This window comes from Larus michahellis, chromosome 5 (genome assembly GCF_964199755.1).
Source record: "Larus michahellis chromosome 5, bLarMic1.1, whole genome shotgun sequence".
Lineage (NCBI taxonomy): Eukaryota > Metazoa > Chordata > Aves > Charadriiformes > Laridae > Larus > Larus michahellis.
The window spans coordinates 52,816,118-52,877,065 of record NC_133900.1 but is presented as its reverse complement, the minus strand read 5'-3'; the positions used below and the strand labels follow the sequence as shown (position 1 = coordinate 52,877,065).

Genomic DNA, 60,948 nt, shown 5'->3' with positions numbered 1-60,948 from the left:
ACAATTTCATCTGCAAATGCCAGGGGCTGCTGAGGAACATTGGCGGGGTTGGAGAGAGTCAGTGATCAAACTACAGAGTTTTACAACAGGAGTGTAGCAAGCTTCTGAAGGGGAAAACGAGCACAAAGGTGGTTCCACCTTTGGAAAGATCCCATAGGTAGGTCCTCCCTGCTGCAAAATGACGACATATCCTCTCACATTGAGGCAAACCTTTCAGACATGGTGATCTCAATTTACAGGACAAGGAACACTTGAGTGGTAACTGAGCTCATTGTCAGGCATATAGATTGTTTGGTCTATATTAATACAAAGGGTGATAATAAACCCCTTTATCATTATTTAATTTAGACTATAACCTTCTTTAGAGAATTTATTAGGCAGTATGTAAGAGAAAGACATTCTTATGTAAAAAGGTCTTATTCAGAAAATGTTAATTTTATTATTTTTTTCCTGCTGTGTCATATTAATTAGTGTTTCAGACTCTCTTCTTCTTTGTAATTCTTTCAGCAGTTTTATGCAGTCTCTATGGGTTTTGTACAAGTGTATATACATATGTCCAATGATTTAGGTTGGAAATGACAAGATTTCTTAATAAAAGAGGAGCAAAATTCTGGAATAATCACACAGAATAAATGTGAAATATAAGATAACAAGTTCATTTAAGTTGAAAATTGAGCAGTTTATGGAAAGAAATAGCCAATGTGGTTGCTTAGAGTAATCTAGGGAACTGATTTCAAGTACCTGAGAGGTCCTTTCCAGTTTCATATTCTTATATGTGTATAAAATAAAATTTTAATCTAGATGCTGGGAAAGAAGAAAGATTTTACAAGTTATCTTTTTCATGTTATCTCATTCTGCAGAACATACTGTAGTTAGTTATAAAAGTGTAACCACCAGCTGCCTTTTCTCACAGGTTTGTTTTTTTTTCTCCCTGAAAAATACACTGATAAGCAGCAAACAAGGAACGACCACAGGACTACATACATTTGTAAATGGTTACCTTCAAAAGCAGTACAACTGGGATACGTAAAAACCATGAAAAGCCAATTAATAGGATTTCTTATGAACTTTTGGATTTCTTTTTCACTTGCTTTATATTTTCACAGTGGAGAAAGAGAAGAGAAATGTATAATTGAAGACGTTCCCACGGACACATTGGTAATTGGTAGGTACCTATCAATGCTATATGATGATCTAACCTATGCAACAATAAAGATAGCTTGCAATGTAGCAGGAAAATCTATGATTGATAAATATGGTAAAACCATGGTGATAAGAAAGAGGGCAGACTGAAAAGAAATAAAAAATGTTCTCACACATTGTTTGTATCCATCACATAAAGAAATGCAGGTTTCCAGAGTGCTTAACTGACTAGACAAAGATAAAGAATATCTTCTAATTCTACAACAGTGGAATTGCTGCTTCAATGTGTGCTTCTGTACATTCTGACTGATTTACTCATTCATACCAAAAGATCTGTAACATGGTTTTCCCCATATGAATGAGAGAGTTACTTTTTTGATTAGCACTGGTTTGGAAAGAAGCAACTCAAAATGTCCTAAAGTTCCATTTCACCTGGGATATCACAAGCACATTAAAATAATCTACAAGAGTGTAAACGTAAGTTCAGAAAGGGTAGTAAAAAATAATATATAATCATCTTTTTCATAAATAATGTGATAAACATGAAAGACAATCCTAAAAATGTAGTTTGAATACAGCACACATGCTTTTGGAGGTCTCAGCATGCCTTCTGTATGCTAATCTTGCCAGGGCATTAGGAGTAATCAGAAAGTATCCTTTGTTAATCAAGCATTTTTGTAGTATTCTAGAACATTTTCTAGTGTAGTAAAAACTTATTGCATTTCACACTGTTATAAAGTGCCCCCTGAGAAATTTTAATCGTAAGCACATGAAATACATATATTGTTTTATTTTTAATCATTTATCTTGATATTTTTTTGCTGAAAAATCAATGAAGACGTTTAATATTAAGCTATGTTTTATTTAGCAGATTTTTATCTATATTTTGATTCAGGGAATTACAAAGTACAACGCTGGGATATACATAAACAGGAATTTCTTGAATCTGCTCCTGGATTGGGAATGTTTGTGACTGTCACGACTCCTTCTGCTGAGGTAAATATGCTTTACGAATGTTTCTGTAGGATTTATGAGTTGACCTTTGGGACTGAGAGGCAGCACTATCTAAAAATAATAAACACTTTTGGGGAAAAAGTAAATCTACAGTCTACTGGCTAGTTCAGTGTTTTGATGCTTAAAGGTATGAGAACCTTGTGATATCTTTCAAAGTAAATACAAATTACAATGTTTGATAATGATGTGTGTGCACAATTTTTGCATTACTACTGGATTTGGGAAACTGAGTCATTAAGAATAGCAGGTGACAACTGAGAAAACAGGTTAGATTAAAAAAATGAAAAGTCACTAATTAAGTAAAATAGTACAGAATTTACTTGAGCAGCAGAAAGGAAGGCTGATGATAAACTAACCTGCAAAAATCAAGATTATGATAAAGTTGCATATAGCCATCACGCATAGCAACTGCCTGCGTTGCCATGAGGTCCTCAGCTTTCTCAGCAATGGACCACTTATTTTTGTGCCTAGACAAGGTTTTACCTTTCAAACTTTAAATGCTTTAGAGAGTACCGGGTTTTGTACGTTACAGAAATCTATAGTATTTCGATATTCACTGTGAGTTAAAATTGTTTATTTTTCTCTAAATCTATTATGAAATTCGGATAAATTTAATGATATCAGGAGGTTAATTGATTACTTTTTACATCCAATTTACAGTACTGTTTTTTGATTGTTTTATTGATATTTATGATGTACATACCCAACATATATAATATCTAAATTTCAGGTGCTACTGTCAAAATTGTATGGGCCACAAGGAACATTTTCTTTTACATCCCATCTATCTGGGGAGCATATTATCTGTTTACAGTCTAATTCCACAAGATTTGTAGCATTCTCAGGAAGTAAACTGGTAGGTGTATTTCTTAAATATTCTTTGTTTTTTTAGTATTAATTGTTTAAAAATGCAGAGATTGCAAACTAGATTAGAAGTTGGTCTAAATTTAAGCAGATAATTCAACATTTCCAAGTAATTAAAGAAGACAAACCTAAAATTATGACGATGAAGAGACAAAAAGAGTCTGTTCTGATATTTAAGAAGTCAAGAATAAAGAGGCGACTAATAACTATACAGTGATTTAATGTTTGTATAGTGCTTTGAATGTGAAAGATTCTGATCAATGAGAACAACTATTTGGTTCAAGAAGATAAATGCATAAGATTGACTAACACAAACACTTATCATGAAGATATTCCATGTCTTCATGAATTTAGATTGAATTCCTAAAGAAAATTTAACATTTTAATTTTTGAAAGATATTCAAATTAAGAATGTATTAGCATACTTGATATTGTGTGCCACCAATGAAGCTGGTCTTAATGCAGATCTTGAAAAAAAAAAAGTCATTGGAGGTGATATCATGGCTCTAATCTATTTCAACAAACAATTTCATAAACACTGTTTTGAAAATATTATCTATATGCTTCTTCTCAAAAGACAGTTGGACAGGTAAGAATTACTCTCCGGAGGTGCTTTTTTTTCCCAGTTGACTGCAAAAGAGTTATATAACCAGCTAGATATAAATATCTTGTGAATGCATTCAGCGAGGTAGGCCAAATTTCATCCTACATGTATGCTTTGGAAACATGTATATGCCACAGAACAGAGAAGAGTTAACAGTACTGAAGTGGGACTATTACACTGGAATAAGTAGGTGTTATTATGGATTGATTTATGGAAATGAGTGGAAAATTAATCATACACATTGCAAAAGCACTTAGATTCTAATGGTAAAAAAATTTGTGGAGCTTATCAACTAGAGAGGGTAAGGGGGATAAAGCATTTGTTAGTCATAGCTAACTACACGCCATGAATGTGATTCTGAGGATACACCAGGAGGTTTATATCTGGTATAGATGGAGATGCATTAATATAATTTTACATTATGCATGCATGATGTACAGTTCTGGTCATCCTAGTTAAAAGTGAACAGGCATAGGGAAGGATAACATTAATAAAACAAATATTAAATAGGGTGATTTGTTTAGCTTAAGAGCACTCTTAAACTCTTTATAGTTATAGCTGCAGAAATAAAGATCACAAAAGGAAAAAGATTCTTTAGGTAAGTTAAATCTTTAAGTGGTATTCTGTAAGAACCAGATGCAGTGGTCATTATCTGAACCGCTTCAAACCAAAGTTTAATATATTAAAGGACAAAGGCTAGCATAGGGTTGTGAGATGTATGCCTGCATGTTCAGTAAGCTAACTCTAAGAGAGATAAAAGGAGATGTGTTCTTCATTTATGGTTGATGTCTGAGTAGACCAAATTTCTATCATGGTAATACCAAGCTCTAGGATTTCCGCAGATTATCTGTTTGGCTAAAACTTGATTTTCTCTTAGGTACAAATTGGCTTCTAGGAAAACTTTTCCTATTAGTTTTAGTAAAGTTTTTCATTCATGCCAAAATAATCGCAATATTGCAATTCTTTCTATAGGTCTATTGCTTGGCAGGTTTGAGGCATTTTTGATATAAATCACACAATAGTTTATAGGATATTGGGAGGTATTTCATACCAGATAAACCATGTGTGGAGAAAGAAAAAGATACCTTATGGGTGGTCCTTCTTTAATGCCTAATATAAACTGCAAATAATGATGCAGCTGGTTTCCTTCCAGTCTTATATTCCTAACCGTTATTGGAGGAAGCCTAGAAACGCATCTATAAAAAAGCTGTCTGCAAGACTACTAAAGAATGTAGTTTCTGCAATATTAGGATGAATGTGAAATATGATGAGCAGTCCTAATGGTGCTCATTTTATAAACTAGTTTGGACAAAGAACAGGAAACATTTGCGTGGTGGTTGAATCAACACTAGCATAAAATAATGACCTAACAGTAGTAAAGACTTTAAATTTTCATAATTAATTTAAAGATAAAATTAAGAAACACTTTAAATATCCCACCTGATTCTCATTTTAGGAAGGATTTCTATAAGCTCTTTTCCTGTAATGAGCTTAAAGGGAAATTATCTGTTGTTTCTTTTTTTCTAAGGAATTTTGAAAACACAGAAGACACAGTAATGAGAATATTTTTTCTGTTTGCAGCGTATCCATTTGGACATTAGAGTTGGAGAACATTTTTTGGATGAATCTGTTGTTCGAGCCAAAGACAAAGTGAATGAAGTTAACTTTAGACTAGAACATCTAATTGAGCAAGTTCATCACATATCCAAAGAACAAAACTATGAAAGAGTATGTATGTTCCCTAAAGGAACTGTTAAAAATGTTGTACATAGGCTTATTGATTTATAAAGTATTATGAGTTTTATTATTTAATTGCAGTGTTATTTTTAATTATCTCATAAAAATCTATTGGTATTTAACAAATATAGCCTACATTACCTTGCAAAATATTGTTACACTGTAACATAAAAACTAATTAATCACTGTGAACTCATGCTTATAGCAACAGGTGTCATTTTAAACAGGAATTTCTAAATATAGTTTTCTTGCTCAGAGTCAGTAACAGCAGCTGAGCAGGTGGCAGGTACCATTGCTGGTGATGTTGCCAGCTGTTGTTTCCAGGCTGGTCTGTGTGCATAAGCTTTATTGGAGTGGGTAAGGAAATGACTGAGTGCCTATTTACATATCTCCATGCAGTTAGAAATAAAGCCCTCCTTCAAACAACTGTACCCCCATTGTCTTCACATTTCTATATGTATGCAGGCAGTCAGACAGTGTTTGAAATACATTTGGCTGCAAAAAGTTTCTTGACTGCAATATGGAAGTGACTGTAAACCTAAAAAGGCTTAAGCCTGTGCTAATATATATATATATATTTATATAATATATAAATAATATAATTAATATTTAAATTATGTAATATATATATATTTCGTGAACAAGGGAAAGCTCTGTTTGTCTTTCTGTTTCAGGGTACAGTGTGTCTGCTTCTCAGTTTTGATTTGTAAAGATACCCACCTTATGGATAAGAACAAACTGTCATTGTTACAACATGAAAAAAATGTTTGCTCACTGCTATGCAGAAGAGGGATGCCTGTCTAGTTACCTGGATAGCAGCATGAAACATACAGATGCTAAAACGTAATAATTATGTTTTTCCTTTTTTCTTTAGGAGCGTGAAGAAAAATTTCGGAAGACAAGCGAAGAAACCAACAGCAATATTTTGTGGTGGGCTATTGTACAAACACTAATCCTCATCTCCATTGGAATCTGGCAAATCAAATCTCTCAGAGATTTCTTCATATCTAAGAAGCTTGTTTAAGTCTTAAAAAGTAAATGCACAGATTCAAAAATTGCACACCGTATAACACCTAGGAAAGAAACCCTGCATCTATGAGAAAATTGGTTGTATATAGCTCTCAAGCTTTCTCATCTTCTACTCTGATTCTTACTCTAACTCTGGTTTCTCCATCTATGTCACAAGCTCTGGCATCCCCTCACATTTTACTCCGTGAATCCCATCTTTTATTAGGTTTTTTCCCTCTACAGATGTAAAGCTAAATCTAGAAGAAGGGCTCAGTGACTAAGGCTGCATTTAAGTTCAACTCAGGATTGTTAAATCTAAAATAGAAATCTGAAAAAAGTTTCTCAATATTTTAAATTTCTCTACTTGCTTAGTAATCTTATTCAGTATTATCACGAACAGTTCAGTGTTTGAGACTGACTAGAGTCAGATATTAGGCAGAGAAACATCTATATCCTCTGCAGTGCTTAATTTGGTGAAAGTGTCTTGGCCTCACCCTGTGTATGTGCAATAATACCTACCTTTTCCTCAAATATAATTGTGATTGTTTTCTTTTAAAACATTAAAAGTTTAAGTGGCAGTGGAGCCCACCCTTAAGATTATGATCAGTGGTTGCAGCAATTACCATGGAAGAGAGAGACCCAGACAAACAATTTGGAATTGTACTTACTTTTTACTTCCAGATAAGCCCTAAACATTAGGCTATGGAGCTGAGATCAGACCTCTGCCACAGTTGTTTATGTAAATTATAGTCTTTATGAAGTATACCAAAGTAAACCGAATTACAGGTTTCTTGGTAAACACTGAATTTGTGCCTATATATTTTATTTTAAGTTATACCTACACTAAATTCTTCAGTCTGTTTCTGTGTTGGAAAATTATTTTTAATTATTCAGCAACTGTAACATGACTGTCTAAGGAACTTAACAGTTTTTTCCTTAATCATGTATTTCCATTTCACTTATTGCAGCTTGGTTGAATATATCTTTATGCCTTAATTTAGCTAGTTTATGTATAACTAGCAAGGTAGCTACGGTATCATGCAATTACAAGTAAAAAGCAGTGGTTAAAAATTCAGATAATTAGCTTGACAAAGCAGCAGTAGTGTAAAAAGGAGCTGGAGGTGGTTATAACATGACCCATGTCAGCACTTTGTTAACATGTAAAAGCATGAAAACTGAAAAAGTTTTTAGAGAGCACTGTGATAGCAGAATATTGTGGTTTGGCTTCCTACTTGTCTTTCCAGACCTTTTGCTAGTCTAAAAGCTGGTGAAAGCTGAAATATCTGTAGGCCAATTATTGTTTTAAAGGCACGGCTTTCTTTCTTTTTTTCTATCTTCTCACCTTTTGTTTTCCTTAGCAAGGAAATGACATTGCCCTTTAAGTTCACTTAGGTTTACAGTACGGGAAAGAAAATACAGCTGTGAGTATGTGAGAATCCATAAAGTTGATACAAAGTAGAGACAAAAAGCAATGTTCTACGACCAAATCAATCAAAATAAAATCTCATAAAGCTACTCACTGAGGTGTGTCCTATATTTTGAAATTTGAAGACTTCAGAATTGTCACTAGAAATGGCAGTAAATAAGTGTTATTAAATTCACTTTTATAGAACACTTACAACATGTCTTGTAATAACATCTTTCATGGTGGGAAAGGAGAAAAGATGTGTTACAACCATATGGCATATGAAGTCTAAGAAGAAAGTTTAATAAAGGGTTGCTACAAGGCTGTGGTTCAGACTTTATCTGATATTTAGTGTAAGGCTCCTAAACACATTGCAATGACAAACTTAACTCATCTCGCTTACAATACACTTAAGCTTTTAAACCAAAAGGGCAGGCACCATGTCAGAATTTATGCTCCTCAGTATTAATTAGGTCCATACTCAAACCAGCAGTGAGACTTGGAGCCTTGACTATAGCTTGAGAGCACTTCATTCTTTATCTGTAATAATAATAATAATAATAATAATAATAATAATAATAATAATAATAATAATAATAATAATAATAATAAAGTATCTTTGCTTTGATTAAATGTTTTCAGTCACCTTCAAGATTTTTAATTAACTCTATAAAGCAGAATCTGAATCACAGCTCTTTTGGGAAGAACTTTGGGGGCAGTAGTCTTTATGTAGTTAAAAGCTCCTCCTATGCAGTCTGTGGCTCTGTCATACTCAGAGCTACAGCTTGCACAGCAAGTAGGTCTGTAAGGGAATTTTCCCTTAAAATTTTAATTGAGGGAAATTAGCAAGCCCTGAGGTTTTTTCAATGTAAAAAATGAAAATCAAAACTCCTTATTTTGCACTTTTTTCCCCACCACAAGAAGCAACAACAAGCCCGTGACAGTAAATTAACAACCTTCCCAAATTCCTGCTTTTAAAAGAGTGAAAAGCCACTGCCGTTTCCACACACCTGCTGTCCCAATGGCAGCCCCTGCTGCACGGCCGGCCGCCTCTGTGAGGAGGACAGGGCTCGTGGTGAAGCACCCACCAGAGCCCTGGTGGTTGTTCCAGTTCAGTTGCCCACGTGTGAAGAAGGGAGGGGGAAATCTCAGAGAGGATCCCTTGTGTGGCTGCACTCTCCAGTTTAGTACTGAGATGCCAGAAAATCTCCTTTTTTTTGGGGTGTCAGGGTGAAACTCTGCTGCCCTCAGGCCCCCTGGATGGTGGTGGTGGGGGGCTGCCACCCCTCCCCTCAGGGCCTGGCGCTGCCTCAGAGCAGTGGAACATGGCGGAGGGAGACCTGTAGGCCTCACCCCAAGGGGCGGCAAGGAGGGTTGGCATCTGCTTCAGCCGCCTGCTCCCTGCCAGACCCTCCTGCCCCTCCGCCCCATGGCCGTCCCAGTCTTTTGCAACGTCTGTTTCTGTGAGCCCCACAAGCCCACCCCACGGTTCAGCCTGACAAGCTGCGGCCATGTTATCTGTGAGATCTGCCTCCAGAAAGGTAATGGCTGCTGCAGGCACAAGCAGCTTGGCCTTCTGCTTCAGTGAGGCAGGCAGTGTCAGTGTACACACATTTACCTTAACTGTTAGCATTTCTGACTCACTCTGTGGAAAAAAGAAAGGCCTGAGCTTTCCTTTTAGTCAGCCTAATGTTATTGATAAACCTTTTCAATTCTTGCTATTGATTTTCTTTAAATAATAAAACCACCTGTGTCTGTCTCCAGAAGAATCTGGCTGGGGCAATATGGCTTTGAGAACAAGCCTTGGATACAGAAAACTGGTGGCTCCAATAGAAGTTGAATCTGGATGTTTACGATCCATGATTGCATTGTAAAACAAAATAAGATGGCATTCTGTTCTGTCTAATTTTGGAAATAGCATACTTTTTTTTTAGTGAAAGAGCAATTTTCAAAACATGGGATTTGTTTAGGGCAAGTTTTGCTAATGGTCTTAAGATATTTTGAATCTCAGTATTGTCACTGAAACACTAGAACATTTTCAGCAGCATTAGGAGGATTGGAGGTGATGTTTTAAAACATTGTTCTTATATGTTGTATGCGGTTCCTGAGTCATATTCTGGGACTGCTGTTATGTGCTTAGAGGAAGATCTGTGGAAAAGACAGTGCAATAAGGAAGTTGCTTTTCAAAAGAAAAAAATAGCAAACAAATATCAATGTTTTCCCCTTTGAGGTCATGCTAAATGACTTGGTTTTTGTAAGGGCACACAGAATAAATGATCAACCTGTATTTCAGAATTAAAAGCTTTTGACTAAAAGTTTTCACAGGGTTGCTGTTGAGGAAAGAGCATCATAAAATGCAGCCTCTAAATAGAATTTACAGGCTCCTAGAACCTGAACAACAGCTTTCCTTTCTGCTTTTAATATTGTTTGGCAAAAAAAACCCTGAGACATTATATATTTTTCTGCTGTTAATTCAATAATAGTCATAATAGTCATTAAACCTGATATTAGGTTTAAAATATATTTACTCTTTATTAGTAATAATACTCTATTTATAAACATTGATCCTTAGAATCCTTAGAAAGGAAACAGCTAGCAAAATTATCAATTATAAATGTTATAGTCATATGTATTTACTAGAAATATTCACTAATATGTTTGCAAGTAATCAAAGACACATTTTAAAAAATGATAAAGGGATGTGATGAATTTTTCACTGGGAAAATTCACAAGGTAAAATTATTAATTCTTTGAAGTTAAGGTTTCATATATTTTATCGAGAGCCAGACTGGGCCCCAATCTAAAAAGTCATATATCTGGTCGACTCTAACTCATTAGTGCACTTAAGCATACATTTAATTAAACCAGGCAAGTAGTCCTATTTAAATCAAAGGAACTAAAAGTCACCTGCATTCAGTGACACTAATGATATTCATAAAATCATTTACATGAATGCTTATTTGCAGGAGTTATACCTGATGACATTCACAGACATTTTCCCTGTGCAACTGTGTGTAATGGTTATAGAAGCAAATTCTTTATTCATGTTTATTTGCGTTTCTTGTATAACCTTCAGATTCCTTCCACAAGCTCCAGAGGTGTAGGCACAAAATTCTATTAAAAATGTATTCGGTATCTATTGAGTTTCATGTATACTTTAAATGTGTCTTTACCTTCCAGGCAAAAAAGATGAATGTTTGATCTGTAGAACTCCTTGTCGTACATTATTCCTTTCAAAACAGGTAAATGAAGCTTTAGTATTGTTGTATTACATTAATCTGTAGTTTGCTTAACATCTAAATTATCTACATTACAAAACACTTCTCTTTTGTTTGCCAACTGTGACATGAATATTTACTGAAGATAGGTTGGTATACTTAGATGCTTATGTAATATACAGCTTTTAGTTTTATGGATTTCTTCAAATAAAAGCCTACAGAGACTCTTTAGGTTTTCATATTCTGCTAAATCACTCCAACCTTTTCAAGAAACATGACTGCTACTGTGTAGCATCAGTGACTACTTTCAAAATGTGGAAAAATGTTTATTGACTTTGGCATTTGTACATCAGAAAAAGTGGACTGTAATGAATTATTTCATGTAATGGACTGAATCGAAAATCTGCATGGTGACGCATCAGTGTTTTCAAGTGTATTGGGTTTATTTCCCCGTTTTCTCTTAAGCTTAACTATTTTCCTCATGGCCCTGTGATTAAGAGAGGATCTGAAGTACTGTTGGGAATTCTTGGTATTCACTAGAGAATGAATAACTTTTAATTCCCTTTCTTGAGAAATCATTATAAAGATTTAATTTTCCCATTTCTCCCAGGAACCTTCTTCTCCTTAGCTGATTTTATAAATGCGTTGTGAAAACATTTACATTTTCCTAGACTGATGCCTACCTACAAGACAAGCCTGCCTTACAATGATAGAAGAAAAATACTGAAAGTATTCAATACAGCTAACGCATCAAGTCCTACAAGGCTTTAAGGGAATCATGTATAGGAAACAGAGGACAATTTGTAACTAACTCTGAAGCGGTGACCTTGAAGGAGGGCATGATTTCTCTAGATATGTTTAAAACTCAGCTGATGTATCTCTAAATACAGAAATCGCTACATCTACATACTGTATATAAAAAAGTAAAAAAACTGTTACACTATATATCATATTTGTAAACATGGAATCTTGGAGAACTGAAACAGAGTGAAGAAGACAATGCTACCAAAAATAAAAATTTACAACAAAACAACAGAATGTGAACATAATACAAAGGAACAATGCACACAGTAATCAAAGAAAAAAATCCAAAAGCACCTCATAAAACTTCTAAAGGAAGTATTTTAATAAGCTTTCAATATCAGCCTACCCTGGCCGCAAGTTTTGTTATTAACTTCAGTCACATAATAATTTGGGTTGTCAGGGACCTCTGAAGGTCATCTTGTCCAACAACTTGCTCAAAACAAAGCTAATTTTGAAGGTAGATCAGTCTTAAATTGCAGCATTTCAATAGAACTTGGTAATTTGCTACGAAAATACTGAAGGAGTGCAATGACTGGGATACTAACAAAAATATTAGATGTTTCATTAGAACCTGCCACTGCTCTGGAGGCCTGGAAGGAAGCAAATTACCATATTCTTTTAAAAAAAAAAACATTAATGTTGATTGCTTTGCCTTGATTAAGAACAGATAAAATGATTGGAATGATAATTAAAGATGCGTATGAAAAAGTCAAGGCTCTATAATTCGGGGACCTGAGTAGAAATATACCTGGTAACCTTTATGAGCTTGCTGCTATGGAAGAATTCCCAATGAGTAGGAGGTCCTATAAATGTGTTAAAACTCCTCATTAAATTGCATATTGGGGCAATCAACATCTACACATTAAATATTCTCGTTTTTACAGTAATGCATGCTTGTCACCTTTGTATCTTCCTTCTATGCCGCACACTCCCCACTTGCTTTTTCCCAGAGGATCGTTAAGTGCTATGATAAATCAGAATCTCACTGTTCATTATTTCAGAATATCACGTTAACATCTGCTACTCCTCCATGCAACAGATAAAATATAAACAGTGTTCCACAAACCTTTATTTTAAAGAGCAACAAACCTGGTGGGTTTTTATTTTTCTCAGATCTGATAGGTTCTTAAAACTTTGTTAGGACCCTAAATAGGTTTGCAGATCTTGCCTCCAATGAATAAATTTTAAGGATGTCAAATGTTTTTTTAAGAATACATTACTTTTTCTAGATGATTGTCTTGTTTGTATTCTCTTTACTTAAAAACTGTGGAGAGACTAGACTGTGCTGTCTATCTGCTTTTCTCTTTCTCGGTCTGCCAGTTCACCCTGTGGAAATTTTTGAACGCTTTGGCTAATGTCAACAAAATTCAAAAAAGCAGAAGAAGTTTCAAATGCAAGTAATTTCCTCCGGTGAGCTCTATAAAAATTAGTAGATGGGGAAAGCAAGGAAAAGCATTTTAGTTCCCCTGGTGAGAGAAGTGCAAGTACAGCTCTTCAATATACAGAAGTGCCTTTGCCAGCCACGTGCACAGTTCTACAGTAACCAAACAGTGCATCTTTGTTCAGCTGAATTGCTGTGCAGGACATCGAAGTACCTGATGTCAGAATATGGGGAACAAAAGATAGCAACCTGTTGCAAATCCAGGTTATTGATTTAGCTCTTCACGTGATTATTTTTCATACATACGAGACTCAATTCTCTTATTGCTAAAATATGTATAATTATAAGCACATGTTGAAAATAAGTTTGGCAAATGCAGCTGTTATTTAGTCTTGGATATTTGACTATACTAGTGTTATACAATTTTTGGAGCAGGTAAAAATATTGTCTCTCTATATGTTTGTGAATTTCTAAATGGATGAAAGTCTAATTCTTTTTGATTGCAGTGCAATATTTTTAATTTAAGCGATAGCACTTATCTTTCTATTTTCTTAGTAACCTAGAAGACTTGCTTCATTCACAGGTGTCCTACTTGTATTTCTTTCAATAATTCACCTTTCTTTAATTTTTCAATTTTTTAAACTTTTTTAAGATTCTTTAGTACTTCTGGGATTAATTTACGTTTTGCCTGAAACAGTTTCAGTTTTTTTGATTGGATTTTGGAAGGTGGTTCCTTACATGAAGAATGCCTTTTTTCTGGGACAATCTTCTTTTATCGTCTAAATGTGTTGGGATGGTTTTTGCTTTTTTATTCAACTTTCAGCTCGACATAAACCTACCTTCTTTGTAATTATATTATATTCTAATTATACAATCACAATATGTGAAAGAGAACCTTACAGTTTACAGTTTACAGGTAGATGTGAGTTTTTTTTATTGAAATGTGATCATTGTTAGTTCTTAGTGATATAACTATTTTAACTTAGTACTGTAACTAGAGTAACTATTTTGGGGTTGTATTTTGTTTGTTTTTCTTATTAATAAATTAGGAATACATGTAGTCTGGATTAAAGTAACACTGAACTAAATTGTAGTCTGGATTGAAGTAACACTGAACTAAGTTATCTACATTGATTTGTAGATTTGGATAGGTGTCCAAATGTTACTATCATTCCGAAATTCACTTTATATTTTGTAGCATTTCTTTCTCACTATAGAAAACATATTCTTGAATTAAAATGATAGCTTAGGTACAGAGCATTTACTCAGCAATTTCTAAAAACACAGATGGCTGTTTGTGAGGCCACATCATGATCTCTGATTAAAATACTTGAAACATTCAACTAGCATTTTGGGGCCTTTTTCTTAAGCATTCTGCTGCCCAACAGGCAGGAGAGATAAAGGGAACCCAGTCAGCATTGGAACCCTTCTGAAAAAGAATTTGAAACAAAACTGTTTATGTGGTACATCCATATGTCTGGGCATGGTGAGAACCAAAAAGCCCAGAAAGGGACTGCCAGAAACCTGGCTGTTGGTCTGAAGGCAATGCCTCTTCCAGGGGACCACAACATCTTCCTTGAATGTCCTCTGGAAATTTTTATTGTCTTAGTTACAATAAGTATATATGTGTGTAATATATTTAAACAAAAGCACAAAGCCTTCCAGATGGTTATAAGGGCATTAAATAAAACTGGTCTTGTTTTCAATTTCTGTATCATCCTACTCTTGATCTATCCATTTTTTATTTGTATACACCAATCAATTTAAGGAACACTTGACAAAATTCTTTATTTAATACAGCTTGCAAATGAAAATGCTAACATTGGTATACTTTCTTTTCTTGGTAGACAAATCCTGATATTCAATCACTGTTCATGGGAATAGATACGTTATGCAAGAAATATTCAAAAGAAATAACACAGGTGAATCTGCCTTATAACTTTTTAACTCTATAAAATAATCAGCAATTTGAACTGATTTTTTATATAAATGGGAAAAATATATGAGTGAATGCTTGAAAATGAATTTATGCCCGTTACGATCTTTACTTCCTTAGTTCCACAGTTTCAAAGTTCTTAAGAAAGCATAAATTATTCATCACGGTCACTGTTCATGTTTTCAAACTCTCTCCAAGGACCACTAGTCTAGTTATTTTAATGATGTAAAATCACTTTCAATGCCATACAATGAAAAATTAGATCTGCCAGAACCTTAAACCTGCCCAGACAGTGTGCCCTAATTATAGCAATAAAAAGTTACACAGTGAAAACCTGTGCTGGCTAAAGCCCTGAGCTGAATGCGCTCTCTCTCTCTCTCTTTTTTTTTCTTTTTTTTTTTTTTTAAGTCGAAGCAAGCAAGTTACCAAAGATCCCTGATCTCAAAGGTTAGGCATTATTAAAAATACGAACAGCCTAACTCCTAAAAAGTAACAAAAAAACCCCCAAACCAAACCAAAACAGGTCTGCTTTTTTCAGAGAGATGCAATAAAAGATTTCAAGGTAAATTTCCTCCCTGCCTTCTGTAAACTCCAGGCAGGATGCCTTCCTTCAGGCTTAGTTTCCAGTCCAGAGCTTTAGTGGCTGACTGGATTAAATGAATATATATAAATTCCCATTGCCTCCTCATTTTTGCATCTCTTCAGCTTGGACTGAAGAGATATATATCTATATATCTATATCAGACTCAGGATATAGTAACATACATTTGGGACTTCTCCTTGTCCCTCTAACTGAGCATTCAGTGGCAGTTTCAACCACTCCAGGTTGAACTGTATTAGTTCATTCTCCCTCAACCCACCTGCAACCTTCATTGTGTATTCTCACCTCCCTTGGGCTGGTACTTGTTTGATGCTGTGGTGAGCTTGCTTATCCAGCAGAAAAGTAACCCAGGGGAGATCACCTGCTCTCTTCAATGGGGATTATGGATTCACATTTGCTCTTCTCTATGCTTCACAAACTACTCCAAAGCTGAGCGTAGTCTCTTGCCTCAGCACTCTTCCTCCTGAGATGCATAGGTGACACAAGGTAAACAAGAAGTCATCCTCTGTCCTTCCATAGACACTTTATAAGAGTACGTATGATGATCAGCAATTATTCTGTAAACTGAACAAATCCAGACAGCTATACCACCAATCACACATGAATACAAACTTCTGCAATGTCACAACATAGCATAGAATCATAGCATGGTTTGGGTTGGAAGGGAGCTTAAAGATCATCTAGTTCCAACTCCCCTGCCATGGGCAGGGACACCTCCCACTAGATCAGGCTGCTCAAAGCCCCATCCAGCCTGGCCTTGTGTCAAAGACAGGAAAAAGAGGACATGATCTCAAAAGACTAAGGGTTTTCTGCAGCCTGAGGTAACCTATAGGAAACATATTGAAGTGTAATTAAGGCATTAAGGTATCTTCAGAACTTCTACCAGCATCAAAAGACATAAGAGCAGTTTGTGCTCTGTTAGGGCAAAAGTTTATCTAATCTAATATCCTGTGACAGCAGTGGGTGCTTTCCTAAGGCTGGCATGTAGTTATATGTCTTCAGTACAGCCTCCTTGCTTTCAACAGTTTGTGGCACTGGGATTTCTCAAGGTGGGGCCTTTGCATTTAAAAGCCTTTGGTAGATATTTTTTCCCAAGTAATTGTCAAGTTGTTTTCTGAATATTCAGCATCTGTCACATACTATAGAAAGGAGGTCCACAGGTTATACACAGTGTGATGATGATTTCCTTTTTCAGGTTTTAACCTGCTACATGCTAGTTTCATTTGGTAGTCTTGAATCCCATTCTAGGGGAAAAAGTAACCATTCCCATGCACTCCTCTGCTAATTGTTAGTTTTAGACTGCTAAGACATCCCTTCTTCAACTGTCTTTATTTCAGCCATTAAGACTCATTCTCTATGTGGTCATTCTTTTACTGAAGCTCTTACATACCTCTGATTAGTCTGATTAATCTTAACTATTTCCAGACCTACTATATCCTTTCTTAGATGTTAAGCAGACTCAGGATATAGTAACATGCATTTTTTAAAGTGGAATAACGATGTTCCATATTCTATTCCTATTTTAGCCACTTCTAAGATCTGATTTACTTTTTTTGACTGATACTGAGCACCGAATTGACATTTTCACAGATTTCTCCTTTATAGAGCCAAGACCTCATTTCTAGGTGGTGGGAGGCAGCTCAGAGCCATTACTTTCTGAGTGGCTGTTTCTTCCATCAGATCAGACACTTCTGATCCTTAGATGTGTATCCAATGGGAACCTCCCAGGCTCTTCTACAGTGAATAAAAATTAACCATTTCAGTTAGATACTCCACTATGGATTTATCTTCTCTGACTGTTTCTTCTTGGTTCTTCTTCTTCTTCTTCTTCTTCTTCTTCTTCTCTATCCCCACCATTTTCTGTCAGTTTTCCTACACGTAAGAAAAAAGATTTATTCGTAAGTTATTGCCTGTTGTAATTTGTTCTTCAAGCTCTTGTCTTGCCCACCTTGTATGTTTTTACTTTTAACCTGTCATGGTTTATGATCCTCATTTGGACACAAGAAGTGCTTACACACCACAAGACAGTGTGTCTAACAATTATTTTTTAATTAACGGGATATTTTTACAAGGCAAGTTATAATTGCCAGTAAGACACATTACTTTTTATGTTGCCATTAATTTTATGTGTTTGCTTAGCACTAATGAATAAGAAACACTGCAGCTAAACTGGTTTTCCAATGTCTTCGCCTTGTTATTGAACGTAGTGTTAAAATATAAATTCAGTGAAATAAATCTACCAACACTAGCGTAGGTCATACTAGATTAAATAAACTTTATAAGACTATCAGTGATATTAGCTTCAAATGTTTTGTTGGACAGGATTTAAAGAAGATATATTAAATACTTACTAAAATATAGAAAAAAATGTAATGCTGTGAAGTAGATCTTCTCCACCAATTTTTGGTGAGGTTGCATAAATGTAATTAGATGAAGCTTAATATAACTCTATTTATTTTTAGGTTTCAGAATTTCAAGAAAAACATCGTAAACATTTATTAGCATACCACAGACAAAAGGTAACTCTAATTGTGATTTTCTTATTTTTGTTGCTTATGCTTGCCTTGTTATTTTGGTTTATTTTTTGAAAATATATTCACCTTTTAGTGGAATACTTAAAATAATTTATCAGGATTACCTTATTTCTGTCACTATAAATACCAGCTTTTAATTGTTTAAAATCTGTGAGGACTTTATTAATTATGGTTACTATTATTTAATAAAACAGATTTTAGTTGTGGGGTGACTGAGAATCAATGGAGAGTCAAAGGACAGGGAGAGGAGAAACCAATTCACTGTACGGAGGAAAAAATGGAAAAGGTGGTGAGAGATTGGTACTCAGATGATAAACCTAGAGGAAAAGAAGACTAGGGCTGACCAACTGAATGAGAAGCTTGAGCAAGGGAGAACAAGACTAAGGCTAGTACCCTGAATTAGGGAATGCTCAATAGGAAGACGAATCGAATTAATTATTTTGTTCAGAACAGGTACTGAATTTGTGACTATGCCTTTTCCTCTGTAGGTTAGAAAGAAAATGACTTTTTAATTTTTCAGCTACTTATAAATATTTGATAGAATAGTTGGCTGTTTCATTCATTTCTAAGGACGTGTCCAGGTATATTACTTAAAGCTACTTGGCAATACTGGTGAACCAACCCATCAGTAGGTGTCCTGTGTATGAAATCACAGAGGCAAACTCATACAGCTGGCCAACTGGCCGTTTAGTGGGTGAGGAGAGCATCTGATATGGTTCTCATGGATGGAACAGCTTGGAAATTTAAGGGCTTTGTGGCTCACTCTCCGCTGTTTTCCATTACTGCATTTTGGGATCAGAGCTAGTGTACCGTGTAGTAGCTAGTTCTTTCAAGGTCCTGTCCTTCTGCTTTCAAAGCCAGGCCATGGAGGAATCCTGATTTTATGCCCTCTTTTAATCTATTGTACTGATTCTGGGTGGTAAAACTAAAACCTGTAGGCAAAGTAAAATAAAGCTCTTAACAGAATTTTTCATAAATAGAAATGTTATCTCCAAAGAATCTGTGCAGAGATTTGATACTTTTTGATGGTAAGTTTCTAAGTTATTTACTCTTAAGATATTCATACTGTAAAGTACTCAAGGATGCAGCTTCACCTAAGGAAGGTGTTTAGGTGACAGTACAGAAACAGCTGAAGTTATAGCTGGTTGCTATTTCAATGCCACACTGTTTTGGGTGTTTTTCTTGTTCTTTTGTCCATTGTATTTCTATGTTAGTATTTTAAAACTGCTTGCATTGGATCAGGGTCAGAAGAGGTTGGTTGTCTTAAACACCCTATGTGCAGCTATGGCTAGAACTGGTGAGTCTGTTTTGGTGGAGAAATGGTTTGACAGTGAGGCTGAGATGAGCAAGGAAGAGAGGAGTTTGCCTGTGCAATGCTATACCCATCTCCTTCCTGTGAGTTTCAGTTAGCCATGCTCCCTCTTTCAGGGCTACTGGGAGGGAGTCTGGAGGAGCTGGGGAAGGCTAGATCGCAGCTGGCAGAGGCACACGGGATGAGAGTGGGAGTAGATGCTCACACTCAGGGTTATAATCTCTGTCTGAGTCTTCCTGCCCCTGGCTTTGAGATGAAGGTGAGTGGAAACAGGGTGGAGCAAGAATGATTCACAGTAAAAATGGTCTGGCAAATGGCAATGACCCCCAGGGAGATGAGGAAGCACAAATCTACCCTTTCACACAAGTGCTTCTTCCTGCCACCTTCCACTTTGAAGGTCTTGGCCTTTGGGAAAGGTGAAGTACTGCATAAGGAAATTGACAACCAGGTTTTCATGCTTGGCTGTCTTGTTTGTTGTCCCCTTTCATACTATATCTGGTATGTCATCCTTGTCACTGTCAACCAACAGCTCTGATGACCTTGGTAGAAGCATCTATGTTGCCGTTTATGTGAGTTGTATGGATACTGGAGATGGTGTGGGCACTTGACGTCAATATTTCTGGCAAGTCTAGACCCCATGTTGTTCTAGGACCCAAAGATATTGAAAACTAAATAGTTATTCACCTTCTTTAAGACATACTGGCCTTAAAATGTTCCAGTCCTACAGAGTGACAGGGTAAAGTACGTTGTTCCTGACATCACTGCTGGTCACTTTCTTAATCAAACCAAGCTGTCATCAGGAAAAAGAAAAAGGAAAAATACAAAAATCAGGTCTTATGTAAGTTCGATTTTTTCTTTAATCTGTTCTGCAGAGTTTCACGCCTCCCACAAACAATATGATTTTATAAAGGTGTATCAGATAATGTTATTAAAGAATTCAAATAATATTGTGAGAAGCATGAAAAGTTAACAAGCAAATTCATAACTTGCTTCAAAGCAAAGCATGAATAGTGTGAAGTAGTGAAGAACTGAGGTCACACAGTGGAAATTAAGGATAAAATACAGATGCAGTATTGAGGCTATCGAGTAGGTTTTTACATCCTCCATAAAATATAATGTATGATCATGTAATAAAAGACTGTAAAAAAAATACATATACTAGGGAGCTCACCTAATGTTCTTGACCTTAGTGTTCTTCAGTTTTGCAAGCTCATAAGATACTTCAATGGAGGTATTTTTGGTTGTGTCTATAAAGGAATAGGAAATACTTTTCACATAAGCTTATTACAAATAGATACCCCAAAGAACTGAATAAATTTTGAATCGTAAATGAGAAATATGGGAACATGGTATTTGGTATTTTGTAAAGTTATTGGTATCTTTTCCGGATAATTCCATATGAAATGCACCATAACTTTTATATCAGATATTGAAAAGAGGAAGAAAAATAAAAGCACACTATTTACACTATTTTTAAGCACTTTTCTTAGTGTTCATTTACCCAATATTACCAACACACTTCTTAACAAAAGGTAATCAAAGTAAGTCTGTAACTGCCAAAAAGAATGATAACTTTTCCAGCCTGACTGTTCAATGGATCCATATAACAGCTATAGTCTTGCCCCAGTAAATCTGGAATAGCAATGATATCTAAGATTATAACCCATAGAAAACAGCCTTTCAACACTTTAGATTACTTGTTGTATGAAAATTAAATTGTATATCCCACAAATAGATTTTGTTTAAATCTTTGATTATCTCACAGACAGTAAAGTTGGAGGAATCTCTCAAGAAAGTAACACAACAAATGCATGAGATGCAACGGTAAGAAGTTTAATGCAGCAAAAGTAAATGAGAAATAGTCTCTGTAATCAGACAACAGTAAGTTCAATTGATAAAACAATAAAAAATCATGCTTTCTTTGCCTTTCTCATATATTGTGCTGTATAAATAGAAGAAGCATATTTTTAAGAAATAAATGAACACTGATTTCTGTCACCTGGTCCATTTTCTTTACATTAATCAAGCCTGTCAGGAAGGAATCCCTTTATCTTTAGATTCAAGTCAATAGTTACTCTGAAAATGAACTTTTAGCAATGTGGTTTTTGGGATGAAGTAAACATCATATAGATTTCAGTTTTAATTTTTTTCTTTGCATTTACATGAACGTGTTTTTTTTTTTTTTTTCAATGGGCTTTCCAGCATCAGCCTGGGATGTACTAAGATATCTTTCCTAGTATCTAGTCCATTCACAAAATTACCAGAGTTTTGTAAAATGATTCTCATCTTCTCTGTTTCTAGTAAAAATCAACTTCTTGGCTCAAATTAGTCTTTTTTCACAAACATATCAAACAGATAGGCAAGAGGTAGCTCATTGTTATCCTCCTGCTTATTGACTGATACATCTTAATCTTTTCATCCCTAAGTGCACTTTGTGGTATTACTTTTCATTTCATTAAATTTTATTTCAATAATTTGTTTGAAAAGATCACACTTTTTAAATCGTTATGTAGTTCTCAATATTGATGTAACTTCTACCTTGAGAACTTTCTGTCTTCAGATTTCACAAGCTACGGACTATCCTTGAGTCATTAAGGAATATATTAAACAGGATCAGTAGCAAAAATAAACTGAAGAGGACATCTCTAATAACATTTGTGCAGTCTCTTGATGCTTTTTTGTTGTTATTTCCCTTTTAATATTCTCTTATTTCTGCTTTAAAGTCCATGTGGCCTATACGGCACTCTAATGTTAAAAATGAATTAACACAGAAAACTGTATTATCTTACTACTGTTTAAAAAAAATCTGCTTACCAGAACATAAAACAAAACAAACCCAAAGATATTAGGTTGATCTACAGTGATCCACCTATGGTGAGATTATTACATTTTCCATATCACCTTTGTTTCCGTGTGCTATTTTATTCTTCCCAGTTTCTAAGATTTCAAAAACTACTGGGAAAAAAACCTAACAGGCTTGATCTGCTTTTCCCTTTCAGTGAATGCAGCTATTAAGAGTATTTAGCATATAGTTACAATGTACTACTCCCTATAGATCCATCTTCTTGAGAGAAGCCCTTCATGAATGCCTCTTTACAAATACCAGTGATCAAGAATGCTGAAATCTCCTTAATAAGACAGTTCATGAAGCTAGCAATGTAATTGCAGAATGTTGTTGATCTTTTATTCCTTTTCTGTGTTTTTTCAGTATAGACTTTCTTTTGACTTTGACATGCACATAATACTGTACTGTGCTCTTTTATGGTTCTTGGTGTAATGTAACTGAGAGAAAAACAATATGTAGGAAACTAGGTATGTGGTGGATTATTATAGTTTATATGTTTTTATCCACTGCCTTCTTTTCTTTGTCTGCATCTCAAATAAATAACATCTTGGTTGTACCAAATACAGGGTTCTTACCGAATTTCAGTTTTTTCAGAGTTGTACCCAGAGAGTGTGACCTAGGTCTTCTCCTTGCATGCCCAGTAGACATATTCCTCCTATTTAAGGTCATTGGCAAAGGTATCAGTTTTACATAGCTGTTGGTGAATAGTATTAATGTACTAACATTTCTTTTGATAACTAGATTTTTTAAAGTTCAGGAAATGTATACATTGAAATGAAGATTTTTGGTTAACTATAGTTAATAATTGTACTTTAACATCAGTTGTTCCATAAAGTACTTTGCCATAATGTTATCCTAAATTGATATTGTTGGGCATGTAATGACTGATACAGACATTATGAGAAGTTAATAGCTTCTCAAATAGATTGTTATTTTGCTTCATGGCAAATAGTATCATGTTAAAACCAGCTATTTGTGGATAAAATGCTTTGATGTTATGCTTTATTGGCCAGTCATACAAATGAACAAACCAAATCAGCTTTCAATTTATATCTGTTCTTTCTTCTGTTTCCCCTTTAGTATGAAACCACCTGAACAAACTACACAAATACCGTTTTCCAGTACAAGTAGAAATCCACTTTCCAGTAAGAAGTGTTGGTTTAAGATACTAACTATGGAATACATATCACTGGATATAGCTATGTTCTAATATTAAATTTATTAATGACTTTAGTTCCTTCAAGACAACTGAATGGTTATTCTTCATGTTCTCTTCATCCTGGTCATCCTTCCACTTCTGAAATGTAGGTACAAATTTGTTAATTGTCAATGAAAATCTTAACAGTGATGACATGCTGATATTTTATACACAAAGCCTTTTTTTAGTAGATATTTTACACACAATGCCATTTTTTGGTAGTAAGTTTAAAATAAGTATATTTTCAGTTTTTGGTTTTTTTTTTTTTGCAAACAGTGTAAGTAAGAAAGAACTGTGCAGGGTCTTATCTGTCCAAGTGTACATAATAACTACTTATATAGATTGCCTTTGTACTCACTGGAAAAAATTCTAAGGCATGACACACCTTATTCTAGAGACTTTCTGGATAGATAGATAGATTGATTAATTAGTGAGGAACTCTTCCCATTGACTGTAGGGAAAAACTAAATGACTTGAGCAGACACCTATACGTATATCGTAGTTGTCTAAAGTCAGATGGGATGAACTCCAGTGAGGCTCATTAAGTTTTAAATAAATTGAACATACAGCTTGCTCAAGCTAAATGATTTTTATACCTGTGACTGTGACTTTATTTTTTTTTAAATAAAATTTCAGAATGCCCTTGTTGTGGAGACAAGTGACAAGTATATAAATCTGCATATTTATTCTGACTTAAATACAAGACTAACAATGCTAGTCATAAAATAACTTTCTCTGTAAATGTCTAAACCAAAGCTCAGAATCAATTAATAGATTTTTCTTACTGAAAGTTGGTTTTGGAACAAGTCCTAAATACTTATACGTGTTATGCGTGATATATTATGCTTTTCCATTATTAGTCAAATTTAACATGAGAATATATCGTAATTTTAGTCTTTATGATGAATGTATTATTATTACAATGTCATACTTATTTTGACTTTTACTGTAAGAATGGAGTCAATGGAGATTGATTCTGTACCTTCACCAATGAGGAAAGTAAGTGGGTTTTTTTGTATATGTGTTTATATATATATAATGTATAGATAAATATATATGATTTTGATTTCTTCTGCTCTGGTAATACTGCAAAAAACTGGATATCCCCCACACACTTCAAAACAATTCTTATGTACATGCTTTTTTCAGCTATGCTTGATGATTAGTAGAAGTCAGATGCTCCCCAAAAGGCAATCAAAAGAAAATAAATCACAACGTTGATTTCTGGAATTATACTCTCCACATGCCATATACAGGCTTTTAAACCTCTGATGGTAAATTAAATGGCACATTCTTGAAATCTCAGCATGTTATAAAAAATATTGTTACTATTTCAAAAATAAATGTTGCTAATGCATGAAACTGAGAGCTGCAATTGAATTTAAGTTCTAATATATTAAGGAATGGAAATATATGTAAGATTTCCACCTTCACCAGACCTCAGGTAGGTGTCTGCAGTGCAGATCTATGCTAGCATCTTAGGTTTCCTTTATAACCTAAGGATTCCTAATATCCATAGGTATAACCTATAGATTAGTATGTGTGATTCATCTCATTCTGAAGGACACTTATTGGTCTCATTCCTGTTTCTCTTCCTTGACCATAAAAAGAATTTCAGGGGATAAGGCTGGATGTAAATGCTGTAATTGCAGAGTTACAAGAAGTGGACCACTTGGCACTCTTGACTTCACATCACACTGTTTCTCAAAACATTCCTGAAATTTCATTTGTGATAGATAAGAGGGTTTTTTTCAGCCACAAATGAAGCCAGTCATTATCTTTCACCTTTCATAAACAATTTTGCTTGCTGCTTGACCCGGTGATCTTGCTTCTATGTTCAAGGGCATAAACATATGTATATTATCTTCATATGTAAAGAAAAAGCTAGGGTAGAAGTCAATGGTCAGAAAGCAGTGTTATAACCTGATATTTGAGTAGGGAATTGCAAGCTTTGAATGACATCTCTAAGATGAGAATGAAGGCAGAAGCTTTTCTCTATATTAGTATTCTGATTAGGAGAGGTAACATCCAGGAACAGATGGAATCTCAGCACAGAAAATTACTTATGTGTCCAATATTTTTATTATCTGAAAGTGACAAAGAGGACTTCTTGGAATAAAGCTAAAATACACATGCTTTTACCCCCCTGTAGATCTCTAAAAAATAGTAACTTAATTCTAAAGTTTTGTGTTTTAGTGCTATAAACAAAACTGGCAGCGGAGAGCACCAGAAATCTGCAGACTTTATAAACCTAAAAAATGTAACACTGTTGCTTAAAATGCCTTAATATACTTATTGCCTTAATTACTTAAATGCCTTAACATACTTATTACACTGTAATTAATACCTTGCCATTCATTTAGCCTGATACACCAACTGGCCCAACAAGATTATCATTAATAACTCCACCACAAGATGGACGTATGGGTGAGTAAAAATAAAGTTTGTAACTGGGTAACATTTGTATTATATTAAGAGGATAAATAATTTAAAATTAGCAATTTACTGAGCAAACCTGGATTGTGTTGAGGTATAAGGAACTTATCATGTAGACATCAATCCAGTAGATGGGAAATGGTTATAAATGAAGAATGAAATCAGTTTTTCTAGTACTGACCAACTCTGTTCTGTGAATAATTACTTGTAATCAAAATGATTTTTGCCGAGCAATCATAGTCAACAGTTGCAAAGAAAGTACTGTAATGATGTATATGGTTGAACAGAACAGGAATACTTGCAATATGTATTGTTGACCCTCTATTATCCTTCATAATGATACTTGTTTATAGTTACCAGAGATTAACATTGTCCATAATGCCATATTAAAATCACATGATGAAAAAGGGGTAAACTAAAAGGAAGTTACGAAAGTATTTCATAACAAAAGTGAGGTAATTAAGTTGGGATCAATAATTTCTTTAGAAAGGGGATTTTTTTTTTCACCATATCATTGTGATAGGGTATAAGTCATTTTACCTGCCTGTACTTCCTTTTGTTCCTAGGCTGTTGCAGAGCTTGCGTAATACTCTAATGTAAATGAGAAAAGAATAACAGACTACTGAAATTAGTGCAGTCACCTTGAGTACTGTTTATTCATGAGGACTTTCCCAGAACTCCTAATGCTTTGCACGTCTACCATTCATGTGTCCCATTATTGGTTTTACATTTGGTGTGTTTCTGGAACAGCCCAGGCAGTCTTTCAGATGACTTCAGCAGTTAATAGAATCCACCTCAAGCCACACAAGGAGCTTGTCTTGGGTTTTTACATGGTGTAAATGTCCCAAACCAAAGGCAAATGCAATTGCAATGCAATTGTAATGAAGGAGAAAAAAATGCTTCTTGTATGTTATGTCTGATTTATATGTTCAGATCCTTCCTAAATGTGTGCTTGCTTATAAATTTATGGATAACACGATAGTGACAGTTGAGGTTAACTGGTTTTTATTGTGTCTAAATATAAATAGATGTTTAATTAGATAGTAAAATTATGTGTAGAACAATTATGTGTTCAGCACTTTTCAGAATCAACCCATAAAGTTTTGCAGTGGACAAAGCTGAATGAATCAAAACGTAGTTGCAAAAGTAAGGGCAAGTACACACAATGATTTTATGGTGCGCTAAAGAAAGTTTCCTTCTCAGAGATGGAGGAGGCAAAAAAGAATAGCTGAAGAACTGGAGCACCTCAGCAGAGCTATCTTGATAGTCTAATGATAGTCTAATAAATGAGAGAAGGGGAAAGAAACCAACATATATGTTCAACTTGAAAAAGATTTGCAGGAATGGTGCAATATGATGTTTTTGTGACAGCTAATCTCTATGTAGGTTTAATCTATTGAGACAAAGACAATTTTTCACCTTTACCCTCTGTTGGTGCATTGCTGAGGAATTTTGATAGCTTTCATTTTTGCGGGATCTTCCAGCAAGAGGTACTGGAAGACAACTTGTGCTTCAGCAAATGTCTTGTCTGTGCTAAATTGTAAAACCACATTATTAATTTTTTTGGGCTATTTCAATACTTTCTCAAGTGACATGGTGTCTTTATTTTGTCAGCCAGTTCCTTATCTTTCATTGTCTATTTTAATTGTGCACCATTTTAAATTCTTGAATAAACCAATCATTAATTTATCCCAAATAATGCAATTAAAGTACTAATATTTGTTTCCAAAGTTATCTCTTAAGTAAAATAGGTAATTCATGTTCTGTTCTCAAAAATTCGATTCTTACAGGTAGTGTATCCTACAGAAGTTCTCAGTCATCTGGAATAATGTCAGGTCAAAATAGTAGAGCAGGATCCACAAGGTAATTAAATATATTTTCAAGATGTTACTGTCTCTTATGAGAGACTGAAGTTTCTGTTGTCTGGCCTTTATTAATCTGTCAGTTTAAAGGTTATATTATATGTCTGAAGAAATGTTATTGTGCCGGCTTGATATCACCTATATGAATGTGCGTGTTATTGTTGGAATGTTTTATTTTGAAATCACTTCCTTCAAAAATGTGCAGAGATAATCTGAGCTCCTGTAGCTGTTGACATCTACAGTCATGGTACTTTTATACAGAGAGTAGTAATTTTATAGTAAGAAAGTACAACAACATGTCTGCTTTATAATTCTCCTCAAAATCAGAGATGACAACACAATGTCTACACAAGAGCTATTCTCTGAATAACCTGAACATCTTCATGCAGCATGTAGCATGTGTTTCAGGTTTTTCATTTAAACATTGAAAATGTCTCAAACTATGAGAATTTGTTCTGTCCTTCTGCTTTTTAAAATACGTAAAAATCCTAAAGAAGTAAAAATCTGCTAAGGAATATGTAGAGTATAATAATTTATAGCATTTTCTGTAAAAAAATTAAAATATTAGCACTATTTTCTATTTAAAAAATAAAATATTAGCACTATGAATTGAAGTGGTTTGTACTATTGTACTCTTGTACTATGAAAGTAGCCTCAAATCATGTCCATGAATTAATTTCATTAACAGATCCACACCTATAAGACTACCACATACTGGTACACCATCATCTGGATCACAAAGTAATAGAAGGGGGTCATGGGCACCTTCTGATTTCAGAACGCCTCAGTTGTATCCATTTACATCACCTTCCCCACAGTCATCTGTAACAAGACAGCCAATCACCATCTCTGGACTTCTGCAAAGACAACACTTAGGCAAGTATATTTTATAAAATAACAAAATTTAACACATAACATATACTTATTACGTATTTACTGGAGAACAGTAAATAAGAAATAAATTAAGCAATACAAAAGTGGTATTTCAAAATTGGAAGTAGGCTATGGGCAAAATATGAAAAATGTTGATGTTTATGATCAGTATTTTGCCCTAGTCTTCTGTGCAATTGAATATCTGCTGTGAAAACGCATTCTTGCTTCACCTAAGAATGGTATTTAGATCTGATAATGTCCATAATTGTTTTCTAGAAAAAACACCAATTCTACATAATGCAAAGCATATAATAACTTGGCAAAAACTAATCTTTCAACAAATCCCAAGTAAGGAGTAGAGAAAATAAAAACATGAATGGATCTTACAGATCTAGCTGTTTAGATGCCCACATAAATGTCCGCAAGTGACAGTGAAAAGGGAGATAGTCCAGGGTATTCTTTGTTGAGTGCAGCATAAAACTAGCAAAACTAGCTGCATAGAGAGCAGGCCAAAAGTAGGCAGGAATTGCACTGGGGCAGATTAATTAATAAAATCATAGAATCGTACAATCCTAGAGTCATAGAATCATAGAACAGCCCAGGTGGGAAGGCATCTTGAAAGATCACCTGGCCCAGCCTATGGGAAAGGGAGCCTAGATGAGATTATCTAGCACCCTGACCAATCACCTCTTGGAAACCTAATCCTTCATATTGCAGAGTTTACATCACAAGTGAAATCTTTGTTATTTACATTAAAAGGATAATTCAGCTATAAAGCATTTTTCAGTCCATATTAATAAATGTAACTTTTCTATTCCAAGAGTAACGCATCCCAAGCAGTTTTGAATTGATGAAACTTCATGAACCCAAAATAAAAATATTTTGGGAATTCACTCGTGCTCAAGTTATGAATGCTTATAGTTTGTGGAAGCTTACATAGTAATTGTTTTTCCTGTGAAATTTCTGGACAGTGATATAGCATGTGCAATAAGGCATGAACCTGATAGAATCTGTAAATAAAGTAGTCGAAATCAAAGTTAAAAAAAAGGACCTATATTGAACTTAAGTATTAGTTGTCTTTTAGCTATATGTTTACAAGTTAATTGCGGTTCGTATGCAGAACAATGCTTTGGACCTTCACTTGTGTAGCTGAAATTGGAATATGGCAAAAATGTTTTTATGGAAAGAGAAACCTACTTCTTTTATATAAATACAAAGGAGCATATTTATATTCATAAAAGGAGTTATACAAAAGTTCTCATCAAAATGTATGGATTTTATTTTTAGTTTTTAATAGTTTTCATTTTCTGTCTTCCTTGAATAAGTTCTCAAAATAATTTACATGAATAAAAATTTCCTTTAGTCTGACTAAATTTTTTTCCATTTGTACTTGTATTCTTATTCTAGGATCGACTAATTTTGGAGGACATTCAACAGAAAGATAAGCAAACATCTGTGAATTGTTTTGGTCAATAAACATCTGGAGAAGCCCTGCACAGTCTTTGGATATCAAAGTATTTGTAATTTGCATAAAATGTCAAATTGGCATAAAACAGCTAACTGTTCAGCATGAATAGTGCATTTGAAACATCACTGATCTTGCTGATTAACATGTACAGTAGTTTTAAACAAGAGTACAAAATCCTCCTGCTGTTTTTAGAAATTTTTGGCTTAAAATACATTGTATAAATAAACAGCCTTTACTAACTAAGTGTTAAGACAAAACATGATTATATATTCAATGAGCATTTCCTGCTGTAAATGCATTGAGCTGCAGCAGAACTCTATTTTTAAATGGTCACACATGTACAGTATTAGAGATGACCCCCAGTCCTAAAAAAATTTTAATTTATGGATTTTTGATTACAGAATTCCAAATTTTGGTTCTTACTCAATAGTCACTTTTTGTTTGCATTGTTGAAAGGGGCAAGGTTTGAGGGATGTTACAGTCTAGAAGGCTCTGCCAAGCTCATAATACCTTATCTATTCCACACTCCAAGAAGTCTAACATTTGATTTAGGTAGTAGTGATTTCTTCCCAAAATGGAATGAAATGGGAGAACTGGGAGGAAGAGACAAAACACAGTGGAGACTACCTTTACTGTCACACAGGAATAGCAACTGGAGACTCTGAATGAACAGTGACAGAATGCAACCTTTTTCTTTTAAGAATGACTCTTAAGTTGAAATTCCCACCATTACAATGTATGTCTGGCAAATTTTTGGTATGACTGAGTCATCAAATATGCACCTTTGTTTTGTTTTGGCCCTAACTTTACCTGGACTATTTAAAAAACCACCAAAACCTAAAAGCTGTTTTTTTGAGATAAAGTCCCCTGAGTACATGATAAGTTTCTTTTGGGTTGAAATGTTTTGCTTGACCTAAAAGAAAAGTTAGAACAGAAAGAGGACTATGAAGGAGTTTTTTTGTGATGCTGAGACAAATTGTTAATTCACCCAGAAAACAGAAGATTGAATGGTTGTTCTTACCGTCTCTGAATTTAATTTCATTGTTTTTACATCATCTCCTTAGCTAGCTACTGCAATGAGTTTTAATTGGCAAGTGTGCCCTTGAATGAGAGTGAAATAGATGGAGAAGCGCCTGTTTGGTGAATATCTCTGGAGCAGGGACTTCCATAACAAATTTTACGTTTCACATTTCCCTTATTTCAATGTAAAACTGGTTTTACTTTTTTCCATGGGAAAGTTTGTGTGTTTTCTCCTCCCCCGAATTCTTATCATTCCAATTTTCGATGGGATTTCTAGGTAAATTGCCTTTCAAGCAAAATTCCATTTGAAAGATTTAGTTTTACAATATCAGAGACATATACAAGTAAAAAAGTGTGATGTAACTTTTTAAAATTCCTACTCTCCTTTAGTTCCAGATGAGACAGGATGGCTTGAAAAATGAGGCTGGTAAAATATGATTACCAGCTTCCACATTAATTGTGCCCCAATGGTTTTCTGTTTGTTTGGATCACAAGACGGTATTCTTTCTAATTTCTATTCTATCACACTGCAGTCATCATCCAAGTCTGCAAAGTCATACTATAACTTTTATAATTGCTGAAAGAAGCATTCTACAATCAGGTGAAATATCTGGGTTTCATTACTTTTGTTTCTCTCCTCCTCCACCCCCGTCACTTGCATGGTGGTAAATGAAAGCAGAATTTGAGGATGGTAAAGCTGCAAAGTTGTGCATACTAATGGGACTTGTCTGAAGGTTCACTGTAAGGAATCATATAGGAAGGGGCCATATTTGCTAGTTCTACAGAACTAACAATAACAAAAAATGCACATTCAAGGATGGGAATAAGTATATCCAGAGAGCCAAATGATTTCTGTATTGCTGCTCGCTACAGTGGTTTCCACGCAAATTCAGTAATGTCTTCAAGGCTCTGGTAATCTTCACCAGTTCACCTTTTCTGTGGTAAAAGCTCAACACAGGCAGAGGATGTTTTATGGCTGTAGGTTGAGAAGAGAACTTGGACCATCACATCAATAAAGAAAAGATGTATAGTATAAAAATAGGTATTTATATTATTTTACCTTTGCTTTGAACTACTTGGTAATATCTAGTAATGTCTCCTACTTAACAGGTACTACCTAACCTATTTGAGCCCACAGTCCAATCCTGAATGAAAAAAAATGCTCACTCATCTTTGGAGATGTTACAGCTTTGAAACACATTTTGAAGGGAAAATGGAATGTATTTTGAGTAAAAAAAAAAAAGGCACAGGAGCTATACATGCTGAGGAGAAAAAACTTTGAATGACACCCCCTTGCTTCCCCATTAATAGAAAATGAAAATTTTGAAAATATAAGTTAATGAACTGACTGTAATGTGAAATTTTTCAAAACTTAGATATAAGTGGTTCTCATATAATGCTAAACAATTGCTAGAAAAAGATAATTAAAAAGAAAAAAAGCCATTTGAGGAATGTAATTTGCCAAGTTCAATGCTTTTATAATTAGTTCAAAAAAAGTTAAAACTACATAATTCAGTATTTTCTTCTTTAAGAAGAGGAGAAAAAAAAAAGCAACGTTTCCTCCATCTGCTGATAAGCAGAAAGGTTTCTATATTCATCTCTTAGGCATCCATCTTCACCGAATTTTTCTTGCTTTCACAAGGAATTGGCGTCCTGTAATCTATACAGAAATTTGCAGTACACTAATGATACACCAGAGGGTGCTAACTTACCTCTAAACAAATTCAGTCACACCACTCTTTTGGGTAAATGGAATAAAATCTGTGCTATTCTGGCCTTTTCCGTTTGGAATTTATATAGAAAAACTACTGATAATAAAAGAAGGGCAACAAAGTAGTGTAAAGTCTGAAATAAACATCAGAAAAGCATCAGGAGATGAACAACAAAGGAGAGGGACTGAATGAATTAAACTTGAAGTTAAAAGAGTGATTCAGATAACAGTAGTTCACAAATATGTGAAAGGTAAAAATGGAAGCGGGGATTAGTCATCCTGGTGGGACATGCAGTAGTGGTTTGAAGGAAGAAATTATTTAGACTTGATATTGGGAAACTTTCTTAACAGGGTACTTTGGCAGCACAGTAGTCTCTTGGGATAGGGTCAATGCACCACCACAGTGGGTATTCAAGACTTCAGACTTAGGATGCCGGTGCTAAAGCTGTCATGTGTACCTTTAGGAAACACAGAGAATGAGCTGGCCCCAAGTTCTTTTCGGTGTTTCTGTCTGCAGCTTTCTGGCTTTAAGTCATAAGATGGCACTAATTGATCTTTTGCAGTTTTCTGGGAGAGAACACAAAAGTATATATTTCACTACAAGGGTGTTTCGTGCACAAACAAACAATAGCGTAAGATTTTATTACAAGTCAGAATCATGCTAGTCATGCAATGGGGTCACCACTAATGCTGAAGGTATCCTCTTGTTTGCATTATCATTGCCAACTTCAGCTTCATTTCACAGTCATCACTTCTCTTAGTCCCAAGGTGACTCTTATACCATATAAGGTAGCATCATCTCTATTTATTGCTTTGTAATACAAAGGAAGTCTGTTGCAGACAAATGCTTAGTCTGTTAGACATAATACCTGATACTTGCCAAGTAGCGTTTTCTACAATTGTGCCAATTAAAATGTGAAATTGCTACCACTTATTTTTGAACTCTCATGTTCTGGCAGACAGGAAAGAATGCCATAACTCATCAAGATGCAGCACTGTCAGCTTATCTATGATAGTTCTAATTTTCCTCTAGAATTTAACCTGCTCCTGACCTGAGGAAATGCAATTTGATAATTCTCTCCTTCTGTGGTCTCTGTGTCAAAAGTGCCAACATACTTCAGTCTGTAGATCAGCTTTGTGTGCCTCTGGAGCACATGCTGTTTCTGATGGTGAGGCATGTGCCGTTGTGCCAGACTCTTCCTACAAATCTCTTCTGTGCAGACAGAAACATCCGTGTGGATAGGAGGGTGCTGCTTGTGTCCCTGCTGTGAGCATTTGCAGGTTCTTTAATATTACACCTTTAGGATCTCTAGCTACCCTGTCAGCTCCAGCAAGCTTTAGCACTATACAATCATTAAAACATCTGCATCGCTAGAACCCCTGACTGCTACAACATTTTGCAGGGAAAACTGCCTGATTTGCACCACTGTACACGAGTGCCCTTCATAACAAAAGGATCAGCTTGCTGAATGCCTTCATGGAGAAGGTTAGTTATGTCCTGCCTCCAGGATCCTTCGGCTGGTGTACTCCATGAGTTCTGGTCAGCTTTTCCCTCGATTATGCCTAAAGCCCTGATACTTTCTCCCTTGGAAAGATACTGAACATTTGCCCTGGACACATGAGAGTTCAGTAGTACTAGGGACTGGAGTGGCCGCTGCCTGGAGCGGATAAGGGAAGAACTTTGTTGGGACAAAGTGCTATTTGTGTGGTGACAAGGTGGGGAAGGACGTGACTGTGTGTGTTAAAGGCTTTTCAGTATTAGGAGTTGGTGAACAAGCTGTGTTATCAAGTTACTCACAATTTATCACCAGCAAAAGAGGAAAACTCTTTCTATCTACAAATGAAAACAGTTTCTTTCCTTTTCTACATGGGATGTGGGAAAGGTCCCTCACAGCCCTGCCCATAGCAAACAGCAGTCCCCCGACCTTGCTGCCCTAGAGCTATTCAGAAGCCACCAAAGCTTGAAAAGAGGCTCTTCTATATCCTGGTCCAGCTTGCAATACTCTGAAACCAGGCACTTACCCCAGCAGTGCTGCCAAGGCCCACATGCAAAATACCTCTGCAGAAGATCAACAATGCTGAGAGAACCCACTTTAATTCTGGCACTCTAGAGAGTCACCACATGCAAGCGGTATTTTGTCCTAACCAACACAGCGCCTCTCAAGTAAAAGCATACAACACATTTCCTCTCAGGGCAGCTTCCATAACGAGATCAAGGGCCGTCTGTCCCTGTGTGAAGGCATCTGGATGAAACAACACAAAAGAGAAGAGGAAATCAGTCCCACTAGACATTCCTACAGGCTTTTTCTGGCTCCTGCCTTAACCGAGCACACGTTTTAAGCATGTTTGACACCCTTGCCCAGCTCAGTGTTGAGCCAAACAGAAGCTGACTTTGGAGATGGTCTAAGTACATCTGCGTCTTCATGCATTTGGCTGTACAGAATACGGTGAAAAAACGTTTCAGTCATCTCCGGCTCCTCTGAACTCAACTTATTTGAAACAGGCAGGACAGAGGTCCCAGAGTAACAGTGGGAGACAACGGGCAAGGCTTTGTAGGATGGGAGTAAAGAACAGATGGGCCATTTGGGATTACCCAGTCCAGTCTTAACTATGTTTTTGACCTATATTTGCAAACAGGACCCAGCCTGGGAGGGGGACAACTCTCTGTGGGTTGGCTGTTTTGTTAGCAGTTGCCTGTAACATGGGAGCATTATAAATTGGGGGCGGTGCAGGGGAGGGGCAGGAAAGCCCATCTGGGAGATAGAGGGAGAGATAAAAGGAAGAAGAACAAAAGCAGCCAGGAGCATCAAGGACTGTTTTTAACGTAAAAAACCTCATTCCAGTCTTACTCAGCTTTTCTCCTTGTGTGTACTCAGATGTTCATGCATGTTCACCCTTCTGCTGCTACCCGTGCAATGTTAGTGGTGGATTGATCCTGAAAGGCCTTTAAAGCAAGGAGAGACTGTGGAATACCTAAAGGAGAGACGGTTAATGATCCTGGTCAAGACTTTTGCTGTTTTGTGCTTTGATATCATTCTTCTTGGAATGGATATGCAGACCTCGATTTCCTTATTTATTTCCTTCATTGTAAGCTCTGAAATGGTCATTTCCAGCATTCTGTGTATTTATTTCCCCTTCTATGAGAATCTCTGCAGTATCTAGTAATGGCTAGCAGTTCTTTTACAAATTATGCAGCTTTTCTAACTAAGGAATAAATAGATACAGGGGTAAGAAGCAAGGCCAATAAGCTTCATAATGAAGAGGACTTGCACGTTTTCACGAGCATAGTGCTAACCGTTAATTCTAACAGCATTTCACGGCTTACCAATGAGTCTATACTGTGGGTAAAAGTAACATAGCCTAGTAATGTTACAGCATCATACATTAAATCTTTGTTGAAACGTAAAAAGAGAGCTCTAACTTGTATATGTGAAATTACCAAGTTTGCAGATTATTAGTGTGAACGTAAAAAAGTTTCTAGCACAGCATACGGTAAATACATTAGCGCTATATTCCAGAAAGCATCATTTTCCCAAGCTGTAGGTCTTACTGACATATGTGGTAGAAAGGCTAGTTCTGCCAATTGTCTGCTTCCTTCATATCCTCTGATTTTGGTGCAAGTTTAAAGTAATATGCTTAATAGCCTTACTCTAGTATTTTGAAAAATTGCAATACTATCTATCTGTGTGGAAAGTCACATATCAATGACATTTGGTTGGCACAGTGGGTTTTGAGAAAAATGGCAAGGGAAACAGTTGGCACTGAGTTATGAGAAAAAATGTATCAGAAAGCGTGAGTCTGTATGCAGTAAACTCACATTTTATTTGCACATATATCACTTTGTCAGGGTTTTCAGTAGTTCTTCTGGAAAATGTGTAAATGAAATATAAAGCAGCTTTTACATATAGTAAGGATTTTTCCTTTAACCTAACTGGTGTTCTCACAACCTACGCCATCTACAATATGCTGGGTAGTACAGTATTGCCCTCCTAAAAGAATTATGTGAGCCCCCAAAGTAATTTCTTTGTTAAAGAGCCCATCCATTCACATTTTGCAGGACACGTATGAGTCAGGGGCGGACGTGCGTATGCACAGGCTGAATGACTGCTACCTTGCCATGGATGGACATGAACATGGTGGATCTGTATCTTCACTTGGTCATGCAAATATTGATGCCGTGGTTGCACATTTAGAGGAAAGCTGCTGTATATTTCCAGTTCATTTGGAAATTAGCAAGCCACACCCCAGCCACCATCCCTCTCCTTCGCACCATAAATCACAGCCAGCTATTAATAATAATGCTAAGGCGTCAGACTGCTGAAGCCTTTTTGCACACTGAATGAGACAGGAGCCTTTTGGGGATTCAGGAATAAGGAGTTCAGAGTCTCACTGGTGAGCTTTTGGCATTTGTAAGGATGTGTGGATGGGGCAGAAAGTTGTTTCCGTGACGATGTATGGAAATCTCTTTGGAGTCCTTGCATGGTGGTGCCCCTGCGCTTCTCCTCCCATAACACTCAGAGTGATTTTCCTACAGCCTATGATTAATTGTTTTAACACTTTGGCAGTGAAATCTGCTCCACACATCCTGGCTCTGTAACTTGGACCAAGGGGTGACTTCTTAAGTATTTCTCATATGTGCGAACATTTTAATGCATTGCAACTCAAGCCCTCTTTCTTTGGGGCAATCTTTGTTTCAAACTACTCTTGCCTTAAAACTCTTACCTTGGTTGTTGTTGATGGAGCTACAAATATTACCACTAAAGATACGAGCTATAAAACAAATGTCACAAATGTACGTACTCTGTATATAAAGTACGTGCACATTGAAAGCCTTCCCGTTGTTTGCAATGGATAATTCGTACACTGCTCCTTGAGAATCAGTTGAGAAAGATATAAATCAGAAAATCGGCTCCCTACAATATGCTCTTGAGGTAATTGCAAATTTTCTACATTGATTGTTAATATGGCAAGAGAGTGTTTAAGGGGACAAAAAAAGGGTTGGACAGAAGGGAATAGCTCTTGTAAGACTCAGCTGTGCCTGTCAGAACTGTTAAAAGAGTAATAGATTTTGTTAGGCAATAAACTGGAATCCCTGCCGTGCTTCATTTAGTTTCCAAAATTCAGAAATGCGACCTGTTTCCAAAAAATTAATTAGCTCGTGAGTGAACTAAAAAGCACGGAAGTTTATGTAGGGTGCTTTGGAGCTGTCTTGTGATATGCTAATTGATCTTTTATTTTAGCTGAATTACCATTCAACAGTGTTGAACTACTTGAATAGACCATATGTAAATTCATATTACCACATAGATCGCATTTAATGAGATACTGCTGCACTAGCTATGTATTTTCCCCAACTTTACGTACTGTTTAACCCGCATTCTTTATACCTCAAGACAGTGAAAATTGTGACTATTCAGGGAATACAACCTCTTATGTTTTCCTTTTAAGCCGTAATAGACAGATCCTGAAAGGACATATGAACACGAGCACGGCTAAAGCCGAGCCAGTGGGCACGGGACAAATTTTTGCCACTGAAGAGCCGGCCGCCCAGCAGTGAATTTACTCCAGCGAAGACTGGCAGCAAACAGCTCATGAGCCAGTCGTCTTGTACTCACGCGCTGAATATACAACCACGCAGGGCAGAAGTGATATATGAGCCCAACCATCTGAGTGGGACAGAATTTTATTCTTCATGAAGCTTTTTGGGCAGAGGTGCCTGGAATATAACTATTTGCTGCCAACAATTACTTTTAAAATAGAGCGACAAGTCTCGTTTACACTGAAGGGAGAGAAACAGTTTCTATGAAAGTCAAGCAGGGGTGAGACGCCGCCAGCCACGCTCACAATTCCTACCCACATCCCAGGTTTCGGTGGTTTAAAGCAAGATACGTGCATGTATTTTGCCAAATAATTTCACAAAAAATCAAACTTCTGGCAATCAGATTGTTATAACTGGGAAGGTAACAAATACAACAATTAGTAGGGGTTATGTTTGAATTCTTTTCTGTAAACCTGATATTATTGTTTTGGCAATACCAAATATATCTTCAACGTCTGATTATTTAGTCTAAAAATAATATTTAAAAAAAAAGACCACTCACTTTAACATTACAATTTATTTAGAAAAGTCAGACAAAACATTACAGTAAATGGTAGTAGCTACATATATCCTTTCTTGGGGTCCCAGTTATGCCTCATTATGCTGTTCTGTCGTAAATATTTATGTGACATATAACTCCGATATTTTTAAAAGAATTCTCAGTGATTTTCCAGTAAACATTATGTGCAAACTGGGAGAGGAGAGACAGCACTTATTTGTTCACCAAATTGAGGGAAAGCCACCAGCTGGATGCAGTGGTTTTCAGGCACCAGAGTAGCCCGATGGGCTGGTGACAGTAAAAATCCATGCCTGTGCAGCTCGGTCATAACAGACATGCAAGAATCCACTCCACCATCAAGGTTGCTTTGCCTTGAGAAGCCCGGGATGTCTAATTAGCTGTGAACTCTCTCTGAACTTTTCCTTCAGCTTAATGCTACATTGTGTAGCCTTCCCAGCGTCTAATAAGGGTGAAATCGCACTGCAGCACTAATCTAATTCAGGTAAAAACAAACAAAGCAGGAGATAGCCGTCTGCTGCAGGCCAGCCTTTTATTAGTTCCTGTACTCAAAGAGGTGCTTGTTCATTTAACCCAAAATAGCCCTTTTTGTCTAGTACTTAGTTTAAAAGCAAGCAGCAAATCGTTTGCGGTATTGATTTGTGACCCGGCCTAGGAAAGTTAGGTGTGCAGGCTCTATGCCTGGAACTAGCACTGCTCTTTATGAGGTTTTCAGCAACAGAACTGGTTTTTGGTGAAAACGAGTGAGATGATAGGTGATTTTTTAAAAAATCATGTTCATTGGAAAATATGTTGGCTTTTCATATTTTTTCCTGCTTGCCACCCAAAAAAGGAAGATCATAAACACAAAATGTTTTACCTGAAATAGTATATTCTTAGTCAGACGACAGTAAAACAGGTATCCTGGCTGCCTCCTCTCCCATTTTTTTCTTCCTGGGAGAGCAAGTGGAGGTAAGAAAGCCAGGACGTCACATTGCGACGCTTGGCCAAAGAACAACCCACCCCCCCTGATGCACCTGAGCAGGTTCAATAGAAGAACAGCTGCTCACCGAGTTCCCAGAGGGCTGAGGTGGCATCTTTTTCTTGGGTAGCGCTGGATTTTGCTTCTAAGGATGTCCATATAACATAAATAGGGAACTGGATTCAATCATTTTTTTTCAGAAGCAAATTAAAACTTTCTCTCGTTGCTTCTACATCCATGAAAACATGGTGGGATCAAATTAAAGCAACATACATGAAAAATAAAAATATATTTATTATTAACATAAACAGCATTTCTGGACTAATTTTCATATCTGTCCTGGTTCCGGTGGGGATAGGGTTAACTTTTCCTGGTATTCCATGCCATGTGAGCCACGCCCACCCTGAGCTGCCGGGGGAGGGGGCAGGAAGTTGCTGCTTAAAAGCGGGCTGGGGCGTCCCGGGTCCGGCCAGTCGGCGAGCGGCGGTTCCGTAATCGCGTTTGTATATTCCCCTATCCGTGTTGTTGTTGTTGTTTGCCTGTTCCCTTTGCTGTTCTGTTAAACTGCCTTTGTCCCAACCCAAGAGTCTTGCCTTTTCTTACGATTCTTCCTGTATTAGGAAGGCGCGAGCAAGCGGCACGTGGTTCTTTGTTGCCGTCTGAGGCTAAACCACGACAATATCTAATCCGATGTTAAACTTTTCCAATCCATGGGCCTCTTTCTATGCAGCACAAAGCGAGATCTTAGTATCTCACTGAAGGAAATTACCTTGTTTTCATTGCTGTTGATTTAATCCCGTGAAATTTCCAATATTCAGTACAGCAGGACAGAGCTAGTGTGAAAGCAGCTGAAACCTCCCCCAAACCCTTTACACAACACAAAATATGGACCTGCAGTCGGGTGCAAATCTGAATACAGCTTACAAACCCTGCAATGAATGGGAACTGCATTTCCTTGTGGCGGTGGCAGAGATAACAGGGCTGAGTCGATGTAAAAGCAAAAGGCACTCTAAATAATGAACTGCTGAGTAAGAGCAAAGTCGGGATTACAGTACATACCTTATGGCTATCAGCAAGCAATACAGTGAATGGAAATGGTCTCTGAAAAATGCATTCAATCAGGGAAATTGCCCCACCTGTAGCTCATTAACAGGATTAAGTCCTGATACAAAGTGACAGTCAGTAATATTTGTTTAGGCAAAATGCTCGCTCTCTTTGTAGTTTTTGGCATATCCAGCTGGCTTTAACAATATGGATCTGAGACAGCTAGCGTAGCTTTAATGTTAAATTAGCCAGGGTTAAGAGCTTGCCAAGGCCAGGCAGAAACAAAGTGCTCCTTTTTGCAAAGTTGGCACAGGGGGCCGGTATCATTTCAGTAGCACCCATGTGGTAGGTACTTCATTTCCCGCACCCACAGCAGCATTGTTCCAGGTATTAGGCATCATTTTGTCACCAGAGCTGCATGCTACTGCAGCGTGAGGGAGATCACGCTCGCTGGGGCCCAGCAAACCACGTAAACATCCCATCGCTTTTGGGAAAAGTTCCTCTGTGCTTGCTGGCGCTTGGAGCAGCTGAGCAAGAGGGGAAACCCAAAGCTCAGGCCTTTGTTTAGAAGAAACTCACGCTGCAGAAATCTGAGGTCTGTGCTGAAGTCTAAACAAGAGATAAAGGCTCAAGCCCTCAGCTGGTAAAAATTAGTGCCGCTACTGTGAACTTCTGGAGCTGCTGCTGCAGTTTAGTTTATTGTAAGACAGCTGGAGTGTGGTCTGCAGCGTGTAACTGATTCATTGCTGCGTCCTTCCAGCTCCGTGCAGAGGAACCGCTGCTGGAGAGGCGTCTCACGCTCCAGTGCTTGCTAAATATGGCTGGTGGTCTGGATTTAGCGTCGGAAAATAAATATCAGAGGCTGTTATAACAGTTGTTACATTGCTGTTTTAAAATGAGGTGGATCATGGTTTATCTCCCTTTTTGTATTTGGAGGCTAAGGTCTGTATTTATGGATGTTAGATGGCAGAGTTTGGGTCAGTGTGTATAGGGAAATTATTTGTGTGTCCCTGTACAACAGCATAGCATCCAAAGTGCAGAAATGTGTTTGTTATTAGTAATGAGTACCTTCCTTTCTAAATGCAACTACTGCATGGCATTCCCTTGCTTCTGGTGCTGCCACCCCAGTACTGTGATGCCCAAGGACAGCATAAACATCTGCTTGCACTGACAAAATAATATGGAACTAAAGCAAAAAAAAAATACATTTCTCATTCTCCATTATTAATTGCGATGCATCTTTTTCAGAGCTTAATCTAATACCTAGGCCTGGTGCCTTACGAAGATATTTTCTTTGGAGGTTACCCTAAACCTGCTCATTTGCACCTATATTTCTGCAGCAGCTGGTGTAAGAGCCTGGAATTGGAGCCAGAGCAGCCACAGCAGCCACCGTGCTTCTCTCCAGGAGTGCTGCAGTGCTTACGCCTTTGGGGTCATCCAGCCCAGTGATGCTTAAGGTAATCTGGGTTTGAGAACTGTGATTATTGTGTTTAAGAGAAATCAACATAAAACTGTAACATTCTGCAAAGTTAGAACATGATATACTAATATATATACCCTGATAAAATGTGAAGTAAACATGGTAATGTAAAATCTATAACCTGCTACGAACTTTGGCATTAAAGGGGCAGAAAATGCTGGAAAAGCTTGCTCATGTCACAGCTTAGTGAAATCCTGATGAATAAGAATCAGGCACACGAGATAAAAGGAGCACTGTTGAAAAAAGGGAAGACTGATATGTTCAAAAAGTTTGATCAAAAAGCAGCGTGTAGTACTTGCCAGAGAGGAGGCTGAGGTAGATATGTGAATCAAGCTGCACCAAATCTTTACAAGACAGATTTGTTTGTGCCTATTGTTCTAGCACAGAAAGCAAATGGGCAATACAGCTAGATGAGGCACCAGAGTCTGTCATCACTTATAGTCAGAACAAGGCCACGGATAATAGACTATAATGCAATCTAAGTAGCACTGCTATGAAACCAGAGTAATTTCATTTAGATCAGAGGATTCAGTTTGTGTGGTATGGACTTATGAATATAATAATTCTTTGTCATGACAGATTAGCCTGCCAATGTACCGCAGCCCTCTGGGCTTTTACAGAAATGCCATCCTCAGTTACACGTTTTGTTTTAGTCTGTGCCCTGTGATATGTATTAGATTTGAGATATATATGAGCCACTAAAGACAGAACTGAAATCCCTAAATCCAGTATAGTCTCAGAGATCATAACATAAGCTGCCCAAAACAACAAAAGTAATTGTACCATTAACTCAGAGGATATAGGTGATCATAAGTAGTTTTTTGAACAAGTAGGAAATAGTCATGAAAGGCCCAAGGAACTGGCAAGAATTATCCCTATTGCAGGAGAATGTCTATAGTCAGCCAATGAAACTAGCATCTTTCTTGTAGTAAACTATGTTTTAGAGTGCTGGAGAATAGTGATTCCACACACATTCATTCTTGCATGCGGGAAGCAAGTAGGAAACAGAGAAAATTTCCTTCTCCACCCACTAGAAATGTCCTATTCCAGATCCTGCAGGAGTTAAAAAGATTACAGTTTCTCTTCCTTTGCTTTTATTATCTCTATTTTGTGTTAGCAATCATTAAACAAGATGTAGACATTGTGCATCTCCTTTTGCGTGTGTACAGTCTCATACTGTCAAATAGGAAATGAATAGATTCCTCTTTCTAGGCTTAAATATTCCAGCAGGAACAATGGCTGTTGTCAACCGAAGAAGATAATTCTCTCAGTTCTTCGCAAGCTCACACCATCCATATCTGAAAACATTCACCTGTTTTTCAGACACACCATCACTCTCTAAATGAACTTTCCTCTTTCAGTCATCTCTTCGTTTGGAAGGTGGCGCTCAGAAATAGTATTGTGAATGGGACCATGTTGCTTAAAGTATCTAGACTAACCTTCACAAGTATGACATAGACTGGCACAGATGTTTGCATTGCATGTTCTTCAAGATGCTTAGAAGCATTTTAAATGACCTTAGACTGCAGGACAAGTGTGCTTTAAGGTACCTCCACAATCCTGGTGCTGACCAGAGCAGGGATGTTTGTGGATCTTGCTTTGGCTTCCTTTCAATCCGTGTGCCAGGGTCTTCTTCCTAGAGGCTAGAAAATGAGGGCAAACTGGGAGACAGTGGCATAGAGAGGTGGGGAGTAGAGATTTATTCCTATTGTACTCCTTATATTGGAGCTGAGATGTAACTAGAGCTCATACTCAGAATTAGAGCCCAAGAATTTCTCCAGGTTCCTGCAGTTCATGCTCAACCCTGGTTACTCCGTTCTTAATATGGAGAGAGAGACATCATGAAATGTAAGCTGACATTTCTCAGCAGTGCCTTTCTTTGGAGTGTCAAATCAATTCATGGTTTAGAGTTTTTTACTGAAGTATAAGGAAACCACTAATGCCCATATTCATGTTTTATCATTGCAATTGTCCAAAGGTTTTATATCTGTGGAAAATATATGGAAAAAAAATCTTGAGGGACCTACAGCATGCATAGAAAAGAAGCCAGATTGATTTATTTAGCTACTGCATGTTGGATCATCGAATAGAAACTTGATAGTAGCACAGGAACATAGTAACATCTTTTTAACTTGTTTTTATTCCATGTATTTTAACTCCACAGAGATTCAGGATACAGTCACTGTGACCCACAAGTGTAGTTAGTTCTCAGCTTGTAATGAGTATGTGAAAAAAAGCATTTGTCTCCTTTGCCAAGATTCACTTGCATTCGTGGCGTATGGAGCTGAACTTTTCCCGTTCTCTTTTCTGGCCAAAAAAGCATTGGATCAAACTTATATCTGGTGTAACAGTGCTGATTTCAGTTACTTCAGCAATGAATAAGACCCATAGCTTATTTTTAGGACAGATAACGATACCAGTGAAACAATACTGACGACTGTAAGTTTGGCTCACATTAATAGATTAAATGTGGGTAGATGCAAACAGATGGCATTGGTTGCTTTGTCACTTCCTGGCAGAGCTGGCCTCATTAAAACAGCAATTTTGCTGAAGCTTTTGTGCCTGTGATTAAAGTTGCCAAAACTTTTAAATAGGCAGAGTTTCAAAGTGATAGTTGGGATGGTTTCCAAATGTATCTGGCATAGTACAGCACTCCATATTAGACTTGTAAAGCTGGATGTTTTTGAGAATAAAGGAGATCTTTCATTTACCCAATAGGCACTTTTATCATTTCATATGTCATTTGTTGTATTTGTGAGCATGTTTGTTTCCCTCCAAAGAAAGCAGTCGGTGGGATGTAAGGAAGATTTAGTAAACAGGATGCTAAATGGCTGAAACTTCACTGCTGCTTCTTCTCTGAGCTGTCAGAAACACAACAGGGCAAAAATATTCTCACAAATGAAAATTCACAAAGGAATATGGAAGAGAGTGAGAGACGAGTATTTGGAAAACTGAGTACAACTTTTGCTGCTGCGCGGTAATGCAGAGAGATGACAATTACCAGCTTTTATTGAAACTGCAATTTGCTTCTTTTGCGGCGAGAGGTGGTGCTGCTGGCGGGAAGAGCAACGCTCTTCTCAGGTTGAATTCATGGGTATTCGCAAAAGCATTAGTATTTATTACCCAAAGGAAGAGTGGCTTCCAGCACTGCACCGGCACTGCACCGGCACTCCTGCAAGATGCCTTAAGCACAGAGCTCCGGTGCAACCATGAGCAAATTATTTAAGCTGGTTTTTTTCACTGTCAAGGTGGTTTTACTTTTTTATGGGGGAGGCAGAGTTATTCTGGAGCTAGAGGATATAAAATTGTCTGAAGATTAGTTGCTGTAGGATGCTAAAAAAATAAAACTACCTGCTAGTGGCTGTAAAACGGATAGCTATAAGGGTAGAGGAGAATAGAAGTGGTCTGACATTTATGAGTTGAGGCTGGAGCTGAAAGATGTTACATTAGCGGAAAATATTTTGTCTACCTGTAATTTCAAGCAAGTTAAAAATGGACAGGTTGCTTTTTGGTGGTAATTAGCAGACTAAAGCCTTGGTCTGATGGTGGGAGGTACTGAATGAAAACTTAGTTAAATCTGTTGAGTGGAAAACTTATTTGACATTTGGAGAAATGAACCCAATCTCCTTTAGGCCTCAAATATATAGAGAACATATATAGCCTCGGTTCCAAGAATATTATAAACAGGCCGCATAGAAAACCCTGAAGTTTGATATACGGTATCTGGCTTTAGGAAGGAGATTGTGCTTGCACATGTGCTGCGTCTATTGTAGTTAATGACATATGAGAAACACAGTTTTAATGGGTACACAGATTATTTATTACGGGAGTAGTAGAACATCATAAATTTGATCACCAGATCCTACTAATTTGCCAAAATATGTAAGAAACACATTGATGTAATTGTGTTTGTGTTGTATTCACTCGTGTGGAATAGTTTAATTTATATTTATGGGAAATTTCCATTCAAAGGCAAATCATGCAACAGTATGTGCTTCTGTGCATACATGTACAAGATCTTACAGAGACATGCAAAATTCTACTACAAAATACTGGTGTCTCCAGGGGAAAAAAAGGACTAGTTTACAATTACAGATTACAAACTATTTAAAAATTGGCTGTGTTTCTGCAAATTTATAGAAAAATATTGTCCCAACAATAAAAGTAGAAACTAACAAAATATCTAACGAGAATTTATTCCAGTGATTCATTAACACTGGTCCTGGAGAAGTGAAGATCAGTCTGTCAGATGTAATTCTGTCCCATCATATTGTTTGACCCATCTTCTAAACAAGAAGTCAAGAGCAGCTCAGCATGAGGGAGCTTCTAAGAACTCTGAAACTTTCCTATATTTACAAATAAAATCAGAGAGTGATTCTAATTGTAACGTGAAAGGGACCAATAGTGTCGGTGAAAGGTAGTTTGGTACTGAAATGACACATTCTCACAGCGCTGTGTTTTTGTAACAAAGATGAAATCATTCATGAATAGCAAAACCATCTCCAGTTTTAAACTGAAAGCAAGAATCCCATTCAAATTAGTGTAATGAGCTGTCAGTAATAGTCTCATGAGATTGTTATTTTAGCTCTTTTCAGGAGGATCTGGCTGGAGAAGGGGCTGGAGGAAGGAACTCAACCAAGCTGTGCAAAACCTCTTAGTTCCATGCAGTGAGTGATACTTACATCCAATTCCTTCCTGCTTTTGCAACGGAAGTTGCGAATTATTTGAAACAGCTTAAGGAAAAACTATGGTGTCTTCAGGAAAGACCTCATGCTCTCCTCAGGTGGGATGTTATTTCCTTTCGCTCCCTCAAAGTAATTTAACTAGTTTACTGGATAAGTATTGCACAAAATGATGGCACACAGGGTGTTTTCCCCAAGAGAGGAACACATTGTAACGCAACAACATATAATCAGTCTTGCTACTGATGAATTCCCAGATCGTTTTCCAGGACTGATTTTCACGAGCAGCCGCATTGGATTCTCCTTTTCTTCACATGAGGAATTTGCAGTATTTTCTTTCTGATAAGAAAAAGATGGGAACTCAGACAGATTCAGATGGTTCAGGGATCTCAGGTCTAGGTGTGATCAACTGGGTCTTGGGCCTACATTTCAAAGCTGTTTGGCAGTTTACGCTGTCATGATATCCAACAGCCACTAAATGCCCATGGCAAGAATTATGCCCACATGTTGTCAACAGCACAGGCTGCTTCCAGATTTCATGAAGGAGAAGGAAGTGTTCATTTTGTTCATCAAAAGCCAAAAGTCTGACTCTAGCAGAGATGCAGCTCTCGATGTGACTCCAAGTAGCTGTCTCCTTATGGGGCTGTGCATAGCCCTGATCTTGGATCCCAGGCTTGGTCTTGTGTTGAGAAGGTGGCAGGTTACAAGGTGCAGATGACCTGCTCATCTTTCCATTGAATTTTCTTGAAAGTTATGCACTGGATGAAAACCACAAAGAACTATCTGACGGGTTATAAGAGGTCATAGATGAGATATGATTCCCTTACTATTTGGCTCCAAAAAAATATGAAAGTACTAGCAATTAGGGAGCTGACCGTCATCTCAGATGGCTCCAGGGAAAGAAGCACCAGGAACACAGTAACATTTCTCAACGATCTCTGGAAACTGTAAGCCCTGTCACAAAATTTGAAGACCTGAAGGATTTCTTTGAGTATTAGGGCGGAAACCCTTAGCCTGAAACTGCTACCCAAGTAGCTGGCTACCCTCCTTGTACTTATGTGTGTGCACAAAGGTATGGATGTATATGTTCAGATTTCTGAATGCCAGTTTATGTCATGGGTCTTGAACAAATGTTTGGGCTATTCCATGTGAAAATATGAATTGAGAATTAGGAGAAAGAAGGATTTAGTTCTGCAAATAACTACAAATAAATACAGCTAAAAAACAGACCAGAAAGGAGAGAAAGAGAAGCTGAAAGACCATTTTCAGTGCTCCTTCAGACCTCAAAGGCCCCTCAGTGTAGGAACGCTGTGCTTCCGTTGGTCTTTGACAGCAAACGTCCCTTGATCTTTGTGGTGTTTTGTTAGGCTGCTATTTTAGACGTGTAGTATTCCAGGAAAAAGAATGGTCCAATAACCAGACTTTCTTACATCCTCTTTCCTAGAAAATATGATGGTTCTTTTGACACATGGTTGTGGTTACCAGCAGCTATTATACACTGGTTTTATTGAGTGCATTTTGAAATGATTGACTGAGTTCAGAGTAAGCCTCTGTGTTGTCCCTGCTTACAAACAGAGAATTTATTAGTCTGTGCAAGTAGATTCCATGTTTAAACTCTTTCCTATCTGATTTTTTGGGAGCAGAAGGGACAGATGCCCATCAGCAGCATTTCAGGGACGTTAAAGACAGCTACATAAGGGATGGGTTGTGTCTCCACCTTCCTTTGACCAGGCATAACCATGGCTTGCCAAACAAACACAAAAAATGCATTGTAGTCTGCCCGAATTAAAAACATTTGCTAATGGGGAAATAGAGCCCTTGGTGGAAAAATGACACTCAGAAACAGCAGTCAACTGTATAAAAGCTTTAATCTGTCACTATTCTGGTGTGACAATGTTCCAGGTCTAAGAGACAGGTGGGATACTTGTTGTTTGGAAATGCCATCCCCTCAGTGACTTGCTGGTTTCTGCTAAACAAGAAACAACCTTGCTCCACCCAAAAAGCCCCTCTGCTTTGTAATCATATCAGCCAGAGTGCTGCAGAATTTTTTTTGACACTGTTGGGCCCTTGAAGAAAAGTGTGCATTAAACAAAATCCTGATCTTGGCGGGGTATGGTGGTGCAATTTCTCCTCACCCCAGCTTAAAAAAATGTGAGAGGTGAACAATGACCAATGTAAGGAAGCCACAGCTGGTCTAAATTAGCTTCCACGACCAGTGTAGCAAGTGCCAGATACAATGGTCTAGCCCAGCTGCTTTACACTGCTGTTCCAGTGATCCTAAACCTCGTATTTTTAAGCTAGTGTAGGTGCTTTGCGTCACTGTAGCATTATAAAGCCACTAGTGTACACCAATGAATAGGAAATCCACCTCCCGAGCACCTAGACACTTACTTTATTCAGAGAAATCCCTGCCTTGAGCAGTATTCCTCTTTATGAGGATTCCTTTCTAGGTGGGTTGACTTTCATAGGAAGTGAAACATTTTTTCCAGGTTCACTTCCATTTATTTCTATGCAGGGGAGAGGGCATCCAAAGCAACTTTGCAATAACGTGCATATTAAGTCCTTGTTCATACAAAGGCCCTTATACATGCTGGGGGAAGTCTAAAGAGCTAAAAATGGATGTAATCCCTCTCTAAATTGCCAGAACAGTGCAAAGGGCCTCAGCGTAAATAAAAATCAGGGGATAGCTGGCAAAGTTGTGTTTCAAGATGTTCCTTCCCAGAAGAAGCCCTTGCTCTGCTGAAAGCACCAGAAGAGGGGAGCTTGGAAGAAAATCAAGAGGGCAAAGGAAAGAGAAGAAAAGAAACATTTTATAGATCAATATCCCTGTCAAAGGCAAATATTTTCTCCTGTTTTGTCTGGCACACACAGTTTTGGAGGGGATATTTTTAGAATATGTTACATGAATTTTTGATTACCTTAAGAGATTTATTTTCTGCCAAAACAAAGGCATCGTATTTCTCTAACCAGAATGTGGCACTTATTGTGAGGAGGGCCAAATCTTGCACATAATCATTGAGGTCATATGCAAATAAAAGGCACCATACTTTGTGTAAATTCCCATTTTAGCTGTTCTTATAATATATCTCATTTATAATACTGTAACTATTTTATGAAAAGCTCTCTGGGACTAGTCCATTAAACCGTAACCAGCCTATTTTCCTTCAGCTCCTGCTGAGGAACTGCCTTCAAGGAATACTCTGTGATTTAAAAATTTAAAAAAATAAAAAAATTGAAATGCTTTTTAGCCCTTTAGTTTGAACCCATCTTTTAAATGCAGTAATATCAGTAACATCTTGTTCACCTGCCGCTATCATGGTCCAACGCAGCAGTGATGGTATCTGTGGGGTGGGAGAAGCAGGAAGAGGTCCCTGTGCTGGTTATTCTTGTCCTTCAAGTGACCAAACACTACCGTGTGCTGCAAAAAAGGGGGTACCACAGCTTTGCTAATCCCTCCGTACAGCCAGTGCTTTTCTGTACTCACCATTTTATCAATCCCCATTCCGTCTCCTTCCTCTTGTCTCCCCTGCCCCAGCCTTCATCAGATTTCCTTTTTTGTCTTTTCTCTGGAAAAAACATTTGTCTGGCATGTTGAAAGACTCATGGGAACTGTATTGTCTCATGTATTTGTACATGAGGAGGCCAAGGCAGGGGCTGGTGCGTTATAACAATATTTCTTGTATGTAAGTACTGTAATTAGGGTATGGGATGTAACGCTTACTAAGGGTATATTCCTATTCCACTGCTAGGCTAAAAGGAATTCATATTAGGTCTAAAGACATTCAGATTACTGTCCCTGCTAACTCTTTCTGCAATCATACATTACAAAGCTTCCCACTGTTCTTCTGAGCCGTCTTGTTCTGGCCACTTACTGACATCAAGCAAAAGAAAGTACTTCAACAGGGCAATTAAAACCAGCTTTTTTGTGTAATTTCAAGCAAATGATTGCCTGTTTTAAAGCTGTACCCAAAATCTCTCTCTTTTTTTTCCGTGCAATAATAGGGCTAGATGAGAGTGGTGGGAAGATTTTGCACGCTTGATATTTTCTGTCTCTTCCTTCCTTTCTGCACAAAATCTTGTAAATGTTTTTTATAGCTACCTGCCATCTCTGCTTTGTCTTTTAGATGCTATTTCCAAAATCCCCACTTCAGAAATATCTCCCCACCCATACCCCTCTGCTGCCTTGGTTCTTGCCAAATTGCAGACCCTTGTTTAAGCCACACTCTTCCCCCAGACCTGGACCTGGTCCTTAGTCCTTATCTGAATGACAGGGATCAGCAAATTATTTTTCACGTCAGCCTGCCCAGGCTGCCAGCTCTTCCAGTCATCACTGGCCTCTTGTTTCAACAGAACTGACAATAAAGAAGTTCTGGCTATTCCACTGTAACAGATAAAAATCTTTATTTCATGAGTAACAGTAAGAAAACCACTAGGTGAAGTCAAACACTTCCAGGAGAGTGAAAAGAAACTCTGTCTGAATGACTTGAATGACAGATTCACTTTCTTCGTGAGGCAGACAAAACATACTGCGCCGGTGCCATATGGAAGCTGCTCAAAATCATCTCCCTGTTGCAAGGCCATCCACTGCCTTCCTCCCTTGTTCCAATCCCTTCTTACACAGACAGTGGTCACGAAGCATGGCAGAAATTATTTTATATAGGTAATTGCTACTGTTGTCCTCTGGGAAAAAATTGTGAATTATTTTCCTGACGTGATCTGAAGGCAAAGAGAACTGACCCCTCTTCTGGGAATATACCTTCTGTCCCTTATCATTAGCATAGCATAGCATAGCATAGCATAGCATAGCATAGCATAGAATAGAATAGAATATTTTGGTTGGAAAGGACCTACAACGATCGTCTTGTTCAACTGCCTGACCAATTCAGGGATGACCAAAAGTTAAAGCCTGTTGTTAAGGTCATTATCCAAATGCCTCTTAAACACTGACAGGGTTGGGGCATGCACTGTCATTTTCTGAGTCACACCCTCTTTCTGTTTTCCTTGCTTTCCAGCCATAGACAGCGTGGCAAAGAATTTAGGGCATCTGAGAATATCCTTATTATCTTCCCCTAAGTGCAGTCATTTTGCTCAAGGGACAAAGAATTAAAGGACAAAGGTTTTCCTTGTGTGCAGCAGCAGACAACCATGTCCTACCGATGTGAGATTACAGACCCTTTCCACAGTGGTAATAAATCCTCCAAGTCAATTGGATGAAGAGAGCACCTGAACTTGATAATAGCGCATGGTGCTACACAGAGCCCTGAGAGCCTCGTGACATGCAGGACATGTCCAGTGTGTTTCCAGTCATCAGATCCGATATTTATGCCACTTACTTACTTTGTAAATGCTAATGAAGAAAAAAACCCCTCTCACTGCATGAGGTTCCCTTTCAATACCGCCCCACATTTGCATGCAGACACTGTCTGACTTCAGCTTGTAATAGATACCAAATTGTCTAAATTAATCTTCTCTACAAAGCCACCCTCTTCTGTTTCTCAAGCATCCCTTTCCTTTACTGACCACCATCAGAACTGCTCTTTCACCAAAAGGAAAGAAATAAGCACTAATTTTACAGAATTCAGACACAAGCACTGGCATTGCAGCAGAACATTATTCACTAACTCAAGCAGTGCAAACTGTTTACGTTTGAACCAGCAGTTAAATCCTTCTGGGGAGTTTAGTACAGAATTACATCCTCAATGCAGAATTTTTAGCTTTCCAGTAGAAAGTCTTCTGCTTTCTGTAACATTGTGTTGTTTTGCAGCCTAGTTTCTAAGGAATATTTTCCTTTTTTTAGTCCTATTCAGCTCTAAAAGGCTTTGCCATAAGTATTAGGAGTTCTAAGTGATTCCAAGACTGCTGCTGATCCTCTTTGAGAACGTGTCAGTGTGAGTCTCTGAAGGTGCAGGTTGTCACTGCTCTATGTCAAAGGAGACTGGAGGATCATAGTTTGGATTCATCTGAGGTTGCTCCTGTGCTGTCTCTCAGCACCTGCACACAGCTTTTGTTGCCTACAGGCCTGCACAATGTTACCACCAAAGAAAGATAGCCCTAAACATTAGATATGTACTTCAAGAAAGAAGACTATGTTTTTCCATTACCTTACTGCGATGTCTCAGTGCTGTTTCTTCCTAGAACAGGATGGCTCGAGGGGCTTGTTGAAAGATACAATTTTCTTTTCCAAGTCCAGCTAAATCCAGCCGAGCCTGATAATAAATGCAAATGGTATTTAGGCTGTTGTCCCATTCAAAATGAGATGATTAGCCTCCATTCTGTCCTCAGTTACCAGGTGTTCACATTACATAGCTGTACGGCATTGCTCTCAGCAGAGTTATTAAAAACAGACAATCCCCTCTTTCCTTAGCAATGATCTACAGGTCAATGCAGTGGCATGGGATTGGAGGGATGTGGGGACTGATGAAGCTTTCTGTCCAGTTGAGCAGTTATATCTCCTTTTCTTTATATCTCCAGCTGCTGTATACAGAGGTGGATTCCTGGCTGAAAACTACCTAGGGTTTTGGCTGAGCAATTTCCAGAGTTCAGAATTACAAGCCACTCCAATATTTCTCTGGAGTATCATACTCACACAAGCTGAAAGAATTAAGCCTCCACATTTTACCAGACCTTCCTGAGGAGCGCTGGGAAGAAGCGACTCACAGGAAGGTACTAACTCCTCTGTCTCCTTCCCTCTGCATCTGCATCCACCTCCATTTTTCATTGTCCACGATGACTTCTCCAGCCTCATACAGCTGGCACAGGCATTTTCAATAACTGTGACTAACGAATGAATTCCCTGAATTTTCTTCCTTGCAGAAGACTTTCTTCTAGGGCTAGATCCATTCTCCTAGTTGTGCCTAATCCAGTTTCAGGTGGGCTTTAAAAGGTCTCTTTGACTGGGCATTGCAGGCCCCATACTCTGTGTAGTAATCTCTCCAGGTGCTTGGGATTTTGGGGTGGTTGAATGGGTGTATATATTGGTTTTTTTACTTTGGCACATAAAAAGGCACCTGAACTACAAAGATTTCTTTTATTTATAAATTAATCCTTTACTTAGGAAAGTGTTTCTCCTTTTCTAATGATGAGGAGGCTATTTGTCCCAGTCACAATCTCATTTTCTTTCTGTTTTGGAACATTTTTCTGTTTTAGAATTAGTGTGTCTGACATGTGTGCTATTTGCAATTCATTTATTATCCTATGAAAGCTATTCCTCCAGTTTGTTATTGTTTCCTTCCCAGTGGCTCACAGACACCCCTTTGTAGAGTGCATGTAATAGATTTTGGCAAAACTTTGACTTTTTTTCAAAACTTCATTCTGTAATTTAGCTTTCTCAAAGACACTCCAATATTCTGCTGCCATTTCAGCTGTATGAGGTGATGTTGATTAACAGTGATAGGTGTAAAGTTCATGCTAGGCAGTTATTCAGCTCTTCCATTTCTGCATATTTGGTGTATGACATGACCTTTCCATCTAGTTGCCTTGCAAAAAGTCTGTTGTTCTCAAAACTTCTTCCTTTGGCTAGGAAAACAGAATATTCCTTCCCATGAGCTCTTCAGCAGATGCCATTTCTTGGAAGATCTCATTTAAGGCAAGAAAACTGTCTTCGTCACATCTTATTTTTGTGGGGTTACACCCATGTTTAGGTACTGATGTAGTTCTTGAGATGTTAAGGAGCTCATGCTTTCTGCTTATGTAAAACCAACATGGGATCTCTGAAGTGGGTCCAGTGTGCTGGCTTGTTGGTACCTGTGTGCCTACATGCATTGTGCACCATTATAGCTCTTCAGGAGCTGTGGTAAAACTTCCACGTGAAGCAGAAGTTCATTTACAAAGAAATTTCTGAAAAGACTTAGAAAAATCACCTCTCAAATATATATTATTTTCCAAAAGATCTGGGTAATTTTTTTTTTAATGGAATATCTGGCCCTATATAATTTGGATATTTCAGCTAAATTCACCAAAGAATTGCAATCAGTTAATATTTGGGGGACTATTTCAACATGCAAGCATTCTGATGGAGCAATTAATTCCATCCCAATGGTGAATCTCAACCTAAAACTGCCTATTGTTGCCTTCTGACTGTCTAGGAAACTTTAGGCAGTAGCTTAAATGTAGATATTCACAGTGTAAATGTGTGGTTACAGGGAATAAGTCCCAGTTGAGCCAGCCAATGGTAAAACAGGGGCTTTTTGTTCAAGAGGCTTTAACAGCACATAACAAGATCCCAGGACCTTACACATTTTGTTGAAAAAAGTCACAGGAAGAGACAAATTGGGACAGACGGGGTTAAAAAAGTTATTCAAGGTCATTTAGCAGCTTAATGGCACGGCCGAAAGCAGAGCAAGGTCAGTGCTTCATTCTCCAAACCAAAACGCTTCCCCTAATTATTTGTGAAGTTCCTTGGCACTAGGCAGGACTGAAAGAGGGGAAAGGCAGCCCACGCTGCGAAGGACTGAACACAGAGGAAACAGGATGCAGCGTCAAAGAGCTGAATGACTTCATGGTGATCTTTTGGCCCATTGTTAGTTTCTCTTCATAGGCATTTTGAAAGGAATAACTTGTTAAAAGGGACTTAAACAAGGTAGAGATGTAAACAGAGACACTGGCAGGGTGCTTTAGGTACAGAAGCAACAGAGAAGAGCAACACAAGGAGGTGAAGGGAGCAGCAAACTGTACCATGAGGAAAGGAGTGAAGGAGAGAATGATGGTAAATTTGGAAGTGAATGGTCCAAATATGTATAGCAAACACAGGGAGCAATTGGGTTGTTTCCATGTTAACCATAGTTAAGATCATGAAGATTAGAGGAAACTACAACTCTAAATGGTCCTCCAAAGGCAGAACCCCTGTAATTCCTGGTCCTTTGGATTGTCCTCCAAAGCCACAATCCCTGCAATTCCTGCAGGTTCAGAACTGACCTTGCCACCTATACAACGACATGAAGCCAATACTATTCTTTGAAAACCCTTCAGCTGCAGACTGGCTAGTATCTCGGCATGATCTGACTATATCAGGCCTTTCTAAATGTTTAGATTGAGTACTTCATATATTTTACATAACATGCAGTATTGCAAGAATATTTTCTTCAAGATGGTTGGAAAAAATGCATCTGCAGAGTAGGGTTCTGTGCATTTCTGCTGTGAGAAACACTGTCGGAGGAGAGTACAGAGTGGGAGCCCGTGACATGATTTTGAAACTGAAATGTAGGAATCCAAAATAGTCTCCAGTAGAATTTACTGGAGAATTCTGGATTTACACCCAGAAGCCACAATTATACACATGGAAAATGATTAATTCCCTCTCCATGATGCTGGCACTAGGCTTTGTTGTGTGATTTCTGAGCACCTTCACATCCAGCAGCACAGGACTGGCCCAGGTTTAGCACTGGTGAAGTTCTCTTTAGAGAAGCAAGTAACTTAAATATGAGCTCAGAAGAAAATCCAGTTAAAAATATATTCAAAGGTGTTAAACAGGAAATAATCATCAAAATATTATTCTGATCTCTTCCTTGCTGTGCTTTAGCAATGGAAACTTATTTCTCTGTGCCTGGTATTTTCTTTTGTTAGTTGTACTCACAATTACAGGGAGAAAAACTTGTTCTTGTATGTATTCCCCAAGAATATGTACTGTCTGCATGTAAATAGTGATCCAGTTTTGAATAGAATAGAATAGAATAGAATAGAATAGAATAGAATAGAATAGAATAGAATAGAATAGAATAGAATAGAATAGAAAGAACAGAACAGAAATTTCAGTTGGAAGGGACAATGATCATCTTGTCCAACTGCCTGACCAATTCAGGGCAGACCAAAAGTTAAAGCATATTAAGGGCATTGTCCAAATGCCTCTTAAACACTGACAGGCTTGGGGCATCAACCAGCTCCCTAGGAAGCCTGTTCCAGTGTTTGACTACCTGCTTGGTAAAGAAATGCTTCCTAATATCCAGTCTGAACCTCCCCTGGCACAGCTTTGAACCATTCCCATGCATCCTATCACTGGATACCAGGGAGACGAGCTCAGCACCTCCCTCTCCACTTCCCCTCCTCTGGAAGCTGTAGAGAGCCATGAGGTTGCCCCTCAGCCTCCTTTTCTCCAAGCTAGACAAGCTCAGAGACCTCATCTGCTCCTCATAGGACATTCCTTCCACCCCTTTCACCAGTTTTGTTGCCCTCCTCTGGACAAATTCAAGTACCGGAACATCCTCCTTAAGTTGTGGGGCCCAAAACTGCACACAGTGTTGAAGGTGAGGTTGCACCAACGCTAAATAGAGTGAGATAATCACCTCTTTCACTGGCTGGTAAGAATAAAGAGAACATTTCCTTACCTTCAAGAAGATGCAAGAAAAGTGAAAGATGGCCTGTCCTTTCTGCTCTAGGCTTGGTTATCTAGATGAGCAGAAGGGAAGAGGAGTAGGTCTAACGACACAGGGCAGCACCTGATCAGCCTGTCTCCCCTTCCCCTTGATCTTTTCCCTTGTTCTGCAGAGCAATAGCTATGACTGGGCCTCCGTCCCTGTTCAAGCTGAGATGGGTGGAAATTCTGGAGAAGCACATTAAAGTCCTTAAAATCTATGCAGACAAAATTTATGGGCGGAAAAAGCAGACGTGTGTGGGGAAATGCAGATGCTTGGTGGACCTGTGGCTTGTTGCAACACAAAGAATCATTCCTCACTAGTGCACAAACCAACATCTGTTTAACAGCTTCTGTCCATGACGTCATTTCTGAGCCTAGTATCCAAAGCGTTAGCTGTTTTGGTTAGCTGTTGTACACGCCCATTAGGGTGCTCAGTTCTTGTCCCTGAGGAGGTACAATTTGAACAGGAAAGAGAAGGGGTCAGGATTCAGATTAAACATGGTGAGAGTTAGATAATAGCAGGTGAAAAAAACTCTGCAAGAAGTAAGGGATTGGCTGCCTGTGAGGACTATGATGGCTGGGGGTGCTCCCAGTGCTGGTACCTTGCTTGGATTTCAGTTTTGTCTCGTCTCTACCCTGTGTGAGCTGAAAGGGTCGATGAGGAGAAAGCAGTGCAGACCAAAACGTTGACTAAGGGATGAACAGCTCCAAACTTTGAATCAACTCTGAGCCATGAGTGCTGTTTTAATCCAAGGCTTTTTGAGAAAATTAAAGGAGGTCTTGGGAGGCAATGTTGGAAGAGATTTCAAAGTGTTTTATCCTACAGCCCATTCCTCTAAGGCAGGATCAATTGTTCTCATAGACAGTTAAATCATTCCTGCCTCAGCTGTTTATGAGAGCCCCCAGTAATGGAGGTTTCACAGATTCTTGGGCAAGATCCCCTAGCACAAATTTAATCACATCAGAAGAGAGTCTCCCCCAATAGCCAACCTGAAGTTGTCTTAGTGCTGTTGAAACCAATTACTCCTTGTCCTATTATCAGTGGACATGAAGAACTGTTTTTCTTTTTCTCCTCTGCAGCTACTTTGTAAGTTTATGTTGCTTCACCTCAGTCTTCTTGTGTGAAGACTAAACAAACCCTATTTCTGTACTCTCCTCAGCAGTTGTCTTTTCTACAGGTCTGACTGGGATTTTTATTCTTCTCTGGACACGCACAATTGGTCCAGTTGGTAAAATTGGTTTAGGAAACAGAATAAAGCAGATGATATCTTGATATATGCTTAGGACAATAATGGATTAAACATTAAGAAAAGAAAGTAGATTAAACAAGTCAATACAAAAAAACCCCTTCCTGACCACCTCTCCTCCTGCCCAGACACGCTGTGTACTTCCATGCAGCTCAGTTGATCCTTCTCCTTTTACTTCAGCAGCTGTGACGTTTGTCAGCCCTTTTGTGGCAATTACTTTAATTCCCTGGAATCAAAGCACCTGCCAGAGAAGTGGCTTGTTTTACAAAATCAAGGCCTATTGAAACATTTTAAGGAAAACAGTTGTTTCATTCTGTAAAGATACAGATCTTGTCTTGAGTCAAGGAGAGAAGATAAAGGGGAAAAGTTTGACATTTGACTTCAGTCTGGAATGCAGGTAAAGGCTTGAAATATAAACTCCAAGATGAACAGATTTCATTAAGATATTTTAAACTACTGTCCTTCTTTTCCTTATTTATTTGTAACTGTGAAAGAAAGACAAATAGCCTTATCTTTTCCATTGGACACAAAAAAAAGCAAGCTGGCAGCTTTTGCTGAGAAAGTCTGAGTGACTTTGATGGCTACCATGAAAGTGTGTTGGTCTGTTTGATCTTTTGTTGACTAACTGCAGGTTTGGGGATGTTACAATACATGTTTACATAATGTAGGTTAGCTGCAAAGCCTCACCTCGGGTGAAAAGACACAGCTGGTTTTAGAAGCAAGCTAGGTCAGGATAAAAAGAAAAAGAAGCTACAGAACAAGTTATGAAGTTTCAAAGGTAACGTATGGGTTATATGGCCAGCATACAAAAAGACGAAAAGGCTGTATACCATCAGAAAAGAGTGCAAATAAACTGGGATTTGATGGGATCCCTTGTAGTTTGAAGCCAACCGAGTGTTTAGTATAAAGCCAAAAAGCATTCCCTTTGAGGGTTATTTGTTAAAGAGAAAAGCTAATACAAATATCGTCACCTATGTCCTAGACTAATCCTTCTCCTCAGGAAAATTTGCTTTTAAAGTTCCTTTCTCATTGCCCTGTCCCAGACCCAGCCTGCTCCCACCAGCTAGATTTTCTAATGCTGATGCTGGGACTGAAATCATTAGTGCCCTGGGAAGTAACCACGAGTATCCGTGACCTGGATGCATGCAACTAAAGTGTCCAGCCACCCTGTGGCACCACTGTGTTCAGCTATGAACAACAACTCAGTAACATGGATGGAGGGCTAGATTCCCAGGAAAGTCATGTGGCATTGTAGGAGATGACCATTAGGTGCTTTTGCTGCTTCAGGGAGGTCAGTCTCCTGGCCTAACTGATGCACGTGGGCGTGTAGGCACCTAAGAACTGGATTCACAGGCGCCAGAAATATAATCGAAGTAAAACTTCTAATAGAAGAAAGCGCGAAGGACAGAGACAGTCCTTAAGCCTTGTTCACAATAGTCTCTGTAATGCTCTCTCTGTAAAGGAACAAAACTCTTAATTGAGCATCTACAATGCAATTTCTACAATAGCAAGAAACTTTGCAGAAAAGGAATGGATTTCTCCAAGGGATTGCTGCTGAGGTTCTTACCTCCACACATGATGTGGTTCAGGGCGGTTATTTCCATTTAAGTGTAGTCTGGTCTTCTGCACAGAAAGGCCCCACCAGGCATGGACTGAAGCGATGTCCAGATGATGTAGTCTGGGACCCTCACGCCCCTATAGGAGAACATCTGGGGTTTCTACAGCAGACATTTTGGTTTGTCTCCTACAAAAGGAATCTGGTACACTGAGACTTCTTCATAAACTGAGTAACCTCTGTGAACTCTGCGGTAAAGGCAGTGATGGGGGGTTGCTTCAGAACTGCACAACTGCTCCAAACCAAAATACTAATGAAACACAGCCAAAGTTTACAGAAAGAAAGAGGGGTGAGACCACTTCTCTTTAAAGCACAGAATGTCCCTTGAAACCACAGTGGTGAGGGCTCTTGCCAAGGACTATGAGTTCAAGTTGCCCCCCTGCCTGAGGTAAACCGTCTTAATATCACACTGCTTGACAGTAAGTGCCATTACCTCCATGCTTTGGTCATGCTTTGAACTGGAAATCAGTTCAAGCCATTA

At 37.8% G+C, this 60,948-nt stretch overlaps 2 protein-coding genes across 2 annotated transcripts; both read left to right on the top strand.

The window, feature by feature from the left end:
* The first annotated feature begins 837 nt into the window (after positions 1-837).
* Positions 838-7,879, top strand: LOC141743364 (transmembrane emp24 domain-containing protein 11-like). Its single transcript, XM_074587316.1, has 5 exons — positions 838-1,165; positions 2,039-2,139; positions 2,888-3,013; positions 5,207-5,353; positions 6,237-7,879. Exons 1-5 carry the CDS (start codon positions 1,036-1,038, stop codon positions 6,384-6,386), a joined length of 654 nt encoding a protein of 217 aa, XP_074443417.1. The 5' UTR covers positions 838-1,035; the 3' UTR covers positions 6,387-7,879.
* A 1,325-nt stretch (positions 7,880-9,204) lies between these two features.
* RNF212 (ring finger protein 212) lies at positions 9,205-30,220 on the top strand. Its single transcript, XM_074589003.1, has 12 exons — positions 9,205-9,316; positions 10,956-11,017; positions 15,026-15,100; positions 18,178-18,234; positions 21,327-21,385; positions 23,487-23,551; positions 23,641-23,710; positions 24,558-24,603; positions 25,968-26,031; positions 27,831-27,903; positions 28,591-28,778; positions 30,183-30,220. Exons 1-12 carry the CDS (start codon positions 9,205-9,207, stop codon positions 30,218-30,220), a joined length of 909 nt encoding a protein of 302 aa, XP_074445104.1.
* Positions 30,221-60,948: the final 30,728 nt, after the last annotated feature.

What these genes read in the sequence shown, in the direction of transcription:
- LOC141743364 (XM_074587316.1), top strand. Translation starts at nt 1,036, where the DNA reads ATGAAAAGCCAATTAATAGGATTTCTTATGAACTTTTGGATTTCTTTT. An exon ending in CATTCTCAGGAAGTAAACTG is followed by an intron (nt 3,014 to 5,206) that starts GTAGGTGTATTT and finishes TTCTGTTTGCAG; the next exon opens with CGTATCCATTTGGACATTAG. An exon ending in AAGAACAAAACTATGAAAGA is followed by an intron (nt 5,354 to 6,236) that starts GTATGTATGTTC and finishes TTTTTTCTTTAG; the next exon opens with GAGCGTGAAGAAAAATTTCG.
- RNF212 (XM_074589003.1), top strand. Translation starts at nt 9,205, where the DNA reads ATGGCCGTCCCAGTCTTTTGCAACGTCTGTTTCTGTGAGCCCCACAAG. An exon ending in TAGCATACCACAGACAAAAG is followed by an intron (nt 18,235 to 21,326) that starts GTAACTCTAATT and finishes ATTATCTCACAG; the next exon opens with ACAGTAAAGTTGGAGGAATC. An exon ending in TCTGCAAAGACAACACTTAG is followed by an intron (nt 28,779 to 30,182) that starts GCAAGTATATTT and finishes TTCTTATTCTAG; the next exon opens with GATCGACTAATTTTGGAGGA.